The sequence below is a fragment of the Pectinophora gossypiella genome, chromosome 22 (assembly GCF_024362695.1).
Source record: "Pectinophora gossypiella chromosome 22, ilPecGoss1.1, whole genome shotgun sequence".
Classification (NCBI taxonomy): Eukaryota; Metazoa; Arthropoda; class Insecta; order Lepidoptera; family Gelechiidae; genus Pectinophora; species Pectinophora gossypiella.
The window spans coordinates 5,818,224-5,890,312 of record NC_065425.1 but is presented as its reverse complement, the minus strand read 5'-3'; the positions used below and the strand labels follow the sequence as shown (position 1 = coordinate 5,890,312).

At 37.2% G+C, this 72,089-nt stretch overlaps 1 protein-coding gene across 1 annotated transcript; it reads right to left on the bottom strand.

The window, feature by feature from the left end:
* Positions 1-21,160: 21,160 nt before the first annotated feature.
* On the bottom strand, positions 21,161-40,116 carry LOC126376957 (octopamine receptor beta-3R-like). Its single transcript, XM_050024509.1, has 5 exons — positions 40,056-40,116; positions 39,739-39,875; positions 37,621-38,590; positions 21,968-22,079; positions 21,161-21,448 (listed from the first exon to the last, which is right to left on the bottom strand). Exons 1-5 carry the CDS (start codon positions 40,114-40,116, stop codon positions 21,232-21,234), a joined length of 1,497 nt encoding a protein of 498 aa, XP_049880466.1. The 3' UTR covers positions 21,161-21,231.
* Positions 40,117-72,089: the final 31,973 nt, after the last annotated feature.

Below are 72,089 nucleotides of genomic sequence, written 5' to 3'. Positions count from 1 at the left end.
TAATGAAAGTAGGGTTATATAAAAGATTTATGATGTAACTGTAAGTGGTACAGTTGGAAGACGTAGGCTTAGGTGTACATACTGCGATCAAATCCACGACGTTTTAAAGAAAAGCCTGGTCAAATTAAACCGGCGAGCATGCATGAAGTCTTTGGAGAGAGTGGAAGAAGCGACATATGGTGTGTTCTTACTCGATTTTTCTCGCCAACAGTGGGACGGATACTTAGATATGTCTCTTTATAGAGAAATGTAACTCTCAGTATCATATAATTTGAAATTCTCTAATATACTCTCTATGCTATTAAGATACGGTGTTTATTTAAGAGACATTCTCGGTATCATTACTTAGATTACTTCATACTAACTGTAGTAATAAGTACCTACTTGTACCTATCTTACATCTCGAAGTTGTTTGCTTCAAGTTGATACGGATTATTTCTTGCAATTTTAGCTGATCTTAGATATCAAATTACTTTCGAAACAGTTATTTTCAGTACTTTATTATTAAATAGTCGTATTGCGGGCGTGAGTCGATCAAATAAAATTTAACCCACTTTATTGCATGGTAACAGAAACATAAAACACACGAATATATCAGATACAATTAAGCGGCCTTATTGATCTAAACCATATTGAAGACTATAGAGAACCGGAGAGGAAATATGATTGGCCACCTGATACGACACGATTCATTTACAACAAACATTATAGAAGGAAAAATTTAAGGGAAGAGAGGAAGGGGTAGACCTAGGATAACATTTATGAAACAAATAAAAGAGAAGGTGCAGGTCGTATCGTATAGGGAGGTGAAGGTTTTGGCGGGAAGAAGAGAGGAATGGCGATTACTGCACCGACAAGAGCGCAGCTCTTAAATAGAGAGAGAGATTGATCTAAAGCAATTTCTTCAAGGCAACCCTTGCAAGGAATTCGCAATAAATAAACTTGGATGCAGAATGGATGCAACAAAAAACTGCAATTATTTTAATAGATACTTTTACCTACAGTACACAATATATACGTAATTATAATAAAATACATATTCTGCCTTACCAATAAAAATGTAGCTATCTATTTGACAGCTAAGCAAATTTGAATTCAATTATCAAAATAAGTCGCTTCAACTGCACTTGGCCATCAAATTCCTGCTTATTTATACATCCACACTTTCACCGCTTGTTTATTTTATATTGGTAAGGCCTTTTATTTTCGCCAAACGAAACGAAAGTTTAGAAGATTGGAACGTCGTTGTGTTGAATGGCAACGCGCAGCCAATCTCTAGTTTTATAGCTGTTGGAGGAATAGGAATTTCGACTGTAGAGAGTATTGAAATTTTGGTAGCAGATGTTTTCAATTTTTTCTGCTTATTTCCTGTATAATGGAAACCTTTGCAGCATAATATTGTAGTAAGTACTTACTGTAAGTTTTGTAGATAAATTCGGCAAAATTAAGACGTTGAAAATCGGCAGCGCGCTAAACTCGAAGATGTAGATAGATAATTAGATATACTATAGATATACTTAAGTGGAGATGGGTAGGAGATTTGGCAAGACGGGAAGACAACAGATGGACTAAGGCGGTTACGGAATTGTGGCCAAGGATTAGTATACGATATCAAGGAGCACCAGGACATGGTCGGATCACATTGTGAGGTATGCCGGAGACAGTGGGTGGATAAAACTGAGTAGATAGACCTTTTGCCGAACTTTTGAGCCGTGGTAGCCCAGTTGGTAGAACGCTTGCATCTCACTTTGAGGTCGCAGGTTCGAATCCAGGAAAACTTTGCGAGGAAACTCACATTCCCGAGAAATACATGTTCGGAGGTATGTGATCTAACCTGTATTGGGCTGGTTTTCCCATCGCGGGTTAGAAGGTCAGACGTGCAGTCGTTTCTGTAAAAAACTGATCCTGTCAAATCATTAGGTTAGGTAAGCGGACCCTGTGAAACACGGGATAATTCTAGGTGGATGAGATAGAACTTTGCAAAACTGGTTCGAATATTATCTAGTTAACTCGGCAATACTGTTTCAAACCAAACCTTATTAGATAGGTACTTACATTGGATATCAGTTCAATACTTTCGAGAGTACCATGTTCGTAGACCAATTTAAATGTTTCAATCGTATAGTGGTTATAGCAACAAAGCAGTCACCAGCCAATCTTGAGCTGTATAGCCATTGGCGGAATAGCTTTCAAGCGCTGGAATTGCTTAAAGTACACTCAGGTCGAGTGAGGAAATGGAGTGTCTGTTTGCTTATTTGTGGCTTTTGAAAATGGAGCTTCGTTTGAATATTTTGTACGACGTGCAAAGAATTTGGATTGCTGGATGAAGTAAGAGATGGTAAATTCTTTGGACTGTCTATCTTGCTTATTTTAGCGTTAATAGACGATAGTTGAAAGTGACAATTTGATTTTGTATTGTTGGTTTCAAAAGGGAGAGAGAGTAAGAAAATTTTAATTGTAGCTTAAATGTACTTATGGCGCTGTATATTACTATGGTGAGGTTACTAGTCCATACGAGTCTTTAGAAGATTCGAACCGCAAGCGCTTTGTACCGAGGTGCGAAAAGACTAATTTTAAAAATGGGTCATTTTACACCGTTGTGTTTGGAACGATATGAATTTCCACAAGTATCTTTTGGGGTGGATCGATTCGGTCCACGGGTTAAAATTATCTTCACAATCCAAACCCACGGTGGTCCGAATTGAGGCATTAAAAAAAAGATTTTCAGAGATTTACACCGCGTAGCGAAACGACTAAATTATAAAGAGCTCTTAGTCCATTCGCACAGCGGTCCTATCCGCTTTGAAGAGTTGTGAAGTTCCACCACAATCCAACAGTACATTGCGTATCATTTGATATGGAAGGATCAGCCCGCATTAGAGCAGTGTTGTGGAGTATGTTCCATACCCCCACGGATTTTTAAAAGAAGGCATATGACAGGGAACAGCTGTTGCCGTGAGGGCCTAAAAACGCCACATTGAAACAATTCATTTATAAAAGCAATATTGCCATTTTGTTGACATTTTGACCACCCTGAACGTATTTGAAATATGTTTTATGTGTGTGTGTGTTTGTGTGTGTGTGACTTGCAGTCGAACAGATTTTCTATGCAAACAACTAAATAAATGCTTGTTTCGTTTCGTATGTTGTTCTATAGGAAGATAAACAACATTATATGGACAATGGATTTATGTTCGCTACCGTCTTTACCTTTGGGCCTATGGGCTTATTTGTGACAACGAGTTATATTTTGTTTGTGGAGTTTGTTGAGTAAGCAAATGCAGCATTACGGCTGTTGGGATGGGAAGTATTTGTTGTGTTTCTGTATTTTTAGCATAACATAGCATAGTACCACGGCTGTTCGATAAGGTAGGCGGAATTGCATAGCATGGAGAAAAAAATGTGGGATGGGGCATGGTATAAGAAGACCAAGTATGCTCAAAACTGACAGCTAACATTTGATGGTTAGGTTAGGTAAAGACTCGATTGCACATAATAGACTTTGAATTGGCAACGACGATATAATGAGAAGCGAGCCTATTGTCAAAGAAAGAAAGAAAGAAACATTTATTACTTCCGGACACCACAGACACAGACAGACAGGATACAAAACCTGGAAACCACGTGATATTAATTATCTAGAGGTATGATCCAAACTTATTATTATTGAGGAGCTCGGTGGCGCAGCGGTAAACGCGCTCGGTCTGCGATTGTTGAAGTTAAGCAACTTTCGCAAAGGCCGATCAAAGGATGGGTGACCACAAAAAAAGTTTTCATCTCGAGCTCCTCCGTGCTTCGGAAGACACGTTAAGCCGTTGCTCCCGGCTGCATTAGCAGTCGCTAATAACCATCAATCCGCACTGGGCCCGCGTGATGGTTTAAGGCCCGATCTCCCTATCCATCCATAGGGAAGGCCCGTGCCCCAGCAGTGAGGACGTTAATGGGCTGATGATGATGATGATCCAAACATGACTTCAAACTAAAACGTACATTAATTATACTTAAACAATAATATACGATTATTATTCTCGTCCTAATTATGCGAGCTATAACATTACATAGGTATACATTATGTAATGAAAGTTTAAAATTGTAATGTTGTCCGTCTACCAATATAGTTGCTAACAACGCAAACAACTTACACAACTTCGCAATAGTTTCCTTGGAACAGATGTGTTGGATGTTAGAACTTGTTTCACTGCGAACTAATGTTAGTTGAGATCGTAAAATTGTGTCTGATTTCACGAAAGTTATTGGATATAAAACGGCGAAGTTACGTTTAGCATCACGTCTGTATCCCCGAAGGGGTAGGCAGAGGTGTACGGTATTTGCACCCACTCCTCATGAGTTATGTTTAAGTTTCATAGAGGGCGAGCCTATTGCTACTAAACGGGCACAAATTCTATGATCCAAACATGAATTCAAACTCATAAATTCGAATTCAGTGGAAGTTATGTGGGTAGAAATCAAAACGGTTATTAAGGTCAAAACGGTTAGACCTGTAAGTACTTGTATAAATAAAACACATTCAAATGCTTCTTCTATCGTGTGGGTTTTGAGGTGGATGGCCAACCTCACCAGCCCCGGTGACAGGGTTATTATTGATCCGCCAAAGGCCTACTCATGTCCCATGTAACGACTACCTACTTACAACAGTAAGTAGTAACCAGCTTAATGTGCCTTTCGAAGCACGGATCATTTTATTTTCGGACTAACAGAGGATCAGCCTGCGATGTCCTGAGCAAATTAGTTATCACAAAGATATTTTTGTGATATATTTCGCCTTCGAGATTCGAACCCGGCACTTTCGGGTCGTGAGCCCAACGCTCAACCTCTACTGAACCACGGAGGACGTAAATGCTTATTTTTTGTTTCTCCTCAGAATTTCGCATCACTATTCGCCTTCAACCGTGAAACTATTCGCAATAAAAGGAAAATATTTTACTGGCTGGGAGCTGGTCGTAATACTTCCACGTAGTTTGAAACTTGTAATGAATTAAAAGAAACAGTTGGAATTTATTCAAAGTGGCTCGTTTCCCTGTTCAACCCTCATCTCCATAATTTTCGGGAGTGTCGCTAGGTCTGAAAAACTTCTCTGAATAATGTTTTACGATTAAAGGTCGTAGTACATTGTATTAAATAACAAATCGCTGTTTTTTTTAACCAGACGTATTTCAACTCGGTGTGATGCTCTTCCGCCCAAGTTGTTAATGCCATCTGCGGCAAATCTACAATAAGTCACGTCAAAAAAAAAGTTGTGATGCTCCTTAGCCAGACCACTATTCACTACACAATTTCTAATTATATATTATCAATAAAATCTACTGGACTTTCAAGTGTACGGTCACGAGCATTAATAATGTTTCACTTTGGTACCATGTCACATTAACTTTTTTGACAAATTGAACTGTAAGTCTCACTAAATGTCAAATATGTTAGTGTGACAGAGTCCTAAAGTGGGTACATTATATTGCTCATGATTGTACATCAAGAACAAAAATAGTACATCGAAGCTTTAAAAGAAAATTAATGTTATAGGGGGTCCGGCTAGGGAATATTTCTCCCCAGTCGCGCCATCGTGAGTCTCAGAGATTAAAATGTGTAATCAAGTTTAGTAATAAGGACATAAAAAAAGTACGAGAAGACGTTCAAAAAGCGATGAATTGTGGGTACTTAGTTCAACTTGAGATGATTTACCTCTGACTATTATTATTCTTACTATTACATACTACTATTATTACTTACTATTGGTTATTATAATTATAGTGGTTGGATTGGTTGGTTGGATTTTTTTTTATATAGATTTTCCAGAGGTTATCCAGGGATCTTAGACAAGTTGCAAACGATTATTACAATCGACACTGAAGGTGATATAAATGTTTGGGATTGACATAAGGTGACATGTCAATTCCATATACCTATGTTGATTTCTGTCACCGTCGATCGTCATAATCGGTTGCAACTTTCTCTCGACTGAGAATGTTATCTGATAGAATTAGGGGTAAGAGAAAAACTTAGAGCTTGGCGATAGCGAAAGGTGATGGTGGGAAAACTTCTACAAACGGCCGGCACAGGTTAGGTAATATTCCAGGTCTACGTACCAGCGGGATCGGTGTCTGGTCCTGAAATATTCACTGTCGTGAGCTGATTGGTTGCATAATTATAGCAGTAGTATGAACAGTGCAATCACATCAATGTCACTTTTTGTAGGTTTGCCGTAAATCACATTAAGTACTTAACCGGACAAATGGGGACCGCTCAGGTTCACCCGGTCTTACATTTTAAGGCAACAGGCCTAAGGATGCCCAATTGGGTTCGGCTCAAGGCGTCGTTTGAGAGGATTATATTGAAATAATGAATCGACTCCATCGGGGTGATAGCGATAAGCGCTGAATGGGGGAAATTGTTGACCACCCCGGCGGGGTATAGTGGTTCTAAAGTGTTTGTTGTGGCTAGCGTATTGACTGCCTCTATGGCTGGAGTAATAGGACAGGATCGTATAATTATTTTACAGTACCATCCCTAAGTGGGATATTTGGAGGGGTTGCGATCTATACGGAGTCTCACAGACATCATCATAATTCAGTAAACCGTTTACAACGGCCCTTATCGTTTCTCTAGCGACGTAAACACCGAAATTATAATTATTGATATTATTTTCCTCCTAACGACACCTAAAATGTATCTCTGCCTTAAATATGATGTAACAAAATACCCTGGACGCTATTGTGCGTATAGACAACAGACCTTTTGTATAAAGCTCTCATTATGTGAAATAAATGCTCTGCCATTAGGTATAATAAACGCTTCAGACTCTCTGTTTTGGCTGAAGTTTTCGTAAAGGTTTTGTCTTGAATAAATCGAAAGATTCAAGCTAGTATTAATGAAGGCATTTACTAGAATATTTTCTTGTTTTTGAAAGTGTTTCAGGTGGTTGAGACGTGATTATAGTTGAAGTTGTTTGTAACAATGCTTCGTTATTTTGTCGTGAAATATAAGTATTGTACATGTTCTCTTTGTTTATACTTACTATACAAGGAATAAAAATAAAATTTCTATTCAAAATACTAAATTAAGTAAATTAAATTCATCTTTATTGGGGTTATGTATATGTTTTTATAATAAAATACTAGATAATATTTTAAATTTTTCAGAAAATAGATTTAAAGCTCATGTGAAGCTTACTTTATGTAAAAAAGCTTATTGTAAGATTAATGATTATTACCTAAATGATAAAAATGTTTGGTATTGTGTTGCTCTAGTTATTAAATAACTTGTAATGTATACCCTCATTGATTTAAAAGATGTGTTGCTGTTGCAATTAATTTCTTGTAATTTTTTTCCTCAGCCATAACACCTTCCGAAATGACGTAAATTCAAACCTTACATTACATACATTGTTACATTGACCTTCAACAAGTTTATCCATGACAATTACGTTGCATAAATGATTCTGATATCTGATTTAAATATTTCTTTGTCATAAGATATAGAATTGCTTAAATTCAGTTTGTAAATTGCGTGTGTACTGTACACATTCGTATTAATAACGGTAACTAACAATACAATAACTCTTTATTGTACACAAAAGAGGTACATTACATAAACAATTGGTACAAAATGGATACGATTACAATTTATTTTAGGCAACCCTTACGTATAGGATATAATTTCAGTAAATGCTGGATGGACGGTGCCAAAAAAACCAACCATTAAGGTTTTAATTCTTTATCTTTCATAATTCTTATCTCGTTGAAAATAGATATATTTTGTACTGTTCATCTTAGATCTTGTATATCAAGAGCGGCTATCTGTATTGTGTAATGTATAGTACAGTTGGAGTTGAAGACAAAATAGTTATTAAATCGGGCATATTTTAAAGGTTATGGTCATTATAAGCAATTATGTCTTTTCTGTAGATTTGTTTACATTGAGTATTAGTCTGGTGAGCTAACACCAGTTCATTTGCCCTATTGCATATAATAGTGAGTTAATTACCCACATTTATTTCCTTACAAAATGGACATAAATAAACCAACCATTCAAGTTTTAATTCGATTATCATAGTATAAAATATTAGATAAACCACCGCACATAATTTATCGGAAGTAAAAAAATACAAGAAAATCTAGACTTTAAAATTAATGAACTCAGTTAAGTACAATTTTTTAACGATATATTCGATATTATTCTGAGATATTAATCTCAACTATCTTTCCTTAATATTCTGCTTACTAAAACTCAGTGAATATTTTCTTATTCATCAATCCCGGTGTCCTGCTTATCAACCGGCAGTGTCATAAAGAAACTAGGGATTACTAAGTGATTTTTGTCATATGTCCCCTCCGAGATTCGAACCAAGAACCTAAACGAACCCGATCGTGAACCTAAAGCTGGATCACGAAGGCGTTTTTGCTTCAATGAACAAGCGTTACTACACTACCCGTAGTGTAGTGTCATTCTATGTAGCCCGCTACATAGAATGACATTTATTAATAAAAAAAGAAAGTTAAAACATGAAATCGTACACCCAAGCATGACGTCACACTTCGGGGTGTATTTTAGATACAAGAGGCCCTTGACTCCAGGAGTTAAAGGGTCCTTAACATGCCGCATGAAGGATGAATATGATGAAATGAAAATTCAGGGATTTACTTGGCAGACCGAAACATTTTGCGTAGTAATTTTGTATATATTTTGTCGCTGATGTCGCGAACTGCCGTGCGTTATCTGCAGTGTTTGATGAAACTGATTTGCACCTTTTGCAATTGTCAATAAGACGCAAATCACTTTAGTAAAAAATTACAGATACGTCAGCTAGCAAAGTCAGCCACGATTTATAAGCGCGTATAATATTTTTCCTATTGGTGAGGAGCCCATTAATTACGTCTTCGCAATGCTGTGATTTGAACGTACTGTACCATATTCCGTCGTATGACACATCGTTTATAAAAACAGAATCAAGCCACTTTATTACAAAACTTTGAGGAGCTCGGTGGCGCAGCGGTAAACGCGCTCGGTCTGCGATTGTTGAAGTAAAGCAACTTTCGCAGAGGCCGGTCAAAGGATGGGTGACCACAAAAAAAAAAGTTTTCATCTCGAGCTCCTCCGTGCTTCGGAAGGCACGTTAAGCTGTTGGTCCCGGATGCATTAGCAGTCGTTAATAACCACCAATCCGCACTGGGCCCGCGTGGTGGTTTAAGGCCCGATCTCCCTATCCATCCATAGGGAAGGCCCGTGCCCCAGCAGTGGGGACGTTAATGGGCTGATGATGATGATGATGATGATTACAAAACGAAGATTAAAGACAATAACATAACGACTATAATATTCCAATAATGATTGTCAGAGATACATCCATCACAAGATGAACTAAGTACGAACCCCTCACCGGGCTTTTCTGTTAGACGCTCTCCTCTCGCTCCACTATCCCGCAGGGAAGAGTCGCTGCCGCAGCTTCTTACGCTGATGAGGCAGGTGGTTTGGGATCTTCAGTTAGTAAAAGCGCCAGTATCAACTTTACATAGTTATTATAATGAATTAATAAGAAAAAAAATTACAAATTAATACTTTTATTATTATTATTATTAATTATAAAAGTCGTGACTGAAAAGAAGTAACTGACGTATTTTTCCGAGAAGAGCGTCGCTCTTAAATTAGTGATCCTCTTCTTATCGTGTGGGTTGTGAGGTGGAATACCAATCTCATCAACCCTGGTGTCAGGGTTTTTACTGAGCTGCCAAAGGCCCCTGACATGGCTCATATAACGACTCTAACTGACTACATCAGTAAGTAGTAACCGGGATCAACGGCTTAACGTGCCTTCCAAAGCACAGATCAGCTTACTTTCGGACAATCAGGTGATCAGCCTGTAGTGTCCTAATCAAACTAGGGATCACAAAGTGATTTTTGTGATATGTCCCCGCCGGGATTGGAACCCGGGGCCTTCGGATCGGGAGCTCAGCCACTGGACCACGGAGGCCGTTAAATTAGTGATGATGATTATTATTTAATGTTAGCTTTGTAATAAAGCAAGCGGACGCTGTAACTAATACTATACGTGTAGGAAAGTGAGAATACTATGGAAGGATAATGAATGGGAATTTGATTGTTTATGGTATGAAAGGAGGATGGTTAATGAATGGGACGTAAGGCAGTTTTAAAAAGTAAGAGGGGGAGTCTATGGTGCAATGTCGGTCGGGTTACAGAATTTTGTTAAAATATAAGGAGTTAAGATATTTAGTAAGGATTAAAGGTATATAAAATATCCCGTGTTATTTCTATATTCCACATACGATAGGAAATACAGACACAGACGAAACAGACGGAATCGACAGTGATTTTGTAAGGAATCCTTATGACTTTTTCAAGTACCAACGGAACCATAAAGAGTAGTAATTATCACGATACGAAAACGACTTATTGTGAAATCTCAATCACAGACATCAACAAAATTGTTGGTAAATACGTACAACGTAAATGTAACTCGATTTATTCTTATTATTGACTAGCGACCCGCCCCGGCTTCGCTCGGATGCAATAACATAACATACATAACATAAATAGCCTATATACGTCCCACTGCTGGGCACAGGCCTCCTCTCAATCAACCGGAGAGGGTATGGAGCATACTCCACCACGCTGCTCCACTGCGGGTTGGTGGAGGTGTTTTTACGGCTAATAGCCGGGACCAACGGCTTAACGTGCCCTCCGAAGCACGGAATCAACTTACTTTTTCGGACAATCAGGTGATTCAAGCCTGAAAAGTCCTTACCAAACAAAGGACAGTCTCACAAAGTGATTTCGACAATGTCCCCATCGGGAATCGAGCCCGGACCTCCAGATCGTGAGCCTAACGCTCTTACCACTAGACCACGGAGGCTGCTCGGATGCAATGCTGAGGAAAAAATGAAATTATTTACGACATCACATTAAAAACCTCAAAAATAACAGTATTTCTCCACTATTTAATGTATGTATGATACATAATATAAACCTTTCTCTTGAATCACTCTATTTATTAAAAACTGCATCAAAATCCGTTGCGTAGTTTTAAAGATTTAAGCGTACATAGGGATATAGGGACAGAAAAAGCGACTTTGTTTTATACTATGTAGCGATGTCTAAGTGTCAATTAAGGAAAGCCCGTCACTCGGCGTTCCCTTTGAAAGCATTTACGATAAAAACCATCAAATATTTACATTATGATTTGTATTAAATTTCCTCATAAAAGTGATGCTTTTCTAATCGTTTCAACGGCTCTTTTAAAATAAAAGCTTTTGGCGGAGCTAAGTGTCGGCTTGCTACTTTATCTCCCATGGTTCTAATCTCGTTGATTTTTTTTTTTGACGTGACTTATTGTAGATTTGCCACAGATGGCATTAACTACTTGGCCGGACAAATAGGGAAAGCTGAGGGCTCTCACCCTAGTTATGAGTTTATTTTGTATGTGTTTTTTGTCTTGTGATGTGATGTTATTGTCACTTCTGTTTATAACTGTATCTGTGGTATTTTTTTCTATTTCTCTTTCTTGTAAAGAAATATATCGTTACATTTATCTCGGAACTTCCTATCAAAGAGGCTGCACTACAAATTATCTTCAAATTACTTATGGCTCTGCTTATACCTTCAATAATTGATGTGCTAGATATTTAGGTAAGGTTACATTACCCCAAAATATAATTTAAAATAAAAATAAAAGTTTACAAACTAAAACCATACTACTTACTATTTTATTTTATTTTCTGCGAAAAAACTACTTACGGAAAAATCGCAATCTGAAAAGTATGAAACAAACAAAATGTTTCTTTGACATTCTTCCGAAGAGTGATATTTAGGAGAGAGCTATAGCCGTGGTCGCATGCCAATCTTGTTTACCACGGCATACGACATTTACGTACTGTAAAATTATATATTTACTTAGAGATTTCATATATAAGGTGTTAGTGACATCGTAACGAAACCTTTGAGGAACGATTCAGCTCATTATTCTGAGTTTATATCAAGTGGAATTGTCCATCGCAAAAGTATAAAATTCAACATTAATTCCAAAAACCTAGAAAAAAACATGAATATTGCAACGGAAAATTCCACTTGATAACTGAGAATCATGGTCTGAGTCATCCCCCTAAGTATTCGTTACGATGTCACTAACATCCTGTATATAAGTTGTTTAGTTAGATGCGAGTAATATACCTACGTACGATTATCGTAAAGTGACGGTGTGCTCTGTTTATACATGTAAATAGTGTACTTGTCTCATGAATAATATAATAAGGACACGATACGGTGATTAACATTCGAGAATGTGTCGCAGATAGCAACGTTTAACGTCTCGGGAAGGGATATTATGTAATCTCCCAAATCTTGTTTTACACCAAACAAGGTCGGAAGAGATCTCTTTCAGAGATAAGTCTATCTTCTGTTTCAAAATGAGAACGCTGTTTAAAAAGTTCTAGTGACTCCGTCCGGGTGCGTCAAGGTATAGTTTTTAGACGATAGTACAGTCATGAGCAATATAATGTACCCACTTTAGGACTCTGTCGAACTAACATATTTGACATTTAGTGAGACTTACAGTTCAATTTGTCAAAAAAGTTAATGTGACATGGTACCAAAGTGTATGTATATTAATGCTCGTGACCGTACACCCCGAACATTCCATACAAGTGTTATACTACCGCGTAAGTGCAAGCGAGACAGACAATCCGCTCTCCTCTGTACTCCTTAGAGCCTTACGGCCATTTAAGACTAAAGTAAGATCCAAAGAGGTTGGCGCCCAATATGTTACCGTTCTAAAAGTAGTATTATTCTTTATTCTATGTCTATAAGAGAGAGAGAGAGAGAGAGATGTGTTGTAAAAGACGATATAGTGACTAAGATTGAAAAGAGAATGTTAATTTGGTTTGGATGCGTAGAGCGAATGAAGAATAATAGGATTACGAAAGCAATATAAACTATAAAGGTAAGGAGGAAAGGCTGGCAGAGGAAAGCCTAGAAGTACGTACGTTGACCAAATTGAAGATGTCCTTACAATAGGTTCAGTACGGAGTGATGAATGTAGAGGAAGCAAGAGAAGTGTCAGTTTTTAAAATTTTATTTTTATTTATATTGTTATGAGGCTTTATTTATTAAGATAACGTGCTTCCGATACATGTTTTACGGAAGATTTGGAAATAATTCCAGATAAATTATGTTTGTGCAGTCAAACACACAAGGAAACGCAAATAAAACCTATCAATATGATATAATACTGGGTATTAGTGACATCGTAACGAATACTGAGGGGGTTGATTCAGACCATGATTCTGAGTTAAAATCAAGTGGAATTTTCCGTCGCAAAATTCATGTTTTTTTTATAGTTTTTTTAAATTATTTTCAATTCTATACTTTTGCGATGGAAAATTCCACTTGATATTAAGTCAGAATAATCAGATGAATCATCCCTCTCAGTATTCGTTACGATGACACTTACACCCCGTACAAGTACATACGGTAGCCATATAAGTAGGTATGGGTGTTAGTGACACCGTAACGAATACTGAGGGGGATGGTTCAGACCATGATTCTGAGTTGATATCAAGTGGAATTTCGTGTCAAAAAATTCATGAAAATTTTTCTTTTCTTTTTAATTATTTTCCAATCCATACTTTTGCGACGGAAATTTCTACTTGATATCAACTCAGAATCATGGCCTGAACCCTGTATATTTGAAATGTAAACATAAAGCCCTTTTATTTGATATCCAGCATACTACCATTCGAAAAAAAAAAATTGGTCCTCAGTTTTTGTCCTCTAGAGGGAGCCACATTGAATTTAGCGTAACGTCACATAGCCTATAATAACCACCGGACAATCAAGACGCTTCTAGTGACACCTCATTAATTTGTTAAATCCTGACAGGTGATCTAGAAGTTATGTTGGAACAGACGTGCATACACACGTACAAACATACATAGCGTTCAAACACATAACCATCCTTTTTGTTTTGCCGAAGTCGGGTAAAAACAGCATGCAAATTAATTCTGTGTTGTCAAGATTAGCCCAGGGCCCAGACATAATAGAGTATGCTGTCAACATAATTCTATTGGGTAATAACACCACTGACCAATAGGTCAGTGCAAACGTTTGTTGCCTAAGTGTATTTTTCACTAACAAAAGGGACAATTTTAGGGTTTTATCAACTCTTTTTTTATTCTCTTCTAAATACCTACCTATTTTTATTTTGACATAATTTAAATAGAAGTTATTGCCACCACAAAACCAATTTTCTTTTATAACGCAAAAAGTATCTAACAATCTAAAAACTTTGTTACAAATTGAAACTTTGAAAACTTATTTACGTGTTTAACAAAGCAAATATTTTTAAGGTAAATTTTAACAACAATCAAAATTGTTAATTTATTAATTAACGCTCGAAGAAATAGGTACCAACCTGATTTATTTAATTATTTCGTTACAATAAATCTTTAGCTTTTCTTTTTACATATACAGCCAATATACGTCCCACTGCTGGGCATAGACCTCCCCTCATTCAGGCGGGGTTATGTAGCATACTCCACTGCGCTGCTCTACATTCTCCCAACATAATCTACATAAATAGATGTAGTTTCCTGAATATATATAAATATAATAAATTAATACAATATTATTACTATTAAATTTAAGCCTAAAGAAAATAAAACACGAAATTATATTTTAACTGTTTATTTTGTTTGTACGATTCATTAACTAATACTTAAGTATCATTACCAAGTAACACATTGCAACAAGAATTCAATTATTTGAACATAAAAACATGTTTTATACTTCCTAACGACAAATCACATCTATGTCGATATAGTGTATATTCTAAACGGCGAGTAATACAATAATTATTGCTGTTATCATTAAATTCTATTTTTTTTACATTATTTACATTAGTTTAAATTAAATTAATGATATACAATTCCAAGCGTTTGACGCGAGATTAAGTTTACAAAAAAGATAAAAATATTAGTTTTCTTAAAAATATAGTCGTAGAGTTCAATAATATATATATTTAGTTTTCTGATATTATACATATATATAATATAGAGTAGATATATTGGCTATATTTAAAAAAACTTTGTCAAAATAATGGTTAAATATTGATAATTGTGATTTCTATTTTCACGGTGGTAAATTCATAAATGAGATTTAATAGAATTTAATAGAATAAATGAAATAAATATCGAACTCTAAATTCTAAAAATAGAACAGCATTGAGGCTATGATATTTCTTATGTACATAGATCTCAATGAAAGCCATTAAATAAAGAAGATAAAAAAGAATGAATGAAAGTAGCCTGGTTGAACAACGAGGGACTTTTCAGGCTAAGTTCCCAAAAAAAAAAATAGATGGCCCTTTACAGAGTTACCTTCGTTTGGACTTCTGATTTCATGAATAAGAGACATGCATCTTTTATCTTTGTTTTTTGGGTTATAAATGATGACCCTTGTTATTATATCCAAGCACAACATTTCACCCATTATTATACTGGTCAAAATAAAGAGATGCTAATTAGTTAGCAACATAATTCTATATAATATACATTGTTTTACATTGTTCTATATAATATATCTGATCTAGATATCAAGCAACAATTATTTTTATATATGCCTCTGCCATTGCATTATATTTAGAATAATGATGTACCGGAGCAATTAGAAAATAAGTAATTATTTTTTTTAAATTTGTACAGCGTTATCTATATTTCTTTGAAGAACGTAGTCCCTCATTGATCAGTTGTCGAGGACGCTGCGGTGTTCAGCCCACGTCGGTGTTTGAATCATTTACATTTCATTTCCTCTTACATTTTAATGGCTTCCTACGAACGATGCTTCAGCGGAGTTCTGTTTTCAACATTTCAAGAAAACAGGATTTGATACAGAATTCGAAATTTAAACTTGAAGACAAAGCTGGCAAGAAATTAAAATTATTTATATATTATTACATTACTGAATACATCAATTTCAAAGTTTCAGAAATAGGTACACACAAAAATTAACATTGAAAAAAATTAAAGAAAATAGAAAAATGATGTACACAGACAATAAATAAATATGAACTTTTTAACACTAAAGATAATAAACTACTTAGTAAATTGATTTCCTTATTAATATTTCTATGTCTAATACAAATCCAAGATGGCATCATTTCCGACATTATCTAAATTTACACCTTAATAAGAAGCAATTTACACAAATTATTCTTAAATCGACTATTTCAAATAACACTTAATAATTACGTATTTGTTTTCCCCTTTTGCAAACAAATTTCATTTAAGATAAAAGTTACGCTTGCATTAAGATTAATGGAAATGGCAGATTTGAAATTCCTGTCTTGCTTATCTTTGGTTATGACAAAATTAAATAAAATAAATTCAAGATTCTTAATTACTTTTAATTATGCATCCAGTTGTTTAATGTAAAAGCCTGCTAACGCGCATACTCTATTTACTTATTGATTTTTTTTTATTATTTTATTCAAAGTAACAATAAAATACGGTGTCTCATAGATCTATCGATAGGTTGTCAGAGACTATTATTATATTTAACTTGGCTCGTACGGTATTTTCTACTTGACCAGACAAGCTAGAAGTCATCAGAAATACACGAGAGAGTTAATTTATGGAAACGTAACTGCGTTTCTGCCCCTAAAACAAACACGCGTGACGACGCTTCTATCTGAACGCTTTTATACATCGCCGTTATGTTTGAATTTACCGCGAATATTTATAAAATAAAAATACAACTGTTTTTCACCCTTTCTAATAAATAATTCCCCTAACACAATACTCAGTGTGAAGCAATTACCGGGAGATAATAAACCGGATTCGTAATTATTACGCACATTTCATTTATAAATACGACGGAAATTCTTGTCATCTTAAAGCTCGTTGCGTTAATTCGGAAATGGAGGATTCGCGTGAGTGTTCGGATTCAAAGGAATAATAATTACTTAAGGAATATGGGAGTGTGAAATAATTATTAATGAGACAATAAAAATAATGCAAAAATAATAAGTTGTTCAGTTTATTTTATAAATTTAATTTTATGTTATTATTTATTATAATTTTCAGTGTTCTGGGAAATTTGAAGTGACATTGGATCAGTAAAACGTTCATTAAGATTCATTAAAGGTTGATGAGTTCATTAACCTTTTTCAAGTACTTAAGTAAGTATGTTTAAATTAGTTTGCGATATTTGAGCCCAGTATTCGTAATGTCAATTATACCTCCTCTATAAACGTGAGTGAATAATAAATAGTTTTTTAAAATAGAAAAAGGGGCATCATGTCTTGTACGCCCAATATATCTCATTCAATGGCCCCGATTCCTGCAGACATCTCCGATTTTTTACTTTAAGATGTACCCGTCATTGTCTTATCTGCAGACAATAAATGAGACGGATGATTGACAACTGATAATTTTTAAATGAATGAATAACCCGGGCGAAAAAAATAGGCATCTCTCTCATATGCAATCCGTTTGACGTGTGCTGTCAACTTAATTCTGTCGGGTTATTGGCCAATGTAAAATTTTGAAAGGGTTTTTGAAATTTCTGTCTATAATTTACGTGTGTTCCATAAATTTTATGCTTGTCGATTACCCATCCCTTTTCTTTACGGCGGATAAGAAAATGACAGAAATAACATTAAATAAACCCAGATGGTGTGTACTGACAGGAGGAGCTCGGTGGCGCAGCGATTAACGCGTTCGGTCTGCGATGAAGTAAAGCAACTTTCGCAAAGGCCGGTCATAGGATGGGTGACCACAAAAAAAAAGTTTTCATCTCGAGCTCCTCCGTGCTTCGGAAGGCACGTTAAGCCGTTGGTCCCGGCTGCATTAGCAGTCGTTAATAACCATCAATCCGCACTGGGCCCGCGTGATGGTTTAAGGCCCGATCTTCCTATCCATCCATAGGGAAGGCCCGTGCCCCAGCAGTGGGGGACGTTAATGGGCTGATGATGATGGTGTGTACTGAAATTAGCACCAATGTCTATATATACTGAAAATAAAGACAGTATTAAACTTTTAATGAACCAAAGTCGCTTCAAATTTCCCAGAATACTGAAAATTATGATAAATAATAACATTACATTAAATTCATGAAATAAACTGAACAACTTGCCGTGGCTACGACGTAGTCTATTGTTACGCGGCGTAGCGCATTGCTATTACGTGACTTCAAAATGATTAATGATTTTCTGTAGGCCTAACTAACCAAATTATCTCTTGTAACTAATACATGATTAATCCGAGTTGTTATTATAATTATCTTTGCTTGATACCTTAATGCGTGGGAGGGCGTTGTTTATCGCTGTTCCGTGGTCGACCGCCACCGTGTGCCACCGAAATGATACAAAATGTGTTTATATGAGTGGTTTCTTATAGTTTGTAATGAAAAAAGAATATGTTTACTCAGGTTAATTTCTTTTTTGTAGCCTAAAATAAATTGTTTATTATATTTAATTTTCACAAATAGGATTTCAAAACTGTCATTCCTTACGCTTTATTCTAAATATATCACAATGAATAACTAATAAGTGAATACTTTATAGAAACGAGTGCTTATAATTTATTTAAGTATAGAGATTAAAAATAGTTATATTATAATTTACAAACTACGTATGAAAAAGCGTTGGAAATTTTGAAAGAGATCTTCGTTTAAGATTTTTTTTTAATTAGAAATCTTAATGGTTACGAATACTTATTTACATAGAAGAATTTAGAGACAAGATTTTATTTATGGTTCAAAGAGTTGAGACATATAGTAAAAATATATATTTGTTTACGGAGGGTATAATCGCATTTTTTTATTTAGCCGTCCAATTTATTATTTGTTATTCGATTATATATTAGCAATGGTATGTAACCTAACCTATATTGGGCTGGTTTTCTCTTCCGTGCTGGACGTTCAGACAGGCAGTCGCTTCTGTAAAAAAGCGGACCTGTCAAATCTTTAGGTTAGGGAACCGGATCCCGTGGAAACGGGATAATCGTTGGGAGATGATGATGATGATGATAATGGCAATGATATTTCATGGATATCACTTTTATATTATAACAGAAAGTAAGATATTTTACAAAAGCAAATATGTTTTAAATTGTACAGACTTCAATTAATAAGTAAAAGGAAAATATAATAATTGTATATTATTAAAAAATATAGGCCGATACTTTTAGTACAGAGTTATTGAAACATTAGAAACAAAATTATTTAAAACACACGAAATATCGCATGATACGTGACATTGCAAAAGAAATAATTATCGTGACTAAAAAAATAAAAAAATATTAAACACACGTATGCAATGGTCATTATTTTTATTATTACAATGCTAACTAAAACAGAAATAGATAATTGTGAATTTAATTACTCACAGAAAAAAATACAACATGGCATCACGCCTACATCCCTGAAGGGGTAGTCAGCGATGTACATTATTACACCCACTCCTTGTCAGCTATGTTAGATCGAAAGATAATTACACAAACATCAACAAGAATAAATTAAAAATAATTCAGTTTTTCCGCATTATAGTCCATATGAAATAAATCTCATCATCATCATCATCATCAGCCGTACGACGCCCACTGCTGGGCATAGGCCTCCCCCAAGGATCTCCACGACGATCGGTCCTGCGCTGCCCGCATCCAGCGGCTTCCCGCGACCTTCACCAGATCGTCAGTCCACCTTGTAGCGGGTCTATCCACTGAGCGTCGTCCGACACGTGGTCGCCATTCTAGAACCTTTCCGCCCCAGCGGCCATCGGTTCTCCTCGCTATGTGTCCTGCCCACTGCCACTTCAGCTTTGCAATTCTCCGAGCTATGTCGGTGACTTTAGTTCTCCTGCGGATCTCCTCATTTCTGATTCGATCGAGCAGGGAAATACCGAGCATAACTCTCTCCATTGCCCGCTGAGCGACACCGAGCCTCCTCACGAGACCCATAGTAAGTGAAATAAATCTACTATCATTTTATACTTTCTATTTCTGCTATGCAATAAAGATATTTATAAAAAAGAAAATAGGAAACAAGGTAATTACTACGTGAAATATACAGGCCACATGACAGGAAAGTAGTATACACCTTAGTCGGAACGAGACATCGGAAATCGAATATTATAATTCTGACAGCTGTCAGATTTTTTAAACTACATTTTCCGGACAATAAGCTAAATATTCAGTAAAAAATAACTACAGCTAATGACACTAAGACATTTAACCTTTATCTAGTAATTTAAATGACATAAAGTTCGTATTCCTTATTGCCTTTAAAATCTAAGCTACTCACAATTATCTAGACTTTGAGCAACTATTTTATACAACTTATTTCACTATTATTATACTATGGACTAAGCCATGAAGAAAATCAATTCCTATAGTCAATTTAGTAGTATGTACTTTCATATAATAACTATTATTATAGAATTAAAATGTAACAAAGGAATTTTAACGACATTCAAAGAAAAGTAGTTAAATGTTTCATTATTCAACTCAACAAATAACTCTATAATTAACCTATACAAATATCTATACGAATCGATTTAATGTACAAAAGTTATTGTAAAGAATAATTCATAGCATTTTTCATCCGTAACTTTCATTACTTGTAATTGGAATTCGAAATTGGCTAAAAGATAAAATTAAATAATATTTTAGACACCCAATAAGAGTTTGCCATTAACAAAACATTCAAAAATAATAATTGACAGAATGCGATACGATACGGTCGGTAAACGCTATTAAAGTCGTAAATAATTTATTCGATATTCCAATTCTGAACCGTAACGCTAACGAGAATCATGAAATGAAATATCGTTTGATATTAACAGTAATTATAATATTTGATTACAATACCGTTCGTTATTGCTATTAAGCAATGTATTCTATCACAAATATGACTTAATATTAGTTACGCAAGTAATTATCCTTAGTTTATCAATCACATCCAGAACAATATTTAGCGTTTGATAGATGGGAAAATTCAGTATTTTCCCGGTAACGACGAAGTGTTTCTAATAAACCCACGAATTTATTTGCAGGTAAAACTAAAGTGAACAAACTTCAACAACTTACAAACTTACAGCAAAGATTCCCGAGCGATTCGTTGCTCAACCGCCTATTCTACCACATCTCTAAATTACTTTAAGACTACAACACACTGTCCTTTTGCGACTTGCGATTTTTAGTCGCGTCGTTTTCACTACACGAATTGGGCCGTCCCTGTGTCCTTCCAGCAACTGAAGCAGCAAGGCAGAGCGCACATGAGCGTGTTTTTGAACGCGTCTCGGAAGTCGCGATTGAAATACGCGTAAATGAGCGGGTTTAACGCGGAGTTGAAGTAACCGATCCAGAATAGAACGCCGACGACCACGGATGGGGTTTCGCACGGCTCGCCGCACACGTTTGTTGTGACGTACCTGGGAATAAACATGTAAATATTTAGATACCAACCCAACGTTTCCACTGTCATTATATATTTAAGAAAATATATAACTACTGGTCATAATAAGATACTTTTAAATACGTTTAGATTAGCTCCAAAATATATTTTCTTAAATATACCTCCCACAGACTGCTGGATCGCGATGAATAAAGAAAAGACCGAATGCCTTTAAGCATCCCTTACTATCTTCCATTTTAATTCAGTTTTTTTTTCAAGCTAGCAAATTTCAGTACGCGTCAATGTCATTAGAGTATTTCCATTCTAGCATATAGAATATAATATAATAATAAGTATATATGTTTCTTAGACAGAAATCTGTACAAAATCTTTGTTAGTAAACACTATTAATACTCCGGCGAGCTAGCTGTTCATAGTCTTACTGTGGCTATCTCGGCCGGGCGATCTCCGTTAAGATAGGCATCGACGTATTAATACCAACGTCATAATAAAGCTCGTCATAATGAGTAACAAGCATGCACTTTTAACAACTCACCAAAGAAAAAATGGCAGCCAGCAAAGCAGAAACGCGCCGACGATGATGCCCAGTGTCCGCGCAGCCTTATGCTCCGCGCGCCAAGACTTCCCCGCGGCTCGCAGCGTCGCACCTGCGCAATATTACCTCTTAGATCGTGGCTACGACTACAGCGGGCAGCGGGAGCGGTAACGACTATGAAACTCCCGTGCCGTTTTTTTATAGTCTCATAATAGTCGCTAAACGGAACAGTGAAAAACGGAACAACGCTAGGAAGATGATGATGTCATAGTCGCTACTGTTATTACCCCGCTACCGGTTGGCGTCAAGTTTGTAGGCTAAGGTCATGACTTTGACAGCTGTAGATAGCCGACCGAGAGCAGTATGGCGGCGAGAGCGGCAAACTTGTTCCAATCGTTTTGTCCCTATCACCATAGCTGCAGTGTCCGTTGTTATTTGCGACCGTATGTCATAACTTGGACACAGCGCGCATCGAGTGACAGAGTGAGGTGAGAATTTACTTAATAGTAAGTAACCTAATGGTTGCCTGTCCATTATCACCAAGCTAATGAGTATTACGGTGAGCATTAAACCGTTTACCGGGTGAGAGCCTTCAGCGCTCCCCATTTGTCCAGCCAAGTAGTTAATGCCATCTGCGGCAAATCTACAATAAGTCACGTCAAAAAAAAAGAGCATTAAAAACATCCACGAATAGAATTCGTGAACAGAAGTGCTCTGCATTGAAGAATTTTATTTCCTTACAGCGCTCCGTTCAATAGCTCGATATTATTAAAAAGGTGACGGCCTCCGTGGTCCTGTGGTTGAGCGTTGTGCTCACGATCCGGAGGCCCCGGGTTCGAACCCCGGTGGGGACTTACTGATGTAAGTACGTAGTCGTTGCATGAGTCATTTCAGGGGCCTTTGGCAGCTTAGTAATAACTCTGACACCAGGGTTGATGGGGTTGGTTATTCACCTCACAATCCACACGATAGAAGATTAAAAAGATGGGGTCGAGAATTCATACAAATACATAACGCACCCACCTCGCTGCTCGCTATGCTCGTGGCCACAGTCTTAATATTCACTTCAGACTTATTTATGCTATACTATGAGTTTTATTAAACTCTTGCATCGTACAAGGTTTTTACTTGGGTTTTCGAGCGAATTTTCATAATATGACAGGTTTATAAGTCTCACATGATATTGAAGTAGTGGCAAGTAAGGTTCCCGTTAGACATTTTAACTCTAGCCATTTATTTTTATCAAGTAGTTAGACGGAAGTTACAGAAATCCTACTTTGCTTATTAGTCTTGCTTATGTAGTAAAATACGGAAGAACAGTAATCACACTTATTTATTCTGGTATCAAGAAAATAACACTTAACTTGGTAAACACGTCCGATGTCGACAAGGTCCCCAACGCAAGAGAGCGTGTATCAATCCGTCCGATTTGACAACCCCATTCTTGTGTTGCCATTTATAGAAAAATGTTTTGTAACTGTCAACGAACTATTCAGCCTAACACTTTGTATTAAAATAATAGTATAATGACTGACAGAAAGGACATAATAACATGTAAACACACAATGTAAGCTCATGACTCTTTTCAGTTCATATTCGATAAAAGCCGGACCTGTAAATCTTTAGGTTAGGTAATCCGCCCCATCAATTGCGTCTTCGCATTGCTATGAATTCATCGTACTGTATCATTGTCGTATGGAATTGTCGTTTATAAACAGAACCAAGCCACTTTATTACCAATCGAAGATTAAAGATAATAACATAAGCTCACGGTTATATCCCCATTGGTATTGTCAGAGATAGAACTATCACAAGATGAAATAGTCATCATCATCAACCCATAAACGTCTGCTGGGGCACGGGCCTTCCCTATGGATGGATAGGGAGATCGGGCCTTAAACCATCACGCGGGCCCAGTGCGGATTGATGGTTATTAACGAGTGCTAATGCAGCCGGGACCAACAGCTTAACGTGCCTTCCGAAGCACGGAGGAGCTCGCGATGAAAACTTTTTTTTGGTGGTCACCCATCCTATGGCCGGCCTTTGCGAAAGTTGCTTAACTTCAACAATCGCAGACCGAGCGCGTTTACCGCTGCGCCACCGAGCTACTCTAGATGAAATAGTCCCCACGCTTAAAACCGAGCTTTTTGTTAGACTAACGTAATATGTGTAACTACAATCAAACAAGCCAACTATGTTATTGAATATTGCACTTTAGATAAATCATTCATTGGTGCAAGTCAATTTAAGATTATAATCTTAACGTTAAACAAGAAACTAAATCCATTTTTTGCTTTCGTTAATTGCTTGTCGAAGTTTAAATCTAGAATAGAGATGAAGGACATACTGTGTGACGTCATTCTTAATCATTGGCTATTATCACACCCCGGACACTTCTTACAAAACACCTCGTTTTACACAGACACTACACATTGACGTTATCATACACGCGCATCTGTGTGTGTGACGTCTGGCCCCATACGAATGAAGACTAAACTATTTCTGAGGACGGGTGAGATAAACCTAGCTCAGATGCTCGTGCGGAGCGGAGAGTTGCCGATCTATACGTAGTAATATTCCTTATAATATGGTATTATGGTACATTTACGCTCAACAGTTCGACCAGTCTTCTTTCCCTTCAGAATAATTACGAGCGTATAAGGTACGGTAAGGTATTTCCCGAACTCATTTGATATGACAAGGGGTAACCACTCGGTCTTTCAAAAACAAATTCACATGCATTCTTTAACCAAGTCACGTACACTCCTCTCCTATCTCGTTGCGGCTTTTAGGGACCAGTAGTAACGTTATAACGAAGTGAATGTTTCCAAAACGGTAGAAACTGATGTGAATTTGCATAAATTTAAAATGGGATTTCGACTATGAGAGTTCTGTAATGAACTAGCTTCATCATCACCAGCCCATTAACGTCCCCACTGCTGGGGCACGGGCCTTCCCTAAAGATGGATAGGGAGATCGGGCCTTAAACCACCACGCGGGCCCAGTGCAGATTGGTGGTTATTAACGACTGGTAATGCAGCCGGGACCAACAGCTTAACGTGCCTTCCGGAGCACGGAGGAGCTCGAGATGATTTTTTTTTCTTTTTGTGTTCACCCATTCTATGACCGGCCTTTGCGAAAGTTGCTTAACTTCAACAATCGCAGACAACGAGCTTTTCCCCAATAAACTAGCTTAGTAACTAAGAATGAAAGACAACAAATAATAATATGTTAACTTGGGTTCGCCGTATTGTAAGTTATTTCACATATCAATGCAGATTATTACAGTGACAGTCGTCGTTACGTGACCCATGTCAGGGGCCTTTGGAGACTCAATAATAACCCTGACACCAGGGCGATGAGGTTGTTAATCCACTTCACAACCCACATGATAGAGAAAGAGGATAACAGTACCAACTACATGCAAATTCATTTATCGGTTCGAGAACCAGAACATATTAGATCATAAGACAAACTTTCTTTGATATTATTATTTTTGCCTTATTAGAGCAATTAGGCCGCCCAAATTGTACTGTATTGATGTGATATGTCTGATTGTTGAAAATTAGTTCTGTGTAATAAAGAATATTTGATTAGAGAGGAGCTCGGTGGCGCAGCGGCAAACGCGCTCGGTCTGCGATTGTTGAAGTTAAGCAACTTTCGCAAAGGCCGGTCATAGGATGGGTGACCACAAAAAGAAAAAAAAATCATCTCGAGCTCCTCCGTGCTTCGGAAGGCACGTTAAGCCGGTGGTCCCAGCTGCATTAGCAGTCGTTAATAACCACCAATCTGCACTGGGCCCGCGTGGTGGTTTAAGGCCCGATCTCCCTATCCATCCATAGGGAAGGCCCGTGCCCCAGTAGTGGGGACGTTAGTGGGCTGGTGATGATTTAATACCTACATAAACTAATAGTTTTAAACATTGAGCTAAATATAAGAAGCTTCTTATCGTTTGAAAGATTACTTTGAGAGATACAAGTTGAAGTTTGGTAATAAGTTAAACGATAATCTTAACGGCTGTTGTTATCGTATTTGTAACTCTTTGTACGTACCAAGGATATTTCATCTAAAACTACGACACTTGAAACACAAAATATGAAACTTTATAAACTGCCTATATACGTCCCATTGCTGGGCACAGGCCTTCCCTCAATCAACCGGAGGGGGTACGGAGCATACTCCACCACGCTGCTCCACTGTAGGTTGGTGGAGGTGTTTTTATGGCTAATAGCCGGGACCAACGGCCTTCCGTGCCTTCCGATGCACGGAATCATCTTACTTTTTCGGACAATCAGGTGATTCAAGCCTGAAAAGTCCTTACCAAACAAAGGACAGTCTCACAAAGTGATTTCGACAATGTCCCCATCGGGAATCGAACCCGGACCTCCAGATCGTGAGCCTAACGCTCTAACCACTAGACCACGGAGTTATGAGGATTTATGAGACGTAAACAATTTTTAAATATTAGTACTGGCTGAAGCTATCCATTAAATTGCCGAAAGTTTGGCGTGACTCTCACGTTATCGAGCGTAATTCTCCTTAAATACCCACGTGTCTGTGAAATCGCGAAGTCGCGCGAATTTGCACGCATCCGAACGAATTCGCGCGCAGTCATGTGATTCACGTAACCTCCCCGTTTCACTTCGCTAGCAAAATGAAATATCCCAACAATGAAAACAAATTGACAATCCAATTATTACAATAAAGCATCGTAAAAAAAATTGTTTTTGTTTGGTATTTTGTAGTCATGTTTTTAAATGTAATTTAATATTCTGTCGGGTTTTATTGGGAATGTATTTAAGAGATTAAGGACTTTTCCTGTATGTTGACAATGCGCACGTTCTTCGAATTTGTTATGAAAGCTACCTATATGTAAGAGCTATGTGTATTTGTACGATCTTACAAGTAGCAGATATACAGAATCTTCCATATCGTACGCGCTCTCAGTATTTTCAGTTTTGTATGGAATGATAGGCATAGATTTGGTAGGCGCCGCTACTTCAAAAGCGCACCCCTGATGCCGGGCAGCAGCGGTATCAGTACTGGTTGGAGGCCGAGGAAATGGATTCTGGTAGGGCTCTAGCTAGAACATCACCGATTGAGAAATTGGTCGGTGTGCTGCGGAACGGAAGGCGATTGGGGCAACCACCGTTCTACACGCCCTATCTATGGAGTTATGGCGATTACTCCACCGACAAAAGCGCAGCCCTTAAATAAAGAGAGAGATGGAATGATAATCACTATTATAGATTTTTATTGTTTATTTTGGAAACTTAGGATGATACCAGCAGACTGTTTTTTTTTTAAATTAAACAAAGCCAAAAACAAAATATTATGTTCTTCAAATTCAAATTCAAATATTTATTACATTCCATGTAGTACAATGGGGTGTTACATAGGCATAGGAACTAACACATGGACCCTTCTTCTTCTTCTCGTATATTAGTGACTATAATTCCATCATCATCATCAATTTAAGAGCCACGATCTTGTCGGTGTAGCATTTTCCATTCGAGTCTATCAAAGGCAAATTCCTTGACTTCCCTATAAGACACGACATTAACCTTTTTTTTCTTTTATAATTCCATACACAACTGAAAATATTCTGATCCCGTATACTTCAAAAGAATCCTGATGTGATTTCAGATTACGACACCTTGGTCTTAGTGAATTCAAATGTCCTTAGTGTATAAAAGTCCTAAATGATAGAGAAAGAGGATAAGGGTGGACCATTTTCGAGATCAAAAATGTAATTAGAACCAAAAGATGTGAGGTATGGGTACTAAGTTCATCTCGCAAAGTGCAGCAATGGATGTAGCTCTGACTACCCCAATAGGGATAAAGTCGTGAGTTTATGTTAACAAACAATGTTGCTAAGTCGCGTCGTGGAATTAAATACGACGACGTATCATAAAATTATATTACAACCCCTGCAATGTACGATAGAGTTATTGCCGTTTTTGAGTGTTCCCGTCCGATCCCGAATTATAATATTATCTCCGTGTCCCGATTTAAATTGAAACCGAACTGCCATATAATGGCCATTGGATTCAAAATTGCTGTCCGATTGCAAAAATATTTGCCTTTTAAAATCAGAGGCAAAAAAGGGTGGCCATCCATCGACAAAAAGGAAAAATATTTTCGTGATATCGGCAACATTAACTTTTTGAGATGACAATAATGAAAGTACATGTTATAAGAAACGGAGCGAAAGGGACGAATGTTATTTCAACAAATAAAGGGTAAATTGATACCGGCAAATCCAATACTTTAACTATTGTAATATATTAAATACACACAGGAAATGCGGGACATTCAAAAGATATAGGTTACACGTGTTTTTATTTAGTAGTCGTTTTTCCTTTTCAAGCTATGTCGTCATCTGAGTCAAATTGTAAAACTGAGAATGGAAATTTGTTGGTTGTTTTTTACAGTTTTCGTAATAATTTCCCACGCTTCAGAGTTATATGATAAATTTAACAGCAGGACAGAAAAATAAGCTTAGTGTGACAGCTCTCAAATATAATTAATTAAGTATTGAAATCATAAGATCGATAGGGCCTTCTTCTTCTTTCGTGTGGTGTGTGAGGTGGATTACCAACCCCATTAACCCTGGTGTCACGGTTATTACCTATTGCGCCGCCATAGGCCCCTGACGGCTTAACGTGCCTTCCGAAGCACGGATCATCTTACTTTCGGACAATCTGGTGATCAGCCAGTAATGTCCTAAGCAAGCTAGGGATCACAAAGTGTTTTTTTTTGTGATTTGTGGGGACCGGGATTCGAACCCGGGACATTCGTATCGTGAGCACAACGCTCAACCACTGGACCACGGAGGTCGTTACCACAAACACTACTTAAGCAACTTCTAACAACCAGGGAATTAGGCTAAGCAGTCGGAACATAATCAAACCGTCCGCTCAAGCTTTCAGCGGACAACACTTTAACAGTTGTTTCAAGACACTGCCTACCCTTGTTAAGTCTTATCGTGGCTATGCAACCAGCGATAGTTTAGGAAAAGGCGCGGCACCAAAATTGGGTAGTAAATTAAATCAAAGATAAATTATTAACTTCTGATTACTAAAAACAGATCCAAAACTGTCGAAAAAATTTGGTTTTCTATTTATAACTTATTAATTAAAAACGTAATTTTCTTCTATCGTGTGCGTTGTGAGGTGGATTACCAACCCCATCAACCCTATTGTCAGAGTTATTATTGAGCCGCCAAAGGCCCCTGACATGACTCATGTAACGACTACATACTTACATCAGTAAGTAATAACCGGGACCAACGGCTTAACGTACCTTCCGAAGCACGGATCATCTTACTTTCGGACAATCAGGTGATCAGCCTGTAATGTCATAACCAAACTAGGGATCACAAAGTGATTTTTCTGATTTGTGCCCATAGGGATTCCAACCCGGGACCTCCGAATCGTGAGCACAACGCTCAATCACTGGACCACGTTTAGAAACGTAATTATAAGTCCGAAATTTTATCACGTTTTTCTATGACGTCAGTTGATTTTTCCTAAAAATGACATAATATGTTATAAGCAACTAATTTGACAAGTTGGAAAGTAGCCTGTCATTAGCGGAGGACGTATCGTCAGAATCGTATATTATTACTACAATATATCCGTTTAGTCTAGCCATAGAAGCAGCCAATCAGCTCGGGACAGCAAACACTTCTGAGGACCTATCCAAGTGGAAAATATTCCTATCTCTACACTCGCTCACTTATAACCCGGCCGAATCGAAACGCCTCGCTTTGATGCGACGTGTTTATTTAATTCAGACGAGTTGTTAACGATTGAAGAAATAGGAACATTTTACTATCTGGCCAGGGACTCTGATTCTACACTCAGTGATGTGTCGTTGCTAGAAACATTCCCAAAGTGGCATCTGTTAACGTGGTTTTCACTATAATATGATGATAGGTTCACCATGTTCATATTTGGTATTCCTATATAATCTAAGAAATGAGCGCTTCTGAAAAAAATACTAGAGCTATCAAATTTTTAAGTTAGGTATGCGGACCGACAGCCTCGGTGGTCTGACAGCCTCCGTGGTCTAGTGGTTAGAGCGTTAGGCTCATGATCTGGAGGTCCGGGTTTGATTCCCGATGGGGACATTGTCGACATCACTTTATGAGACTGCCCTTTGTTTGGTAAGGACTTTTCAGGCTTGAATCACCTGATTGTCCGAAAAAGTAAGATGATTCCGTACTTCGGAAAGCACGTTAAGCCGTTGGTCCCGGCTATTAGCCGTAAAAACACCTCCACCAACCCGCATTGGAGCAGCGTGGTGGAGTATGCTCCATACCCCCTCCGGTTGATTGAGGGGAGGCCTGTGCCCAGCAGTGGGACGTATATAGGCAGTTTATGTTAAGCAGACCCTGTGAAAAAACGGGATATACGGGAGATGATGTTGATAATATTCTTCTTACAACAAAGGCTTGATTACAACCTGAACAGCGTTTCACTCCGCTATCCTCAAACTTTGAGGCCTCGTCCAAAGTTTGTCTAATGAAATTGTGGGTTGAGTTGAAGTCGACGTTTGTTTGCAAGCTTGAAATTAGTGTAGTGAATATTGACTGACAGCGTTGATAGGTGTTGTGTTATATGAGGTTGGTGCAGAGGCTGTGAAGTGAATACTCGTAGTGATTGTTCATAACACGAAGACTAAGATTATTTCTGAACCCAAGACAACATTTAAGTCGTAGGGCTAACGCAAACACTCACACAGTTACACACAAACACACACACACTAATATATACACATAAACCCAATTAACATACAAAATGCATGTTTATTTGTTCTTATTTAAGCACAGTTTATTGTCAAATAAATTCAGTTTAACAATGGTCTGCCTAAACCGATGTTATAAAAGATGTAATTGCTGAACACTGCTTCCTGAGATACAGGTCTCCTAGTTCAGGTAGCAGGGTTATACTTCTGTAGTATTTGTGTGTCCTAGCTGTAGTACCCAATGCTGTGTCGATCTTTTTGTATGACAATAAACAATTTTTTTTTTTTTAAAGAAAGTAAGATAAGATAGTCCACTGGTTTTAAAGGAACTAAGTAATTGTCAAGTCGTTTATTGTCCTAAATTTGTATTGCCTACTGAAGGCTTCCCTCGACGTGATGCAATGAGGAACTATCACGCACGTTCGTCAAAAACAATGTAGATGGCGCTGTACAAATTTTCTCTCGTTTAACCTTCGAATTTCATGGATAACAGATTATGCATCTTTTATCTTTGTTTTTGGGTATAAATTATAACCCTTTTTATTACATACACCCATCCTTATATAGGGAAACCAGTGCCCTATTTTTCCCTAAAAAAGAAGCATGGAGCTACACTGACAAGATCGTGGCTTTTAAATTAACCATTATGTCGTAAAACTTATAATGTTATAAGCGATGTGAGCTCTCCGCGCTTTCCATTTGTACGGCCAACTAGTGAATGTTATCCAAGACAAAACTATGAAACGTCATGACAGTTATGTGCAAACCTTATTACAAAAAGGAGACTAAACTAAGTACTGGTACTTTTTTAGGGAAAAATAGGGCACTGGTTTCCCTATTGCTTTCCGCCCAAAGACATACATATAAATACATACCACACACATATACATACACACATACCATATAGATACAGGACGTTCATGAAGTTAATTTACTTTCACTTAACATACATATTATGATGTTTTTTGCTTATTTTTCATGGGTTCTGCTTTAGTAAAAGTTTGATGTGACTGTCAGTCTGATAAACATAATTAATTACATGCAAATACACACAACTCACGCTCATTACTGTCGATATTAGAAGACAACTTGCAGTAAGTAGATACAACATAGTAAATAATAATTATTTAATACAAATAAAATATTATGAAAGTGCCTTAGTGACTCACGGCGCGGTTCTGTCTCATGAATAACGCGTACTGTCCTACATAATTCGACATAATTGATTGATTGATCATCCCCGAAATTGATTCTACAGGACAGAACACTCGGATACGTATAAAACTTTTGTTTGAGTTACGTCACTAAGTGAAGGTATGATATTGAATGATTGATGTCCATTCAATACACCTAATCGATATTAATTTGGGTAGGAACCCAGAAAGTTATTTAACAACGAGATTATTGGGGTTTCTAAAACAAAATAAAGTTTTAATTACTCACAGGATTGGTTTTTCTTAGAAATATTGGCGTGTTGAGGACGTCTGGGGGCACTGAGGTGCCCCCGCCAAGACGAGCAAAGGGAAGCGCAAGGGAAGGGCTCTTCCTTTTATCGAAACGTTTCGTCGATTTTTGTAACCCTCATAACTCAGTTTTGTATTATACCACATAAACTAAATTCTCAGTATATATTATAGTCAGCAGTGAACTTAATTAACAGATAAAGTTTTAAATGCATAACTATTATACTTTAGATTTTATTGATATTTAAAAAACCCCAATTTAGACACTTACTGACTCACTAGCGATCATCATAATTATAAGGTAAGTACCACGTCTTAGAAGATTGAAATTTGGGATGTAAGCTAAAACTTAGATATTTTGCCTAAAGCGTAGATTTTATGAACTTAGTTTTTGTATAGCTAGGACGTGTAGAGTTAGAGCTTGGCTCTACATGAGATCTGATAACATTTTGACATTGCGATCGATATGATTTCATCTGGGAAATATTTTACGTGAAAATGTTTTTGTTGGGTTTTATTTTTCAATTAAATTACAGCCGTAGTATCTCAGTTGGAAAAACATTGAAGTCGTAGTTTCGAATCCTAACACGGGCCTAAAGCAATCATATTCGAATATGTTTCCGAATTCGTGGTAAGATCTTAATAATGTTTACTACGTGCTCAGCGGTAAACGAGAATATCATGAGGAAACCCACATTTCCGAGAAATGCGTTTCGGAGGTATATGATGTAACTTGTATTGAGCTGGTTTTCCCTTCACTTGTTGGAAAAGCGAGCGTTCTGTTCTGCCAGTTTAGGTAAGCGGAGCCTGTGAAAACGCTTCTTCTATCGTGTGGGTTGTGAGGTGGATTACCAACCAGGCAGTGTCAGGGTTATTATTGAGTCGCCAGGTTATTATCGAACCCGGAACCTCCGGATCGTGAGCACAACACTCAACCACTGGACCACGGGGGCGGTTATGACGCTACGACGCGATGCGAGATATGACTATTTATCATAACTATGTCGACAATCGGAAATCGCCGTGTAGATAGACATAGTTGACAGATAAGCTGAAGGGACGAGAGGCAGAACTCGTTACTCACAGAACCGATAGCTATTACAGCCGAAGGGCTCTCAGGAGCTCATGAGTACAGGAAAAACATGGCACGGGACGTCCTTAACCATAGATTGAGGACCATGAAATGATCGTGGGAACCGTTGGTGGCAAGCAAACGATTCGAAGTGCAATATATATACAATTAAAGAGACTATATATAGTGAAACTTAACATGATTACAATGACATGTCTCTCGTCTCTTTCTTACTAGGCGATGTACTATATCTCTGTCTTGCCCAGTGACGTGATGTTATCTTTTCTTTAATAGTAAGGACACTGGCAATTTTGATTTCGAATTGTTCTTTCTAAGTTAACTTTGTCAACTTAGGCAGATACAATTTTGTATTATGACCTATCTGCCTAAAGGCTAGTTAATAAAGACATTATTAAATATTTAGCGCATTTTTACTGCCGTGAATGTTCAAAAAGTGGAAACTTTCCAACAGCACATGTCATAGTGATTAGAATGACAATAGAACCAGTGAATCATGTTAAATTTACAGCTTCAAAAACACTCTTTAAATCGTTTATTGGTAATAAAAAATGATCTAAAAATAACAAAAATAACAATACGAGCTTATTATACACACAAACACACACTCAAACACAAAACAAAATACAAACAAACACAATACAAACACTCAAAACACAACACAACACACACACATACACTCACACGCACACACAAACACTCACAAACACTCTTGCTAAACACTCTTTTAATTCAAATTCAAACATACTCAATTGCACAAAAATAAAAGGAAAATAGGTACAAAAGAGACTTAACTACCACTTACATACTCTACGTACTTTTCATTGACCATAAATCCGGCAAGGTCGATAAACATAATGTGACATGCAAAGTGAATATAAAAGTGGATCCACATACATCGTGTGACTTAATCCCGTGACCGTGTCAGCAATGCGTGTACAGTACCGATTATGTGAACGGTAACCATAACGTGAACAATTGCTATGATCTACTGCATTGTGAACCATCTCAAAAAATAGCCGAACGTAGACATAGTAAGAGGAAGACGCAGATGACAGATACCTCATACATTCAAATATACATAAATATTATGTATATATTTGTATGTATGTATATACGGTTTTTTATACACTTTGTGCCTTCCCTCTTTTATTGACCTCTTACACCATGCGGGGTTGGCTGGAAGAGATCTCTTATAGAGATAAGTTCACCTTTTGTATCTATTTTTTTGTCGTTAATTTAATTAATGTGTAAAGAGTTTAATTAATTACAGATTTAAATTTTATTCTTTATGCAGTCGAAATGTTGTCAAATATTAAGCTAAGCTTGTTTCAAAAATGTAATACAATTTATGAATGATTGTAACACTAAGATGATAGTTCCTATAAGAAACCTTATAAACATTAATATAAAATTAACAAAAAGTAAGTAAGTACCGCGGGGCGGAAGGCAAGAGGGAAACCACTGGCCTATTTTTCCCTAAAAAAGTAGCATGGAAAATGCTGCACCGACAAGAGCGTGGCTCTTAAATTGATGATGATTAAGTAAGTACCTACTGACCGAGAGCAACGGCCTAACGTGGCTTGCAAAGCACGGATCATTTTACTTCCGGATAATCGGGTGATCAACCTGCAATGACCTAACCACCCACCAAACCAAACTGGATTCCGGGAGCAAAACCTGCCCCACACTCAACCACTGTAATAGTTTACGAGCAAATTCCTCGCCATGATATAATAAAAGAATTATGTGGTTAAAAGTGTTCTATATTATATATACAGGCTGTTAGTGACATCGTAACGAATACTAAGGGGGATGATTTAGACCATGATTCTGAGTTATAAAATCAAGTGAAATTTTCCGTCGTAAAAGTATGGAACAAAAAATATTAAAAAAAATACACGAATTTTCCTACAATTTTAATTATTCTAAGTGATAAATACTACTACAAAAATTAAACTATAAAGTACGTATTACTTTTTCCAAATTTTTGCCTTCAGCATGTTACTGCTGGGCTGAAAAGTTAACAATTTTCCTGCATTAGATATCCCTTGTCCGGTATTCATTATCGCAACAATGGTATCATTGTATCCATTTATTGACCCATTGTATTTTTTTTCGGAAATTACCTGCCGTTCCCCACCAATTACCAAACCCCGCCTAGTCCCCGCACTTTCCCTGCATTCCCCGTAAATCGGGGAACTCCCCGCCAATTAGCAGCAATGCGTTCCCCGTCCTTAGACATTGATTTTGATCGACTACATGTATTAAAACATGGCGCTAGACGCGTCTTATCATTGCTATACTGTTATAAAACTTATACATAATTATATTCAGAAAGTCAAGGCCTTGTCTGAATAATTGATATCACCACTCTCAAGGCTCTTTATACCCGAGTATTAGTGAAATTAAAGTCACAAAGTTTTATTTATTGTTTCGTTTAGTTGTCTAGTTTTATTAGTAGGTATAGCTTGTGTAAAAATAAAAATACAATAATACGTGAAATCAATAATAGACGTACCTGGTAATTACTTTAAGTTTGATAAAAGCGAATGTCATAGTATTTATAATAACAGTTGTTTTGTGAAACCTGTTTATCATCATTAATTAAAGAGCCATGCTCTTGTCGGTGTAGCATTTTCAAAGCTAAGTACTTTTTTACGGAAAAAAGAAAAATCTTCTACTGTCATGCTTTATTATTTGTTCTACAAGATAAACGAAGTATGGATAACCTTGGTAAGGCGTGGGTACTTAGTTCATCTTATGATAGATGCATCTCTGACTAGTCCGATTGAGAATGGGAGCGTTATGTAAAATATGTTAAATTTCTGGTAAAGCGTGGTGTGAAAATATTTTTCATGAAGCCATCAAGATCGTGAACTCACATTAATATTGAACAGGGCAAACATAACGGTGATAGAGTGTCAAACGGTAGACCTTTCATTTACGAGTATTATTCTATGCTTAAAATAAATATAGGCTTGCGTTTGACCACAATCTCACCAGATGGTAAGTGACGATGTGGTTTAAGGTGGATCACGCTTACCTAGCAAATGCCTATTCATTTTAGCCTTGATGGCTCTCAGATTATAACGAGTTGGAAAAACAGGCGACGGCAGACAGTTTCAGTCCTATGCTGTTCGCATCAAAAATAAAAATGCTTTTAAATGATGCTAGCGCAGAAGTTTTTTTGCCTTCTACTCCGCCGCTGTTACGGTTTTTAAAGTCAACTATCAAAAAAACTTAAACAATTTGTTATTCTTTAGTGACGTGATTATATAAAAGACTATCAAAGTATTGACTTCAAATTGTAAATTGGATAGTAAAATCGTTTTAAATTTTGTTCAAAAACTGAATGCTAAAACTAAACTACAGTTTACTTAATACTTCTAAACCTCAAATTACAACTTCTGCACAAAATGCTGATTAAAATAAAAAAAGTGATTTAAAATAATACGATTTTGCAGACACCACTGATTCAAATCGTTTCAATTAAATTATCAAGTCTCAATAAAGAACTTTATAAAGAGCGAACGAAGCTTCAATATCGCTAGCGTTGAAACTTCAGAAACTTATAACAAAATACTCACTTTTAAAATAGTGGTGTTATTAAACCCTCTTTTTAATAGAATAAAAAACTTGACGATTATAGCAAAGGAAAAATTAAGAGGTCAAATTAAACGGCCAACCTCTTCAAAGAGAAAATTAAACTCAATTGTAGAATTGAATTTTATTCTGTCCAATAAAAGGTTGTTTAAATAAGTCGTTTAAAAGTCCTCGGGAAACGGGAACTATTGCAGATTAAATAATAATATTATTCTGAGACTGCATCCAGATAAATAAAGTAGAAAGAGTAGTCACTTTGCAACTTCGCCTGCAAGAATCTGCATCAATAACACAGACAAAGTGATCAACGTGTTTATAGGGGTAATCTTTGAAACTACTCAACCGATTTTGCAAATTCGTTCATAAGTAAAACGCTATATTTGATAAGAAACCGTCTGTGGAAATAAGTACCTATTGTTATTATATAAAATATATATCACATCCATAAGGTTTCTTTTAATAAAAATATTGAATACATTTTAATATGACCCACTCAAAATCTTACGTATTACTTACCGATCTATCGAAATACGCTTAATATTAAGTACATAATAATTATGAACCCATTGAGGGATAACCTACCTATTTTTCCTGTAATCCTTGTTACTTAAGATTGAAAGAACATTTTATGTATACGATATATCAACACATACACATAAACAGCCTATATAAGTCCCACTGCTAGGCACAGGCCTCCCCTCAATCAACCGGAGGGGATATATCAAACCTGAGAAAAATCTTACCTTGTGAATTGAGCTCTGTAGCCGCTTTGGCTAGTTCCTTATTTGCCATGACAGAAGAGCAACTCGGCCGCCAGCCTGGTGGTGGCTGGCCACAGGAAGATCTCTTGTTCGATCCACCGGAACAGTACCCAGAACTGGCAGTGTCACAACTCACGTTCACAGACTTCCTCGGACTTGCTTCTTTACTTGGACAGATATCACCTAAAGACATCACAACTTCTCCTCCAAATTCAGTTTCTTCCGGACATTCAGTGAATGTGCTGTAGTTGGGGCTGATATCCGAAGGTCTTCTGTCAGGATGGAGGTAGTGCGAATGGTGAGCCGAGTGGGACGTGTGCTTGATATGGACAGAATTTAACAAAATATTCGATGACGTTCGTGTTAAAGCTTCTCTTTGTCTAATCGCTTCTCGAAATATCCGGCAGTACATCGATATCATGACTAAACTTGGTATCCAGAATGAAACGCTCGATGATACGATCGCGTATACCATGTTCACTTTGAATATGCATACATCAGGGTTTGCTCTTCTGTACTGCCTATGTTGTTCAGTTGTGTACCATCCCATGAAGATTGGGACAAAGCTGATGAACGCTGGCCAAAGCCAGACGTTTGCAAGCATAAAACAGACTGTTCGGTGCGTCATTGTGACGGGGTATTCCAAGGGGCGGACTATAGCGTAGTACCGATCAACGGATATGCAGCACAGATGGAGAATGGAAGCGCTGGAGAAATAGACGTCAAGAGAGTTGAATATATCACAGACTAGAGGCCCGAAGAGCCAGGCGTCGGTCAATTCTGCACTGGCGTTGAATGTCATCGCGCAGAGAGCCACGAGCATATCCGCGACGGCAAGACTGACGACGTAGTAATTGGTGAGCACTCGAAGTTTTCTGTGCCGGTGGACTGAGATGATGACGAGAGCGTTGCCGAACAACGCGCCCAGGATGATGATCGTGAATATGAGGCCCTGGAACAAACAATCAGTTTTAGTGCTTGATTCTTTAGTCTCTACAACCACAGTGAGATGGGCGATTGTTGAAGGTTACAATGTTGCATATTCATATGCAACCGTTTTATTAGCTGCCTAGTCTTGAGCGTCAGAATGGCCAGTCACTCGGCGTATTTAAAGTTGAAATGGTGCTTAATCATTGCTTCCCAATTAGTGTCGTTTAGTGCCTTTTATTAGACAATTCCTACCAACGTACTTTAGTAATAACATGTGGTGACTGGTAAATTGTGACGTCAGGATGGCCAGTCACCTTTACATGTTACTGTGACATAAAATGTGAGATTTTGTGATTTTCTTTGTTAATTAAAATAAATGAAGTAGCAGCGTAGATACAGAATGTTTTTAATTCTAGTTCTTAATTAACTCGTCCTATTGTTCTATTCATCGCACGACATTTCTGTAGAGAGTTTGCGCTCAGTTAATTAGATAATAAACAATGTGATTTTATATACAAAAAGTATTCAAGTGAGACTGGTTCGTTCTTACTGTTTCAGCTAACATTGTGAGGAAACTTATGTTATGCTTCTCTAAGCATAACATAAGTTTCCTCACAATGTTTAGAGTTTGAAGTTTAGACCCTCTGGTCTAGCGTATTATTATATAATTTTCTGCTTCTGTGTGTATAAAAATTTTAGCATAGTCTGAATAAATTTTAATTGGTCGGAAGACTGCAGCTTAGATTTTCACATGCCAGAAGCAAAATCTTTTTATCTTCTAAGATAATTCAGAATTCGTCTAGCTACCTTGAGTATATATCCTAGGCACTCTCGGTTGAGGGCCATATGCATTTGTTTTTTTGCCAGTTCACAGTAGTATGGACTTTTTGCTAATACACGGATAAAGATGGTTCCTTCAGGAAACTCAGAAATTTGTTTACAGGCATGTGAAGTAACCTCCAAAGGGTCTAGATTTTCCTCAGGTTTGTCCGATTACCCTATAAAAACTAACACCTGTCAAAAATTTCAGGTTAGGTAAACTGCTGTCAACTGTATAGGTAATGATGATGACGAGGAGATTAGCGATGAGCGCAATGCAAGAAGTATCGGACGCTTCATAGTGCGCCATCTGTTGACAAGCGGTGACAACTTTCAATTATAACTACATACCTTGAGTATGAGACTGAGTGTGTGCTCCCACGTGTGATCGGGCGCGGTCGCGGAGGCCAGCGTTGAGTGCAATTCGTGAAGTATTGCTGGCTCCGTGCCGCGCCCGCGCGCTTCTACCTCGCTCCGAAGTGCGCCATCTGTTGACAAGCGGAAGCAATTTTATTATTATTTTGTTTACAATGCATAAACTAAAGAGTGCAAGCCTAATCCCATCACAACGGTCTGTCTTGTTTGGGAGGATAACATTTTCTGTTGGTGTTTACGACATGGTCTGGAACAAATGAACGAATTCTAGAGAAAAACAGAGTCCAGCTTACAAGCTAAATTATCGTTACCATAATCGATTGAGTAAAACTTGCTACACCATTGGAGCAGCATAGTGGAGTATGCTCCATACTCCATCCAATTGGCTGAGCCGGAGGCCTGTTGTGAGCAGTGAGACGTATACCGGGTGTTAGTGACATCGTAACGAATACTGAGAGGGATGATTCAGACCATGATTCTGAGTTAATATCTAGTGGAATTTTCCGTCGCAAAATTCATGAAATTTTGAGTTTTGTTTTTAATTATTTTCAATTCCATATTGTGTTTTTAGCTGCATAGAACCCAAATTTCAATAAAAAAAACAATAATGACAAATTATCGAAAATTTTCGATGTAATGGAGACAACAGCTGCTCGAACGGGTCAACGGCCACACGCACCGAGCCGCGCGCCCCGCTCCGCACGCCCCGCTCCGCGCGCCCCGCGCCGCACGCCGGCGGCGGCGCGGCGGCGCGCGGCGGCGCGGCCTACAAAGTAGGCACTACGAACCGATCCTATTTCTTTCTCTGTCTATCGTAAATTTATAAATTTATTTTATTCTTATTCTTAAATGGACGGATAATCAACAGGCATAAAATTTATGGAATACACGTCAATTTTAAGCAGAAATCTAAAACAACCGACAGAATTAAGTTGACAGCACACGTCAAACGGTTTGCATACCAGCGAGATACCTTTTTGATTCGACCGGGTTATTCATTCATTTACTCATAGGAATCGGGGCCATTATCTACCTAAAACAGTTGAAACAGTAAATAATTGTATTCTTTGTTGTCATTAGAATAACTAACAACCAACTAACACAACCACCACAGATTAGGTAATTAGTTACCTACTATGTCAACCATCCACCAACTTAGTATGTAAGTACCTACGCAAAACCTCGCTACACAAAAATCGAGCGAGATCGCGTCTAGAATTGGGCGGACACTCCGCCAGAGTGTTGCCTATCGATATTCTATCGATACCTAGTTAAAAAAAACCAATAGTAGGTACCTATCGATAGATCTTTTAGATCAATACCCATTATTATTACAAAGCAAGACCTATCGGTACTATCGCTAGTATCGATCTAAATGTACTATCACTACTTTCGATAGTTTAGACAATTTTCAAGTTCAACAATTGATAATCTACCTATCGATAGTTCGGCAACTCCGCCGCGTAGGCAATGTCGGCATGTTCAAAGAAAAAAATTGTCCGAGAGGAGTGATCTTATTTTTCTTGTTACATGTTGGTACCGAGGTACTAAGTACTAAGTTATTCGTGGTTTTAAATCTCATTGTTAAATCATCAGTAAAGAACTAATTAAACCTATCCTGTTCTGTGTACAATATTCATGTAACGGCTACGTGCTTACATAAGTACCTAGTAGACGGGAGCAACGACTTAACGTACCTTCCGAAGCACGGATCATTTTACTTTCGGACAATCAGGTGATCAGCCTGTAACGTCCCAACCAAAGGCCTTATAAACAGATTTTTGTGATATGTCCCCACCGGAATACGAACCCGGACCCTCCGCATCCCATCGCTCAACCACTGGACCACATAGGCCAAGAAGGTTCTAAGACATAATTAAAGGATCCTGGGACGCAAGACCTCCGAGTTAGGGCTTGTTTGATCTGTCTTGATGGATACTCGGACGTGAATAGCCTCACGGATCAAGGGCAACGCGCGCCAATAAAGTAGGCATTACGAACAGATACTAGGTATTTCTTTGAGTTGATAGGTATCAAGTGAAGTTTCCTGTCGCCAAATTCATAAAAAAATTAGATTTTTTTCAGTCCCATATTGTGTTTTAAGCTGCATAGAACGCACATTTAAAATAAACAAATAAAAATTACTAATTATTAAATTTTATCAATGTCATCAATAATAATAATAACGTATCTACAACTTCAGCTATGCGCAGGTGAATAGCCGGCGCACGGGTCAAGGGCAACGCTCGCCAATAAAGTAGGCATACGAACAGATACTATTTCTTTCTCTGTCACTTGCACCATAAACATACTTCTCTCTCTCTCTCTAGTCGTCGGCTCGACTCGGCCGCGGCCGGTGCGTCGTCGGCGCCCTTAGTCGGCGCCTTTGATGCTTTGCGCTAACGCCGCCGCGCGCTTCCGCTCAGTCGAATACTAAGCTTGACCCGAATCGCGTGATGTTTTTCGAGGATATTTTTTTCGTGTTTGTGAGTGTTTGTTTCATTCTGTAAATGAGTAGTGTCGACTATGATGATAGATCATAGACCATTTACTGCGCAAAAGTATGGAAGATTGTTGATGTTTATTAAAGAGCAAGGTGTTGTGTTTGTGAGTGCGTGTGATACCTACCTACCGCGGAGGAAACGCGATGTTGCATACCTACGTGACGTGACATGTTCTAGGGTACCTACCTAGGTACTTCATCCGAAGGAATAACAATTAAGGTAAGGCAAGAGTAGGGTTTTTATTGTTAATAAGTTAGGAACGTTTTAATAACTGGTAGGTAGGTACCGTGCGTGAAAAATCGTGGCAGTAGGTGTTCTACTTCAACAAACAACATTTTTAAACGTTGAACCACTAAGCATCTAAATACAAGAGAATGAAAACTCCTACCTAGATATCAACATCGTATCACGCACGCGTAACGTAGCCGCGCGTAAGTTTAGCGTCTGTGTGGCGCGTTGTTCGACTTACATTGCGGCACAGTAAAAATTCAAAATCTTAATTAAACATTTGCGACAAGAAAAACACCCACCATCATTTTTAGTACAATAAAATAGGCGTTCCATTTTTTTTTTCGTTACGATGTCACTAACACCCTGTATAGGTTGATTACGTTATGAATACGAACGTACGTATACGTGGTTGATTGCGTTACGTTATCAATTGAGTAAATAGTGTAAACGACGCACGAACATATTATGAATTTTTTACTTTTTATAAATTATATACAATCTCCTTAGTTTATAAGAATTTCTTTGGTTTATTCTATGGAGTGATTGTCTTTTGTTTTCTCTCTTTTTGCTCTCTAAGAACGGTCGTTGATTTTAAGTTATTTTTATTTCGTTTAAAATAATTCCGTAACGCGTTCTATTTCTTTTCTACAATGTTTTTTATGATACATTTCATTTATTATTAAGGTAACTACACGAGTGTTAATGATCAAGAAAATTATTAATTTTGTTTTGCAAGATAAATTATAATTAAATATCAGTTTGCTTTATTGAGCACCTTCTTAATAAATTAATGACGTTAAATTAAAATGTGTAGGTTATTAAGAAGGCACTCAATTTAAAATATAAACTGGAGGTGGAATAATATTTTACTGGTAAAAGTAATAAAATATATTAAGTACTATTATTAAGGGGCTCAATATTGTTTATGAATTCGAAAATGGCGTCTGAAATTCAAATGGTTCATTTTGATTCATAATTACTTAATAACTAACTTCTTCTTTATTATAACATAAACGCCAAATATTTGCCGTAATATTATTCTTTATGGTTTCCTTAATAAATTACATTTCAGATACAATCTGCGATGAAAGCCGTGTCGGTCATGCCATATTTTACGCTCTTTGTGTATATAATAAGGGCAATATCTCACCGACTCGCCAAAACATATTGCCGAAATGACATGTATTTCAGTTAACTTTGACAACTAAGCGACGTTTGGCAACGTTTTTCCGGCCAAGTACTTAATGCCATTAGCGTCAAATTTAATCTACAATAAGTCAAGTAAAAAAAAAAAGCTTTGACAACGTCGCATTTTTATATTAACCATGTGGCGACGTTGCCAGCGACGTAACTATGGCGTCTCGATGAGATCGATCATTTGAAGGTTAATTACAAAAACATAAGTAGGAAGGGTTTGCGCGGCCAATCGTAGTAAGTAAAATTCCAGCCCAATCGGGATATAGGCTTATGTATGTATGCTGGGAATTTGAAAATAAAGTTTAGTTTCACGTCCTATTTTCGAAGCAAAAGCGGTACCTACAAAGAGTGCCTAACCGCAGCGCCACTAAGCTCCATCGTGACTGCTGAGTAAAGCCTTCGACTTCAGAGCTGCGGTCTGAAAATAAGCGGATAGCCTTCCCAATAATAGCTTTTACGTCTCTCACAGATGATATAATTTCAACAATGCCTTCCAGGCTTTCATACTCGAGTCTATCCGTTCATTCAATAATCAAATCAAATAAAATCAAATATACTTTATTGCACAGAACTAAATTTCAACAATCAGATATAAAACATGAATATAGCACAATTAATAATCGATTCATTCCTAATTGAAACTTCTGCGGAAATTCTTCATTGCTAGTTCTGATGCTGTTTTGAGAAAATATTATGAAGGCGATGTTGAGAATAATTATTTTATTTAATTAAGTTTACAAAAATATTTCGTTGGAGATTTATTGCCTTATGTTGGGATATGAAAAAAAAAGTATAAAAAACAAAAAGCTCTACTGCACACTAAATAAAGGAAAATAAGTCCTATAAGAATATTGTTTAATCAAATGCTAAAACCAGACTAAGGAATACCGTTTTAACAATATAAAATGTCCTTCAAATAAAAACTTATACTAAATACTAACTAAATATAAATTATAAATGTTGAAGGAAAGTATTGCAGGGGGGGCCAACTTTCTTGCCACCAACGAAAATACCTACCTAGTATTAGTACAATTATTGCTCGTAAAAATATTTCTATTCGATTTTATGGCATTTTTATACACCTCTAAATCGACCATATTTTTTGTATGTTACGAGTGTTGGCTTAAATATCGTGCAACCAGGCCATAAAATAAAAAATATATATTTATTATTATGTTTTTTACGTCACCATCTAGCTTTCTATTTCGGATATGATATTCGCTGCCTCTCTGGCCAAAGTCTAAAGCTTTCAGGCAGAATCACACTTAAGTAAGATACAACCACTATGTTTATATAAACTTCGAAAATGGGATCCGAAAGCTGAACTTTGGTCTCTTGGATACTTTATAGGCAATAAATTCTACAGTTCTTAGGAATTCAATACTCTTAGATCACTTTAGGACCTATTTTGTTGAAAATGTTACTATTATTTTTATATCTTTGTTATTTTTCATTTTTTGATTATTATTTAAACATCCACTAACGCGCAGTGGAGCAGCGTGGTGGAGTATGCTCCATACCCTCTCCGGTTGATTGAGAGGAGGCCTGTGCCCAGCAGTGGGACGTATATAGGCTATTTATGTTTTTTTTGTGTTATTTAAACATATATTTTTTTAAATAAATTATTTTCTTCGTTATCATTTTTTCTATGCTTTATTATTTTTTCTTTGTTTTTTTTGCCTTGTTTTTATTAGATTTTTTCTTACTAGGAGCAACAAAAGAGAAAACTATGAAAGCAGACAGTTGTTGTCATTAATTTGCGATAACCAATGGATCCTTTTATTTATTTATAAAGGTAAATTCAATATTACAGTGTAACCCAATGCGCTGTATAACGTGAAAATAATAATAAAAACGAATATACAAAAGTAAACAATTAAAAAAAGTATGTACGTATGTATGTTCTTGTTATGTATGATTTTGTATGTATGTTCTCTCAAAGTTTAAAGTGCTTTTGCCAAAACATTTAAAGTCTCATGGGTGTGGGCTAAACTCAGTTACCAGAGTTTTCAAGCCACTTAGAAGCCCCTGACGTGGTTCACCAGCTGTTATCAACAACAACAACTTACTGTGGTTCACTGTACTTTATTGTACTCTCTAGAATAATTATACTTCCGGGCTCTATCTTGCTGTCAAAATACAAAAGTTTTCAGCAAATTTCTAACTTTAAGGTGTTATTTATAGTAAAAACAGGTACCAGTGAGTTATTAGTAGACTTCGGCTGGAATTGCTAAGTTTAATCCTTATTTATGAGTAAGTAATTATGTTTCTAACGAATAAATATTTTTGGTTATTTCTTTCTGTAACGAGCGACAAGGTTCTTCTGGCACGTGGTCAAATGGTCACATCATATAAAAACATTATTTTTTTAGTTGAGAGAGAATAAATGGAGATTATGCACACCAGCACGAATCAAAATCAAAAATATTTATTCTTCAAAATTGGCTTACAAAGTTAGCGCTTTTAGAACGTCAAAGATTAAATTACATATTATGTCACTAGCTGTTAAACTACTACCACATCGGAAGCTGTATCGCTGAGGGGAAGCCGTGACCAGAAAACCTCCCAGTACAGGGCCCTACTCCTACTGTTTCATGTTTTCCTTTCTTTTTTTTAATATGAATGATGTCGTCCAATTGCTTTAAGATCCTTGTCAACCTGTACAGTGTTTTATTTCTTGACTAGCTTTTGCCCGCGACTTCGTCCGCGTGGCGTGTTATATAAGAGAGAGATCTTTGTGTGTGTGGGAGTGCATATCAAATTTCAAGCATCTAACTTATGCAGTTTAGATTTTTTCATACATTTTTTTTCCCAATAACTCCCATTTTTCAAAAAACAGCCAAAAATAAACTTTATATTTACTAAGGTATGCATGCATGCTAGATTGAATCAATTGATTGAATTGATTTTTTTTTAATTGATTGTTCATTGAGTTTTAATTTTAATACACACTTCCTCTCTTCCCTTCAACGTTGCTGTGCCCTACAGGGTCCATGTTTTAGTTCCTATGCCTATGTAACACCCCATTGTACTACATGGAATTCAATAAATAATTTAATTGAATTGAATTGAAAACATCTATCTTACGCGGTTTCGATTTTTTCATACAAATGTTTTTTTCCCGCTAACTCCCGTTTCCGTGGGAATTTTGCAATATCCTATTGCAATTAAGCTTTAAGTTAACTAAGGTACCTGCATGCCAAATTTCAAGCGTCTAACTTAAGCGGTTTAGATTTTTCATACAAAAGGATTTTCCCACTAATTTCCGTTCCCGTGGGAATTCCGGGAATTCCTTTCTTAGTGCACCTCTACGGTACCTAAGCTATGTCCCTTCCAAATTTCAAATGCCTACGTTTAGCCGTTCAGGCTATGCGTTGATATGTCAGTCACTGAGTCAGTCAGTTTCTCCTTTTATTTAGATTTGATTTTTTCATACAAATGTTTTTTCCCGCTAACTACCGTTCCCGTGGGAATTTTGTAATATCCTGTTGCAACTAAGCTTTAAGTTTACTAAAGTACCTGCATGCCAAATTTCAAACGTCTAACTTGAGTGGTTTAGATTTTTCATACAAAAGGATTTTCCCGCTAATTCCCGTTCCCGTGGGAATTTCTGGAATTCCTTTCTTAGTACATCTCTACGGTATCTAAGGTACCTGCGTGCCAAATTTCAAACATCTAACTTTAATGGTTTAGATTTTTCATACAAAAGGATTTTCCCGTTAATTCCCATTCCCGTGGGAATTTCGGGAATTCCTTTCTTAGTGCACCTCCACGGTACCTAAGATACCTGCATGACAAATTTCAAACGTCTAACTTGAGTGGTTTAGATTTTTCATACAAAAGGATTTTCCCGCTAATTCCCGTTCCCGTGGGAATTTCTGGAATTCCTTTCTTAGTACATCTCTACGGTATCTAAGGTACCTGCGTGCCAAATTTCAAACATCTAACTTTAATGGTTTAGATTTTTCATACAAAAGGATTTTCCCGTTAATTCCCATTCCCGTGGGAATTTCGGGAATTCCTTTCTTAGTGCCCCTCCACGGTACCTAAGATACCTGCATGACAAATTTCAAATGTCTAACTTGAGTGGTTTAGATTTTTCATACAAAAGGATTTTCCCGCTAATTTCCGTTCTCGTAGGAATTTCGGGAATTCCTTTCTTAGTGCACTTCTACGGTACCTAAGGTATCTGCATGCCAAATTTCAAAAGTCTAACTTGAGTGGTTTATATTTTTCATACAAAAGGATTTTCCCGTTAATTCCCGTTCCCGTGGGAATTTCGGGAATTCCTTTCTTAGTGCACCTCCACGGTACCTAAGATACCTGCATGACAAATTTCAAACGTCTAACTTGAGTGGTTTAGATTTTTCATACAAAAGGATTTTCCCGTCAATTCCCATTCCCGTGGGAATTTCGGGAATTCCTTTCTTAGTGCACCTCCACGGTACCTAAGATACCTGCATGACAAATTTCAAACGTCTAACTTGAGTGGTTTAGATTTTTCATACAAAAGGATTTTCCCGCTAATTCCCGTTCTCGTAGGAATTTCGGGAATTCCTTTCTTAGTGCACTTCTACGGTACCTAAGGTATCTGCATGCCAAATTTCAAAAGTCTAACTTGAGTGGTTTATATTTTTCATACAAAAGGATTTTCCCGTTAATTCCCGTTCCCGTGGGAATTTCGGGAATTCCTTTCTTAGTATACCTCTACGGTATCTATGGTACTTGCATGCCAAATTTCAAACGTCTAACTTGAGTGGTTTGGATTTTTCATACAAAAGGATTTTCCCGCTAATTCCCGTTCCCGTGAGAATTTCTGGAATTCCTTTCTTAGTACATCTCTACGGTATCTAAGGTACCTGCGTGCCAAATTTCAAACATCTAACTTTAATGGTTTAGATTTTTCATACAAAAGGATTTTCCCGTTAATTCCCATTCCCGTGGGAATTTCGGGAATTCCTTTCTTAGTGCACCTCCACGGTACCTAAGATACCTGCATAACAAATTTCAAACGTCTAACTTGAGTGGTTTAGATTTTTCATACAAAAGGATTTTCCCGTTAATTCCCGTTCCCGTGGGAATTTCGGGAATTCCTTTCTTAGTATACCTCTACGGTATCTATGGTACTTGCATGCCAAATTTCAAACGTCTAACTTGAGTGGTTTGGATTTTTCATACAAAAGGATTTTCCCGCTAATTCCAGTTCCCGTGGGAATTTCGGGAATTCCTTTCTTAGTACACCTCTACGGTACCTAAGGTACCTGCATGCCAAATTTCAAACGTCTAACTTGAGTAGTTTAGATTTTTCATACAAAAGGATTTCCCTTCACTACTCTGCTCCTATTGATTGTAGCGTGATGAAAAGTATACTATGACCTGTCCAGGAGTGTGAAGAATAATTGTTCCAAGTTTCATTAAAATCCGTCCAGTAGTTTTTGTTTCTATAAGGAACATACAGACAGACAGACAGACAGACAGACAGACAGACAGACAGACAGACAAAAATTTTACTGATTGCATTTTTGGCATCAGTATCGATCACTTATCACCCCCTGATAGTTATTTTGAAAAAATATTTAATGTACAGAATTGACCTCTCTACAGATTTATTATAAGTATAGATTACCCTCGCTAACCATCATTACTTACCAATACAAATGAATCCTTGTTCATCAATTACGTATTAGATGAATCGTGTATCAGAATTTGAACTTAGAACTAAACGCCTACTTTATTGTTATATTGTTCACGCAATGAAAAAACAATTAAGAATTTGAATTTAGAACTAATTTTAATTTAGAACTAAGTTCTAAATTCAAATTATGATACCTACACGTAATATTCAATAATTGATGAATATGGAGATTAGCACTTGAAATCCTAAGATGGATATAATGATACAGGGGATCAACCTGTGTTACAGGACTCAATTCCTGTGTCAGATTTTACGGCAAGCCCGAGAAGACAAGCAGCTGAACGTATTTTATATTTAAAATTAGCTACGAAACAGCATAGAAGCGTATAGTATAGGTATATCTTTAACCAAATCTTTTGCCAAAACGAAAATAGTCAGGGTGCCTCCTAATATTTTTTATAACAGCCACAAAATTGATGCAGGCTCATAAAACTTTCACTAAAATAAGTACCGTTCTTTCAGACGGTTGAAAGCGTACGTGGTTCCGTTTTACGGTACGTTGTATGATTTATGGTGCTGAATACGTGCTTCTGAGTACGGTCGGGGTAAAACGTCAGATTGGGTTGCGTAGGCTTCAAAATGTGTTGCTTATATATAAAAAGAAAAGCATTTTTAGAGTGCTGTGTCGACCGTAACGGGACCCTACTACTAAGCCTACGTTGTTTCTCTGTCCGTCAGTCGTAGCTTTAAAGGGTTGTATATAATGAAGGTAGCCAGTTGAAATTCTCACAGAATCTTCTTCTTATCGTGTGGGTTATGAGTTGGATTACTAACCTCATCAACCCTGGTGTCAGGGTTATTATTGAGCCGACAAAGGCCCCTGACATGACTCATGTAACGACTACATACTTACATCAGCAAGTAGTAACCGGGACCAACGGCTTAACGTGCCATCCGAAGTACCGATCATCTTACTTTCGGACAATCAGGTGAACAACCGGTAATGTCCTGACCAAACTAGGGATGACAAAGTGATTTTTGTGATATGTCCCCACCGGGATTCGACCCCAGGGCCTCCGGGTCGTGAGACCAACGCTCAACCACTGGACCACAGAGGCCGTTACTCACAGAATATCACTCTATCAGACAATTATTTACACCCCAACAGTGAAATAGGTACTGAAATGAAATGGATACAAGTTGTTGCACCAAAACAAATAAATAGTCGCTTAAATTATCGCTTACAGCGATTTCTTCTAGACAACCATAAGGTGAGGAAACTACGTAAAAAAAAAATACGGAAGTAATGAAAACTTAACATAGAAAATACGCGCACAATAACATACTTCATTAGAATACATAATAACTCTTCGTCACGTAGGTCAGCTGGAAGAAATCCCTTTGTTTAGACATAAGCTTCCCTGTGCTGTTTGTTTTCTTTGTAATTATATTGCCTGTGTCAGTTTTATGGTGTACAAATAAATAAATAAATACTATTTAAATTATTACCATTAATTTACGAAATAAACATTGATTTGCGTTGCAGTTAGTACTGTAACAAAATATTTAGCTCTTAATGATGCAAACTGGGTCGCAGTGCACGGCTGTCTCTTCAAGATGCAATTTCAGCTGAAAATGTGAAATATTTGCATTTTCAGCTATCTTGAAATACAGTTGACTTACGCACACAAACACTAGAAGAGTCTAATGAAGTTAATTTAATTACATTTCACGACATTACAACGCAGAAGCGCCAATGCACCGTGAAATTTTTACAATGATATAAGTACGCAGACTTTAGATTAACCTTAATCATGTTTTTTATTTATTTGTTTATAAGGTAAGTACATGAACATTAGAGTGTAAGCCAATGCGCTGTGTGACGAGAAAACTAATATACAAAAATAAACAATGAAAGAAAAAAGAAACAAAAAGAAAAATAGGACTATAAATAAGATTGCAAAAAAAAATTGCACCAATTTGGTTGTGGTGTCGATTCCAACATCGCGGAGAGGAGACGCAAAGCACGCTCTCTCTCTCTCTTTATTTAAGAGCTGCGCTCTTGTCAGTCGAGTAAATTCATAACTGAATAATTCTTAGAATTTACCAGAAAATCCTATACGAATACTTTGGTATTATTGATGCGCCTACGCCGTCTATGTTGAAGGTAAACGTACGTCTACCAAATATCCAATTGATCTTGCAATCAGATCTTGTAATTCCTTTTATAAGCAACAACGGAATCCTCGGATCATGTCTAATGAACATGCTTTAGGAATATACATCCTTACCGCGTTTAAATCTATATATTATATTTCGACACTGTTGCAAGTGCCATGATCAGGGGATGACTGATGAGATTGGAGTGGAGTAGGTAGGTATATTTCCCTAATTTAAACGCGGTAAGAACCTGTTATTATGTGTTTTAATTATGATAATAGCCGCGTAAACTTAAAACAATGTTAGTGACATCGTAACGAAAACTTTGAGGGATGATTTAGGCCATGATTCTGTGTTGATATGAAGTGGAATTTTCCGTCGCAAAAGTATGGCACGGAAAATAATTTTAAAAAATTTCATGAATTTTTTTTTTGTGGACCTCTTCTCATTTCTCGGGTACATAATTATTAAAAAATGTATTGGCATTTATAATATTGGCAGTATATAAAAAATAATTTTGCTAGATATTTATATTTTGTTGTATAGTCAGATAATTTATAATAATGGTTTCTTTCTTTCTTTATTTTCGATTTAATTTTCACATTGCTATACTCACATCTGAAAGAAACTCAAAATTTTTTGTTGCAAACATAGTTCGTTATTTACTTCTGCGCTGTTCTACTTGCGTTTGTCTTTGTCATTTTATACACGTATGCCAACCCCTTTAAGTATAAGAGAAGGAATTTTGCAATAATGCTTCCTTTTCTCTTGGAATATTAGACCGCGGATAATATTTCTTAAAAGAATAAGGTACTCTGCGTCCAGAGTTACTTTACAGGCTTTCATATTTTTATGTCATATAGTAGGTTGACGATGAGTAAACTTGGTACCGTATAGCTTTAAATTTATATCAATTTTATCTTGATCATATTTGTTATTTGCCTCTGAGAAAATTGGTTTTATCATAAAGATAGACATATTGTTATAAGGTTGGACCGAAACACTTTCCAAGTTTATGGTCAATAACGCTATTACACATACGAGTATTAGGAATAAAAATAAATATAATTTTACAGTGGGTATTATAAGGATGGTGTCAAATGAAAAAGTGCTGGAAAGAGTTGAAGAAAATAGAACCATATTGAAGACTATAGAGAACCGGAGAGGAAATATGATTGGCCACCTGATACGACACGATTCATTTATAACAAACATTATAGAAGGAAAAATTGATGGGAAGAGAGGAAGGGGTAGACCTAGGATAACATTTATGAAACAAATAAAATAGAAGGTGCAGGTCGTGTCGTATCGGGAGGTGAAGGTTTTGGCGGGAAGAAGAGAGGAATGGCGGTTACTCCACCGACAAGAGCGCAGCTCTTAATAGAGAGATAGATTATAAGGATAAATAGCCGTATACGTCAGGGCGTACGTAATTATACGTCACAACCGGAAGGGTATGGATCATTCCACCACGCTGCTCCACTGCAGGTTGGTGTGGTGTTTTTACGGCTTATAGTCGGGACCAACTGCTTAACGTGCCTTCCGGAGCACGGAATTAACATATTTTTCTGGAAAATCAGGCGACTGAAGCCTGCAATATCCTTGCGAAACAAGGACAGTGTCCCAGTGATTTCAACAATGTCTCCTTTGGGAATCTAACCTGGACCTCCGAATCGTGAGCCTAACGCTCTAACCACTAGACCACGGTACGGTATATTAATACCTAAGCCAAACCGAACGATATTGTTTTTAACTTTATTATTTTTCTAAACCATACTATTTAGACTTTATTATATTATATCTACATTGTATCGTTTGATGAACCCTCATTGCGATGGCCTATGGCGATCTATACACAGATCACGTCCTTATCTCCTAAATACTTTACACCCTCACGTTTCCAATAAGGCCACGAAGAATAAAACCACGTAATCTGTATAATAAATTCAATCCTTTCCCGGCTGCGTATTATCAAACCCCTGGCGAGCCGTATAGTCAGTTTCTGGACGTTATCCAAGACCCCAGCACGCCAAACGAGGGTCAGATAATGACCTTCAACCAACTGGTGGCAATCGATAGCAGTTTGTGATTACGCGATCGTGTTCATTTTGGTTATCTGATGGATTGTAATTTATGTTACCTTAGGGTTTTATTTCCGGGTCACTGTGTGTATTTAGCTTTACTGTGATGTGTTTGTTTATAAATAGATTGTACGTAGCGAAAACCGAGTATGTGTCTTTTTGAAAAATCGCATTCGGTCTGATTTTTGTTAACAAAATCTCGCTTTGCTTTTTTTATTTGCTCTAAAGCTTAGCAGAAAAGTAAACAATCTAATATTGTCGCATTGCTGGGAGGTTAAAAAGGCCACATTACAATTATTCAAGTTCAATATTGGCATTTCTTGACATTACGCACTTACTTTGGAATCGCTTCTATGTGGCCCTTTTAACCCGCCAGGTCACAGAACAGGCCTCCCCTAAATCACCTGGACGGTATATCGAGCTTACTCCAGATTCCCCGTGAGTTGATGAGAGAAACAAACTATATGTAGGAAAATATAATATCAGACTTTGTTGTAAACATGCTGTAACTCTCGTTTAAATTGCTGTGCCCAGTCCGGGTCCCTATGTGTTACTCACCTTATATTACCAACCTCCTACCATGTGGAACGCAATAAATGATATGATTATGATGATTAAAAACAACAATAGGTACCTTTTTTAATTCCACGTTTGAATATTTTTTTATTTACCATTGTCGTTCCTCGTTCAAATATTGTGCGCGCTGACCGGGTGTTATGCAAGGTTTTCAAACAAATTTAATTTGTGAAAACAAAAGTGTTGGACGAAATGTTTTTAGAGAGCATTACACTGGCTCGTAGCCAGAACAGCTTTCATTATAGCTGAACGTATATATACGCTTTTGTTTTTTTTTTTATATGCGGAAATTTGAAACGAAACCTCGCTCTGTAACAGGGGTTGAGAGAAGAAAATTATGATGCAAATAAGGACTTTGAAAGTGTTTTTAATGAAGTCATTATAGTGAAATTAAAATGTGCTTTTTTGTATTAAGGTATATATATAATAATCTTCATTTAGTGCCCAACAATGATGCATTTAAATATAATAACTACTTACTATCTTAATTTACATGTCTACAAAGTAATGGAAATAAGAGAAACCTCAAGTAGTTAAAAAAAAACTTTAAAACAACAATTTCTTTTAACAAAAATACCTTTCATAATTCAATATTTTCTCGAACTTGAAACCCAATTTTAACCCCAATTATTATTTGAAGTTGCAATAAATTAACGTTTTAATTTAGCGCAGTCGGTTATAAGTATATCTCAAACTAACGAACTGAAGCGACGAAGGAACTAACAATTTCTGGACGAAACTGCATTAAACTAGTTTAGCCATAAAGATTTTACTTCAGCATTTTCGAGTGTCGCGATTTCTAGTGTAAATATGGATTTAACTGTTTATTTTATGACTAATGATAGAGTCGTTTATGTTTGAATTTAGTTACTAGAGCTTGACGTTAAGCGCGATGAATTGAAAGCCCGACCTCCTACGGCAATCAATTATACATAAGTAATTTAAATGGTGTGCTCACATGCCCGCTATATGCGAGGATCTTTTATAATATATGATTACTCATACTCATTTATTCATAAAATTTTTAAATTTTACATGTCAAATGTCTACTTATAAATATCAAGTACCCATAGTTAATAATACATAATTTACGTATATCAGTGATGTCAACATATTATCTATCCATTACAGAACTCATCCATGTTATAAAAAGCACATTTAACAAGCCATTCTCTTAGTTTATTCTCAAATTTGAAATCGTTTTCACAATTTTTTATGTCGGCAGGGATTTTATTGTAGATCTTTGGTCCAATAGCATGATTACTTTTAGTTGATTTTTCCAGCCTGCACAAGGGTCGCATTAACTCGGTTTTACTTCTAAGGTTGTAAGTGTGTACTTCACATTTCATAGAAAAGAGGGAAATGTTGGTCCTTACGTATTTTGCGATATTAAAGATATATTGTGAACAGAGTGTTAAAATCTTTAGTTTGATAAATAGTGATTTAGCATGAGTTTTGTTTTGATTGGTTATATAAGCCACATGCGAGCACATGAACGTCGGAGTTGAAGCAGTCGCTGTAGCCGAAATTGGCTGGATCACATACGGAATAATTACGATCAATATCCACCACTACCACTGTCGCACCACCAACAAAATGTATGCAGTTGACACGTGAGTAGCGTTTAAAACAACTGCGTACATTTTAATGGTGGCGCCACCACCTTTGCGCCACCGTGGTGTCCTAGTAAGATAGGACATCAATGACTGATCTTTTTGTTACCATGTGGGCACATACAAGTTTGCTTGTATTTGATTATACAAGTAATCTTACTTTCGGATAATCGGGTCAGCCTGCTGTGTCCTAACCAAACTAGGAACTAGGGACTACAAAGTGATTTCGTGATTATGTCCCCACCGAGATTCGAAATCTGGACCTCCGGATCGTGAGTTCAACTCTCAACCACTGGACCACGGAAGCCCTAAGGTAAAAAACTAGACTTTCAAAAATCTTGTTTACTTCACAAGATTATTATCTGGACCTCCGGATCGTGAGTTCAGCTCTCAACCACTGGACCACGGAAGCCCTAAGGTAAAAAACTAGACTTTCAAAAATCTTGTTTACTTCACAAGATTATTATCTGGACCTCCGGATCGTGAGTTCAACTCTCAACCACTGGACCACGGAAGCCCTAAGGTAAAAAACTAGACTTTCAAAAATCTTGTTTACTTACTTCACAAGATTATTATCTCCCTAGCAATATCCCGTTTTTCACAGGGTCCGCTTATCTAACCTAAAGATTTGACAGGTTCGGTTTTTTACAGAAGCGACCTTCCTACCCGTACCGTTCCAACGCATTTCTCGGGAATGTGGGTTACCTCACGATGTTTGCCTCCACCGCTGAGCACATGGTAATCATTTATGAACCAAACATGAATTTGAAAACAAATTCGACAATCATATTGGTTTGGGTTTGAGAAGGTTTCGAACCTGCGACCTCAAATATACTTCACAAGATAATAATGTTAATATAATAATATTTTAAAACTGATAATTATATTTTAAAACTTTCACAAAAAATACCCCTTGGTAATCTCCTGATTACTCCTCGCTTTAATATATTTCTACCTGGCTGCAACGAAGTGGGAAGCTGGATAATGTTTTTTAGACCTGACAGAGGTAGATAACTTTGAATTATTTTCCTTTGAGCGTAGAGAAATGCAGTTGTTCGCAGCAAAGAGATCACATATATGATAGTGTCCAGTTACGTCATAACCTGCTCTGCAGCAGCACTATCATTTTCCATTCCACGCTTATTACTAGAGATGCGCCAAATATTCGGTTAGTATTCGGTCTTCTTCTCTCGTGTAGGTTGTGAGGTGGATTACCAACCTCATCAACCCTGGTATCAGGGTTACTATTGAGCCACCAATGGCCCCTGACCTGACTTATGTAACGACTACTTACATCAGTAAGTAGTAACCGGGACCAACGGCTTAACGTACCCTACCGAAGCACGGATCATCTTACTTTCAGACAATCTGGTGATCAGCCTGTAATATTATAACCAAACTAGGGATTACAAAGTAATTTTTGTGATATTTCCCCACCGGAATTCGACCCTGGGACCTCCGGATTATGAGCCCGACGCTCAACCACTGGACCACGGCGGCCGCTAAACGGAACGAAAACTGAATATTTGGTATTCGGTTTCGGTATCGTATTATAATGAATTATACAAATTATACAAGTTTTAACAGCCTCCGTGGTCTAGTGGTTAGAGCATTAGGATCGTGATCTAGAGCTCCGGGTCCTAACTTTAACTAACACACTGTATATGTAAGTATGAAGAATCTGATAGGTTTTCGACGTAAGAAAATGATTTATCGGCTCGTTATTGTCTTTAGTAATAGGAGTGTTATTAGAGCAAAATTACAGTTTTACAGCACAAATTGTGTAAGTAATTCCACTGACGTCAAGTAACGTGATGGAAATTATCGATCTTAAAATAACTATTGATTTTCAGAAGGTGAAAGGTAAATTTGAAACTCGATTGAAACACGTTTCGACTAAGTTTTTGTTAGACAATAAGGTAATTCCTAGGTCAGCCCAATCAGGTTAAGTATATTTATTCCAGCACCCTATGGACCAATTATACCAAGAAGGCCTACAGTGCCCTAAGAATTCAATATAATAACGCATTCAGGCGGTTGTTGCGGCTGCCGCGTTTCTGTAGTGCATCGGCAATGTTTGCGCTAGCGGATATCGACAGCTTTGAAGATATTGTAGTTATATTGCTTCTATGCTGTTCTGGGAGCATATAAAAAACATAGAACACGTTCAGCTGCTTCTCTTCCCGGGCATGTCGTAAAAACCGACAGAGGGATTGTGTCCTCTAACATGATGGACTAATGTTATGGGCGATAGGCTGATCCCTTATCACCATAAGGTTCATCATATCCATCTTTGGACTTCGTATCAACAGTGGCTGCAAGTTGTCTTTGATTACTTGTGGCTCTGCCTACCCCATTAGGGATTACGGGCGTGAGTTTATGTATGATGTATGTATGAAGCTATTGTACGCAAGAAGTCAGCATCATTGATGCGCAGACTGCGCGACAGCAGCAACAGCGTCCTGAGGGCGGTAGCCGACAGTGGGGATTGTGCACTGATCGGCTGTATGATTAATAGAACCTTATCGATATTTAAGATAATTTACTAACATAGTTCTTAAGTTTGTTACTAACCAAATGGATCTAGTTGTTCGATATTTTTGTTTTTTTTTTAAGTCATATACTTTTCAAACACATTTCTCGGGTATGTGGCTTTCCTCACGATGTTTTCCTTCACTGCTGAGCACGTGATGATCATTTGTTATCCAAACATGAATTCGAAAATCAAAGGTTTAGGCTCGTGCTGGATTCGAACCTGCGGCCACTGGGTTACCACAGTCGGCGGGTAATATACGTATACATAATAATATATAATCTAACAGAAATCCTTAGAAATACAAGCCTCGTCTACGAACCTACGTGAAACTTTGTACAATAAATTTCTTTCAAAGGAGATTCTCTCGATCCTCAATTTGCATACAAAAACCATTTTGCCAGTCTTTTAAAGATTATCCTAGGATCGGTCGCAACAAAGAGATGTCCCTGTTATTGTAAAACCTTCATTATATACTGACGATAAAATTTGATGAAATTCTAATAGATTTTATAGCGTTTGACGGAGTATTTGTGTTACCTATTGCAAAAACATGCAAAATTTTTGTGTACTTACTTAATAAATTATGATTATTATGATTTGTAATGTTTTAAAATTTAACGAGATGATGATGAAGAAGATGAAAAGAATAAGAGTGGATGTATTAAGAAATAAAATGTAAGACAATGGGTTTACTGGAATTTATTAATCACTAAGAAAACCAAAGTTATACAAAAATATAAATAGGTATTTGGAACTTTTAAATCCTAAGGGTACATTCCAGGTATTCAAGGCCACTGGTCATTCGTTAAGCATTATTAAATAATAAGAAAGGTATTATAAAAACCTCCCTAGCTCGTTTGCCCTCGGCGGCGGGAAGGAAGCCGAGCCGACTAGAAGCAGCTACCAATAAGCTGTAGCTGTAGCAGTAGCAGAACAGCTGTACAAAACACCCGTCATAGAACAGAACAGCCTTCGTAAAACAGCCGTCACAAAACACCTTCGCAAAACACCTCCTGCGGACAAAACGCACAGGGGTAAATTAAACCTCTAGGGGCGGAGGCACAACCTAACTAACTCCCCAAAATCGTATAAAAAGACTCACCTGTCGGAGGTCGAGAAGCCACGTATGCGGCCAACGTACGATGACGTCGATGCCACGACGCTGGGACAAAATGGCGGAGCAACGTTTCCACGCCACGGACACCAAAACCACACCTATTCGGAACAAATCGCACATTAGAATCCTGACCGCAAACACTAACACTCACGAGTCACGACAGATGACAGAAATGTATAACTTACTTACCAGAATAAAAATTTACGAAGATTTGGCGGCGCGTGCGACGGAGTTGCGGGCCACCGGTCACACGCTTCTAAACCGCCTAAAAGAAAGACAATGACAACATATATCGACACTGATAATTACGATTAAAATGCTATAACGCATTATAAAGACAAATTCTCACCCGAAATTCACACTAAAAATCGAAGGTGTGGACACACCCGCTCGGCGGAGCGCTGTCTGGGGAATGCGGCAGCTCGCAGGCGCAGGACTATATAAGTCGCCCAATTCAACGCCTACGTCACGGACAAAGCCAGTACAACCTCAATCGTCCGTTAGATGACGCCACCGTCGCACACTCAAAATGCAAGTTATTAACAAGTCCAAGGACAGGAGACACCGAAAATTCCCGACGTGTGTTAAATATTGACACCAACATTCCTCAGCAGCTACCTGACAAGGGACTCCAAGATATAGCCTTCCGTATAATATCGGCACACGCCATCTTCCGGTTACTGGTGGAAAGTCGTCGACTGCGGAGCCCAACGATAGCAAGTCGATGCTCACGGACCTTCCATCGAACAAGGCGAGATGGCGCTGTGTTCAATACTACACAAAAAAGCTATAAAACGGATCCCCTGTAACTAATCCGGAGGCTGAAAGAAACGGCACTACAGATTAGATTTTAATTGAGAGTAGGATTTTGCGGCGGCAATTCATTTTGTTTTTTGTATCTCCAATCTCACATGGTGGTACTTTTATGTCCTAAAATATCGTGAAATTCATCTACATTATATAGAGCTAGAATATACTTAATAGAAATTTTGTTGCCTTTAATAAAGAGGGTCTAACCAATTGCCAAATTTTTTTACAATACGCCATGCTTCCAAGAGATGCTGTATTATAATTCTGACCAACATCATTATCTTTTAATTATAATTTCCATCACCTGGTTGCGTAACCAATTGGTTGCCAATTGCAATTGCAACAGAATCCTGATTAATTTCCCGCTGGTGACGCGACTATAGCGTCTTATCTCACGATAGCACGATAACGGCCTCCATGATCCAGTGGTTAAGCGTTGGGGCCACGATGAGGCTTCGAATCCCGGTGGGCACATGACAAAAAATCACTTTGTTTTTGTTTAGGAATTTACAGGCTGATCACCTAATTGTCCGAAAGTAAGATGATCCGTGCTTCAGAAGACACGTTAAGCTGTTGGTCCCTTACTGATGTCAGTATATAGTCGTTACTTGAGTCATGTCAGGGGCCTTTAGCGGCTCAATAATAACCTTGACACCAGGGTTGATGAAGTTGGTATTCCACCTCACAACCCACACGATAGAAGAAGATAGGACCCTTTGAATAGACGCTTCGCTTCAAAGAAGTTGCACGCTAGAAAGGTGTGTTGGCGATTTGTAGACATAGAAGCGATTGCCACTTCGCTGAGTCCATACAAAATGGCCAATCCATTTCTTTTATTTGACTACAGATGGCACGAGCCAAAATTCTCGATCAATCGGAATTGAATTGCATGGAACTGCCCCTGAATAGTTGCAATCAGTTTGATTAGAGGCTAACGAGGCCGCAGTGCAATTAGCGGTCCGTGAACCGGTCGTAACCCGTTCAAATCTGTGCAAATCTACCTGATCCTGCTGAATTGATAGGGAAATTGTAGTTTACCGATGAAGCTTAAATATTTGTTCAGGTATATTGGTTCTTACAAGAAATTGTTTTTTGATAAAGGAAAAAGAAAATTTAAAAGTAATAGCTTTTGGCTTGCCTATAACAACTCACCTGTAGTCCCAAAAGAGTAGGCAGGGACGTTTAGTATCCACTCCTCGACAGCTATGTAATTAATATCCCGACAAAATAATTAATATCCCAAAATCGACAACCATGTAAACTAACTAAACTAACTTTGTGTGAAACAGAATCGCCTCCAATTTTTAAATTTGGCCATTAATAAGCGAGCCAAAGCTAAGATAGGAACCATCTATGCCATAAACTATAATGTGCAATGTAACCTTATATATTATAGCTGAATACATAATACTCTCATCTTTATAATTCTCCTTCCTTTTAAGAACCTTGTATGGGACTTCCAGTTTCAATAGCGAAGGTTTTTTCTTTATTCTTATGAGACCACGAACGTATAAATACGGCACTCTCACGTTGACAGTTTCGATCGTAAATAGATTTTCACCAACACATTTTCACGAAAAAAGACTCGGCGTCGCATGTCGCGGGCACAGAGAACACGTCAAATGTATCAAATATTTAAGCCGGTTATGCAATAAAATGATAAAATGGTAGATTTCCGACAGGGGTTGAATTTATTATAATAGGCACCAGTCGAGCCGTAATATCAATTGGATAAAGTGTCACTATTTATTTCCATAGATTCTATAGGTTGACAATGTTCTAGGAATTGTAAAACTATTTTTTTCTGCTCAATTTATTGCCTGAGTTTGTCTGCACGTGGCGTAATCGCATGCTCCCTTTTCTCTAACTTACAAATACGGACATAATGTAGTTTTATACAATATTAAGATTATACAAGCAACATTTTTATCATACAGCAACTCGACTCGACTCGTTGTATCTTAGAAATGGGATCGAGTTTCTGTGGTAAACTCGATCCCATTTCTAAGATACATCCTGGAACTATTCTTGGTGCGTTCTAAGAACCACACCTAATATACCTCTAGAAACGAGCCGAAGAGTCGTAGTAGCCCATTGTAAGAACGCTTGCCTCTCACTGTAAAGTCGCAATTTCGAATCCAAACTAACCTAACCTAAATAATTTTTCGAATACATGTTTGGATCATAAATGATCATCACGTGCTCAGCGTTGAAGTAAAACATTGTGAGGAAACCCACACACCCGAGAAATTCGTTTCGGAAGTATGTAATCTAACTTATATTGGGCTGGTTTTCCCTTCGCAGGTTGACAGGCTTTTGTTAAAAACCGGATTTGAAACAGAATAACGCAAGGGAGATGATGATGAACTAACAGAGTGACGAGTAATCTAGCTCATAGCTTTATTCTGTCACGTTAGATAAAAAATATAAATAAGTAACTTAGATAATTACAATAAGTACAATAATTATGCAGCATGTAACATTCTGCTTTTTTTCGTTTTTGGCCAAATGACAAAAAGATCAGGCAATAAAAAAAGACATAAAAATGCGAAGACAGCCCCTCGTGACACAAAATGTCAAATTTCATTTATTAAAATTAATTCGCTTCCATTTAAAAATCTTAAATCAAAAGACAGACGTTACTCTGGGGGTTATCAAAGTAGTTATTTTGTAGAACTTATTAAAGTATAATATAAATAAATTATAATATATTTTTAGTAGACTAATTCTTCCGTCTCATTGTTTTTTTTTATTGAAACCTTATTAAATAATACGTCTAAAATAGATTAAAAAAAAACATTTTCTGGGTAAACTCGTTACACCGTCGACACTCTCTTAATCTCTTTAAGAGTCAGAATGGTGTCAAGAGCAAACCTACTTAATATAAAAAAGACGAAAACAAGAATTACTTATAAAAAAAAACGTAAAAGTATTTTGGTTTTGGTCTATGGATGTAAAACTTGGAAACTGACACAGAAAGACAGAGAAAGCAACTCAAGGCCTTTGTAATTGCTTTGTAATGTGGAGTTGGAGGAGAATGGAAAGAATAAGTTGGAGTGAAAGGGTTGCTAATGACGAAATAAGAGTAAGGGAATGGAGGCAAATATTGAGAGTTATTGAGGACAGAGGCGAAAAGAAAAGAGAAAGATGTTTGGACACTTAAAACACGACGTATTTATTAAAAACATCATAGAAGGGAAGTTACAAGGAAAGAGAGGAAGAATAAACCCAAGAAGAACTTACATGGAACAGAGTAAAGAGAAGGTGACCGTAGTGACTTATAAGGATGAAAGAATTGGCCTTTGATAGACAAGAATGGAGAATGCTACACCAACAAGAGCGTGGCACTTAAATTAGTGATGATGATTTTGGTTGAATAAAGAACGACAAAGCTTCAAAATAAAACTTTAACTTGTGGTACTAGTGTAAGAAATGACACAGTCATACAGTGACAGACTTCTAACGCATCACCTGTACAATAGAAAAACCCCTTTATTCACATCTACAAACCTGAGCTTTAAAACAAGACCATATATACATACACAGCCTATATACGTCCCACTGCTGGGCACCGGCCTCCCCTCAATCAACCGGATGTATGGAGCATACTCCACCAGACTGCTCTACTGCGGGTTGGTGGAGGTGTTTTTACGGCTAATAGCCGGGACCAACGGCTTAGCGTGCCCTCCGAAGCACGGAATCATCTTACTTTTTCGGACAATCAGGTGATTCAAGCTTGAAAAGTCCTTACCAAACAAAGGACAGTCTCACAAAGTGATTTCGACAATGTCCCCATCGGGAATCGATCCCGGACCTCCAGATCGTGAGCCTAACGCTCTTACCACTAGACCACGGAGGCTGTTAAATAACAAGACCATTCCATTCCATTTCATCTAGTAGGTATTCCGTTATAACTTTATAAGCTCGTAACTTCAATGTCGAAGTGAACCTGTGTGTAAATCACTATTGGCCATGGTAGTAGCAAGGTTGGTGAAATTGCCGAGTCGTGCACGCCATCGCGACCTTAGCCCTCGACCTCGGCTCGTTGGTGTTTCGACATACCATGCTCTAGACACCCGAATATGTTGGGCTATAGACATTTTTATGTGTTTGGCGTTTCTGTAAGTACATTCGTTTCGAGGATGTGTTGCTGTTGAGTTACTTATCATTATAAAACACGTGAACAAAGCCATCCCCTTAAATTAATCTAATATGAGTCAATGGACAAACTTTTAGGAAATAATATTTTATTTATAGTAGTTTAAAAATTAGATTGTAATATTATTAAGCATAATATTTTAGTTTCTTATCGTTTTGTAGTTGCGAAGTGGCTAATTAAAAATTGTAAAAGTGGTCATAACGTCGAATGAATAAACTTGGATTTTAAATGTAAAATGATTTAGAGATAGATTTGGACTTCTGTAAATTAATCGAAGAAAAAAGGGTTCCACCTTTTTAAGTGAAGTGGTTATACCTAATAAATGATTTACCGATATTTTTGTCTATTATGAAACGTGTGTTGAAGTGCAAAGCAATAAATCGACGGAAAGAACATGTAAACATTGTTTATTAGAAGTACAATATGAAATGTGGTTTTAGTCGACTTGTGACTCTGCTTAATGTGAGTTATGTTATTGTTAATATCGGAGAAATTTGGCGCATTTTATACAGATAAAATATGAAAATCTATATGTCACAAAAATCAGTTTGTGATCCCTAGTTTGATTAGGACATAACAGGCTGATCACCTGATTGTCCGAAAGTAAGACGATCCGTGCTTCGGAAGGCACGTAAAGCCGTTGGCCCCGCGGTTACTACTTACAGCCTCGAAAAAAATTTGATAAAAAAAAAACTACTTACTGACGTAAGTATGTAGTCGTTACTTGAGTCACGTCAGGGGCCTTTGGCGGCTCAATGGTAACCCTGTGACGAGGGTTGATGAGGTTGGTATTCCACCTCACAACTCACACGATAGAAGAATAGGTAAATTGAAACAGTGTACAAAACAAATAGGAACGATAGTTCGTTATCTAAACCAGTCACTAGTGTCGAGGCAAAAAAAAACTACGATTTTTTTTAGGCGGCTAAAGACTTAGTAAGTCTATGGTTGTGACGATAGCGGTAGCAATTGAGCCGTGGCAAGCTAAATTAGATGATGCCTATCTAGGTTAACGTAATAGAGGGTATCGCTAAAAATTGGGCTTCGATTTCCTTAATGGAGGTATTAGGAATAATTTCAGGGTCTGACAACTCCGTTAATGTTTGGGACATTGAGATGCTCCGGCGTATTGGGAATGTAATTCAGCTTCGGAAGAGTCAGTAGAATGTTAGCGTTGTTGATTGTCACATCAATTTAATTAGGTACTTACCTACTTCACTTTTCTTACTACTTTTCTTTATTTATTTATTTTATATTTGGGAGACCAACAGCTCTTAACAACTATAGCAAAAAGAAAATCATACTTAAAAACTAAGCCAATAACAGGTTTCCACCTATATAACCTCCACCTTTTCTTCTTTTCTTTTTTTACTTTTCTTTACTTTTTTTACTCATAGCTTTTTATTCTTATTTTAAAATTTTGTTTTTAATAATAATGTGTGTTGTTACAATTGTGGTTGAATGGAATGTACTTTAATGTTTATGTATTTTTAATTTATACGAGATTAAACGTTTTTATATTACTTAAGTAAGTTCGATCGAAGCAGTGATGTGCCGTTCCCAGGAATGTTCCCGTTGTAAAAACTCTTTAATAGTAAAGACACTGGCTGCCTTCCTTTTTCAAATTGTTCTTTATGGTACTCTGATCTTATCTGCCTAAAAGTTAGGTAAGAAAGCTGTTTTTATTACAAAAGTTTTGCGCCTTTTTACTGCTGAGAACATTCCTAAAGTGGGAATATTCCCGAGAACGGCACATTGGATTGGAGTATGTTTTTTTTGGGTTAATGAAGGAGTTAGAGAGGATTTTTTAGCTTATTATTTATTTATTTATTTATTTTATTTCACATATACATAGTCATTACAGATAAACCAAATCGACAATGTATGCATACTATAATTATTATTATTATTATACATACATACATACATAAACTCACGCCCGTAATCCCAAATGGGCCACCCAGCCACAAGTAATCAAAGACAACTTGCAGCCACTGTTGATACGAAGTCCTAAGATGGATATGATGAACCTTATGGTGATAAGGGATCAACCTATCGCCCATAACATTAGTCCATCATGTTAGAGGACGCAATCCCTCTGTTGTCTCTGTCATTATTATTATATTACTTATAATTATTTTGTTTTCATTTATTTTACGTGACTTATTCTAAATTTATTTTGGTTAATGTTAATAAAACATCGTGCCAAATAGGGAATAATAATATCACCCTGCTTATGATTACAATAATTTGTGACAAAAAATAAAAACGAAAAAGTTGCATGTGAAACATCTTCAAGCTATTTGACAAAGATGACTGAACTAATTGAATTAATTTGAACTATTTACAATAATTAATTAATTCAAAGATACTAAACCAAATTATCATCATATACGATCTACTCTGAACCTCTGAAATGATTGATGAAACTCTGAAATGATTGATCAATGTGGAAGAAGCAAGGAGTGTGTCAGGATCGAAGCAAATGGAATTCCGTAGTCTCTGCTTACCCCGGTGAGAAATAAAAAGCTTCCTTTTCTACAAAGGCAGCTTTTCACGACCATTACATTTGTCGAAATAAACTGCTCTTTCACTAGCAAAAGCATCGTTTGAAACTGGAAATACCTACAAACTGGTACGAAAATGTCGTATATTTTTACCCGTGAGTGTGGGTAAACGCTGCAACGCCGTGAAAGGCCCACTCTACGTCAGAAGTGCCGTCAGTTATGACCTGCACTGCAGAATTTCCCTTCTTTACTGGACTGGGAGCAAAGGAAAAACATGGAATTCCTTCAGCTGTTATTTTGTAAAAGCAACTTTAGCGCTGCGCTCGTTAACATGAAGTAGTCGGTTTTAGGGTGCTTCTATTTCTTCTTATCGTGTGGGTTGTGAGGTGGAATACCAACCTCATCAACCAATCAGGGGTATTACTGAGCCGCCAAAGGCCCCTGACATGGCTCATGTAATGACTACATACTTACATCAGTAAGTAGTAACCGGGACCAACGGCTTAACGTGCCTTCCGAAGTACCTTCGGTACGACCTTACCTTCGGACAATCAGGTGATCAGCCTGTAATTTTCTAACCAAACTACAGATCACAAAATGATTTTTGTGATATGTCGTCACCGGGATTTGAACTCGGGATTGCCGGATCGTTAGCCCAACGCTCTAACCACTGGACCACGGAGTTGTTCACTAACAGATTTTTTCAAGTAAGCCTGAGTTAGTGATACATCAACTAGGAGAGGTCAATTAACGTGTACCTATTGCATATAATATTAAATACCTAAATATAATCAACAAAAACACAGTTGCTGTAAGTAGCAATGATTACAATTATAATTTTGTTTGGTTTGTGTTTAAAAACAGTCAGTCTGCAGTCTATACGTATATGTGTATATTTATCGTCTATCTAAGGTTGTCTGGACGATATCACTTTTAGCGATAAGGCCGCCTTTGCGCACTTTTAGTTTTTTTTTTCATTGTTTATCTGTTTTGTGCTAGTGTGTGCAATAAAGTGTTAATTCATTGATTCATTCAAAGACCTCGCCATTTCGGGGAGTCACTGTCAACGCAATAATTCGAAGATTAGAAGGATATTTATATTCTTGGATAGCGTTTTACTAGAAATGATTTGGAAGTGTCCGAGGTAAATTGTTCTGACAACAATAAGAAGTCTAAAAAGCAAATTTTCCTTTCCGTGTTTGGTGTTGAAAAATATTATAAGCCTTCTAAAAACAAACATCGAAAAATAAAGGAAAGAATAACAAAACAAAAAATTGTGCATATTGCAATAATAAGGAAATACCCCGAAGTTTAATAACACGTTGGCGAAAATTTAAACTTTTATATTACAATTTATTGTAGGAGTGAAAGAGAGGTTTATTAAACTTTATACGTGTTATAATGGACGTGAGAGAGATAGCGATGTTATTTTATGAGTGGAGAATAAGGCTTGGTTTATGTTTAGTGACTGGACTGCCCCGCGCGGCCGCTGTATTGACGAAATTTAAAATAAGTAGTTTACAAAAAATTAATGAGTCATTGGCTTGGAAGATAGCTTCTATGATGAATTAATAAGTTTGTGTTTCGTACAGTTGCATTTGGCGCGTTTGTGTGTGTGTGTGTGGATAATATAGAAAGTATATAATTATTTTATTTACAAGGATTACAGGCTGAACACAAGATTGTACGAAAGTAAGATGATCAGTGCTTCGCAAGGCACCGTTGGTTCCGGTTATTACTCACTAATGTAAGTACGTAGTCATTACATGACAATAATAACCACGGGTACTGAGGTTGGTCATCCACTCACAAGCCACACGATAGAAGAAGATTGTCAGTGTCGATTGTCGTAATCGTTGGCAACTTAGCTACGGCCCTGTTGCGGTGTTAGTCTCTTCCACTTACGCTTTACCACCCGATATCGTCCCTTTCGCGCCGGCGCATATAAATCAATCCTAACACGAAATGACGGGGGTATAAAAGGGTTGTGATAAATTGACGCCCCGCAACGCGAAATTAGTAAATACATGAGTTATTTTGGGTATCCGCAACCCCTAATTAAGTAAGTAGGTTTTGCTTTGTTTTTGTATCCGGTCTGTTTGCGTTTGTGTTGGCAAACATACATTATTTAAAACGAGTACCTAAACAGGTGGTTTTTATGTTAATTTAATTAGGAAAAACAATTTCTTCCCTCAAACCTACACCTTTTTCTACTTATGCGCGGCCAATCAGCTCGCAACAACAAATATTTTAGAACCCCGATGCCGGCCCCGTCGGCGTGGTTGACGAACTCCTTCTTTCAGTCCTTATCGCTATTGACCCACTAGACTCGATTAATTCTTTCAAATATTATCCTCTCAGACGACGCCCTGAGCCGAGGTTCGCGCCCAACTGGGCACCCTCAGGCCTGTCGTTGTAAATGTTGTACCGGATTAGAGGCCTAGGCTAAGTAGTCAATGCAATTTGCGGCAAAAAAATTACACGCATGTATATTTTACTCAGAATAAACGCAGACAAAACAAGACAAAATAATACATACAAATGTTATTTTATGCAATTACAAATAATTTATGTAATTCTTAAGAAGATATTACAAGAACACATTAATTTTGTACTGACTTAATTATTGTAATTTAATTTTGTTTAACGTTAGCAAATGAGGAGAGCCATTGTTGGATTTGTACATAATTTAGTATGCCAAAAAAAAATTGCACAATGAAGAGAAATTAATAAGGAATAAAGGTTTTGTTAGAAAAACAGAAAAATGTAAGTTGTTTTCTGTAACATTTTGTATTTGAAGAAGATTTATGTTAAAGTCCAGCCCAGTGGCTGAGGTAGCGAAGCCGATGCGGGTGGAGGTTACTCTCTTCGAGTCTGAGAGGCCTACAAGCTTCGGTGTCTCCACCACACTCGCTACTAAGCTGCTTCATGCGGAAAGGCCAGAGGGAGCAGTGTTCCGATGCTTCAGGGAGGCGAAGACCCTAAATAGTTTATTTAAATTATAATATTGTATGTATTTTTACGTTAAGGTATATATTGTACGGCCTGAACTGCCTAGTGGATGTGGCTTGAGTTAAAACTGTCATTCGATTTTCTGTAACTAGTTGTATATTTTCAAGGAAAATTTTGTACTTCGCTGTGGAAGTAAGCGAGGTCGCCTGGAAGATGTTGCTACCTAGCAAAAACGCCGCCTAGTATCTCCTCTTTCAATTTCTCTCTTGTTTTGTGTTTCTGTATTTCCTGTGTGTGCAATAAACTATTTGATATGTTATGATAAGATAAGATATTTATTGCATTCCTGATGTTATTACAAAGGTCTAAAAAGTAGAGGAAAGTACGAACAGGAACCCTGTAAGGGCATACAACATAAGTTAGGACAACATAAGTAAGTAAAGAAGAACAGAATGTTCATCTAAACGAAAACGAAAAGAAAAGAGCATAGACCTTTACATAGCGGTGAAAATTAATAGGCCACAAAAATATAAAACCTTTTTACTTACAGTCCAAAAATATTACCAAACATTTGTTACCATAAAAGTAAGACCCAAATTAAAAATGATCTGAAGCCCGCTGTTTCGTAAATATTTTGACTGAACACATAAAAGGCTCTAAGACCTATTTAACACGCAAAATTATATTACAAAGGAACAGGAGAAGAAAAATGTTCCCAATTTATTTCCAAACATCTGTCACCAATCTTGACGGAATTTGTTACGTTAAAACTAAACCTTTAGGGGCTGGAATAGAGTTTGAATTGGATTGTCGCAGCTGTAGGAAGTGAGACTGATGTAGGTAAACGAGAAAGAATTATTAAGGCGGCTTAACAAACTTATTATACTATGATTGGTGCATTAAAAACTGATAAGAAATACAAAATTGCAAACGTGCCTTCAAGTAGGTATACGACAGACTCTGGAAATCGAGATCACCGAATTCTTAATATAGGGAAACGCCACGGGGACATGGCCAATGTCAAGTAATCATTCATGGCTTGAATCACCTATATATCCGAAGAAAAAAAAATAAGCCATCGATCCCGGTTATTGGCCGTAAGACATCTTCACCAACCCGAAGAGGAGCAGCGTGACGGAATATGCTCCATACCTCCTCCGCTTGATAGGAAGGAGGCAAGTGCCCATCACTTCTAGTTTTGACTAGTCAGTCCCTGGAACTAGGCCTTTATTCAATATAAATAATAATATTTTTTTTTATTTAAGTTTTCTTTCTTTAATGTTTTTTTTTTTAAGAGACATGACAGCGCTCGTTTGAGAATTAAATCTTTCTTAAGCTTCTTCTCTAGCTAGCTATCTTAAGCTAGCTGCAGAGGGTAATAATTACGAGGAGTCACACCTATATGACCTCCATTTTCTTCGCAAATAAGCCAGTATATCATAGTACTTTTGTAAATCTGATGTTCGAGCCCTACATCCCAGCAAGGGATAACAGGATTAAAAGAAGAGGAGAAAAGTATTTTACACGAGGTTAACCTACAAAGCTGAAAGGTACACACACACATAAAATTGCGTATTCATGCGATAAGCCCACATAACGCTTACTGCTGCCTCCAATAAGACCTTCCCATATCTTACCCCAAGGGTATATTCGAGCAAAAGGACAAAATTTATCACATTGTGCCTTACGTCGATGTATCTTGTTGTATCGATACCGCTGTTTTGTCACCTTCCTGTAATACAAAAGTGGATATAACGAAGGTTGACGCGATATTCAGTTAAGAATAATGTTGCTTAAATCAATAGAATGTTGTTATTTTTTCAACCGTTGATATAATTATGTTACTCTTACTTAAAATAGAATAGCAAAAGAATAGAATATAAACTGTTTATTATGAAAGGACGCCACAAACAAAGAAAAGATAATAATATCACTTAAAAAAAATCAGAAAACAATTACGAAAAGCATAGGAGGATCATAAGGTGGTGGTGGACGTCTTGAGATAAAAGCGCCTCACACGATGCTGGGTGAGGTACCTCAGTAGGCCGGAGTGAGATGGTGGCTTAGTTCGGATAGGGACTCAGATCTACGGGATATAACGTAGAACCTTTCTAGGTTAAGACCTTAACGGTTGCAGATGGTCATCGGCAAAGCAATGCAGGACGGAAGGGGCAAGTCACAGGGACTGTGACCTGGAACTTTACAGAGGGCAGCAGTAACTGTCAGTACTACTCAGAGGCGGAGGACAG

Coding starts and splice junctions, on each gene's coding strand:
- LOC126376957 (XM_050024509.1), bottom strand. CDS start 40,116: ATGCTGCTCCAATGGTGTAGCAAGTTTTACTCAATCGATTATGGTAAC. Junction 38,591..39,738: donor CACTCAGTCTCATACTCAAG/GTATGTAGTTAT, acceptor TGTTTGTTCCAG/GGCCTCATATTCACGATCAT. Junction 21,449..21,967: donor TGGCTGCCATTTTTTCTTTG/GTGAGTTGTTAA, acceptor GTTTATTCCCAG/GTACGTCACAACAAACGTGT.